The 72,089-nt window shown below is 40.2% G+C and overlaps 2 protein-coding genes across 3 annotated transcripts; one reads left to right on the top strand and one right to left on the bottom strand.

Moving 5' to 3' along the window:
* Window positions 1-38,263: 38,263 nt before the first annotated feature.
* SARAF (store-operated calcium entry associated regulatory factor) lies at window positions 38,264-51,812 on the bottom strand. Its single transcript, XM_054566081.1, has 6 exons — window positions 51,491-51,812; window positions 47,640-47,818; window positions 43,796-44,210; window positions 41,630-41,759; window positions 40,818-40,972; window positions 38,264-39,051 (listed from the first exon to the last, which is right to left on the bottom strand). The coding sequence occupies exons 1-6, from the start codon at window positions 51,588-51,590 to the stop codon at window positions 39,026-39,028; spliced, it is 1,005 nt and encodes a 334-aa protein (XP_054422056.1). The 5' UTR covers window positions 51,591-51,812; the 3' UTR covers window positions 38,264-39,025.
* A 4,520-nt stretch (window positions 51,813-56,332) lies between these two features.
* Window positions 56,333-69,267, top strand: LEPROTL1 (leptin receptor overlapping transcript like 1). 2 transcript variants are annotated; one of them, XR_008528521.1, is made up of 5 exons: window positions 56,333-56,563; window positions 61,861-61,936; window positions 63,899-64,085; window positions 64,993-65,247; window positions 68,552-69,267. XR_008528521.1 is itself a non-coding variant. In XM_054566080.1 (4 exons), the coding sequence occupies exons 1-4, from the start codon at window positions 56,548-56,550 to the stop codon at window positions 65,107-65,109; spliced, it is 396 nt and encodes a 131-aa protein (XP_054422055.1). In that variant the 5' UTR covers window positions 56,333-56,547; the 3' UTR covers window positions 65,110-68,538. The 2 variants fall into 2 exon arrangements, 1 of the variants encoding a protein (XP_054422055.1); XM_054566080.1 differs by lacking the exon at window positions 68,552-69,267 and having other exon boundaries at window positions 64,993-68,538.
* The last annotated feature ends 2,822 nt before the right edge of the window (window positions 69,268-72,089 follow it).

Raw genomic sequence — 72,089 nt, 5'->3', positions numbered from 1 at the left:
ATGCAGGGTCCGATCTCTGCCTTAAAAAGCCATACGCTTGTGGTAGTGGCAAATGTCAACAGGCTGCAGATGGCAAAAGCACAGTGTCAGGTTCTGACTCATTTAACATTTTTATTAGTGATCCAGGAGAGCGTAAATGGCATGTTAATAGTGTCTGCAAATGGCACCGTATGGGACAATGAGCACATAAGAAGGTAATGCGGCAGGCAGTCCCAGAAGCTCAAACAAAGGAAAACTGAGGTCGACTCGGCGAAGAGGGATGAGCTAATAGGAAGAATGAGACAAACCACAGATAATGGATGGGCTGACTGGCCAGAGCAGATGATGGAAACTCTTCGGGTGAGTCACGGTCCATCACGCTTCTCACCACTCAGAGGTGAGGCCATCACTGCCGGGCCACTGTGTCTGTGTAAAACGCAAACCACAGTCTGGGAGACGTGTGCTCTCAAAGTAAAAGCAACTAGAACGATGAGTCTGAGGGGAGCGGGCATAAAGTCAGGAAACTGGGGGATGAGAAGGAAAGTCAAGGCCTTCGGCAAAGGCCCCGGGAACATGGCATGCGTTCCATCCGCTGCCTTCTATTGTTTGGCCACTTTTACTCTGCCTCTTTCTCTGTTGCAAGGTGAATGGAATCTCAAACTCTCTTTCTCAAGTTGGTACAAGCAAAGCAAGGTTTGGGGTCCATGAGTATTAACCCAATAATAGCATTAGCCCAGGTTCTCCTCTACCTGGCTCTCAACTTCTCAATTATAGGCTCTAAATGTGAGGAAAGCCCCCTCTAGATGAAGACATACACCTCTGGGATTACCCTGAAGTCTCTTAGCCTTTTTTTTTTTTTAAGTCAACTAGAGAACACAGAGCTTCCTCTCTGGAGATCTGTAGGGAAAGCGCCAACAGCTCTTGCAAAAATTCTATAGAGAGAATGATGTGGGGAGGGTGGGGGGCTGGGGGGCTGAGGGGAGCCAGAGGCAAAGCAGCTGCATTCAGAATCTGTTTAATCTGAGGATCTACAGATTTCATTGACGAGTTGCTATTAACAATTTTTGAAACTCCCCGTTGTCATTGGTTTCCTGCCTTTATGCTTCCTTCCTTATCAGCAAGCCTTTCCTTAAAGAATTAACTGTTCATTAACACCACCACAGAAAATAAAAAGAATAAAATTGAAAAGGGGTGGGGGCAAAATGCTGTAAATTCCAACTTGACCTTGGATAAACAAGTGGTTTAGTTGGTGTCTTAGGCATCATTTAAAGTAAGTATCTTATAGTCTAGTCCTAGAATTCTCCTTCCTTAAAATCAAGGTAAGACATAATGTTCCCAACTCTTCGCTTTTATTTTTCTTTTTTCTTAAATGTCTGTGCTATTACATGACCTTTGATAACTTGGAATCTTAAGGTATTATTTATCTTCATAATAATCCATCCCCTAACTTATAGAAAGAAATATGAATGGAATGAATCTTCTCTTATGGAGTCTTTGTCTCTGTTGAGTTTTCCATTGGAAACCTGAAGTGCTCAAATTCTTGTGGGCAATGAAAGGGGACGGAGAAATGGGGGGACACTTTTCTGAGTCACCACAGGGAACCTGGGGAAGTGGTTACTTCTGAAAAGACACCCAGGCCCACAGCGTCTTAGTCCTCTCCCCTTTGCAAATGAGGCAACGACAACAGTAAGACAACAGTAACCCTCTAAGGAAAAAAAACTTAGCAGGCAGGCAAAGATGCCAGGTTTGAATTAGGAAAAAGCCCAGAAGCCTCCTCTCAGCTGTCATATCAGCCCAGTCTAAGCCCAGCACACTTGCGATAGAGACTAGTTCATGAAAATCACAGCTGAAGAAAGTCAGCCTTCTTCAAAGGGAAACCACCCTTAGCAAGTAACAAATAAGGATATTTATGCGGAATATGCAAAACGAGGACAGATTTCAGGACCTGGGGTTATGGAGACATGTAAGATTAGTTTTGAAATATGCCTTTTCAAGATAACGACCCTTCTTGACAGAGCCATGATGGTTTCTGGGTTTCAAACCAACCCCTGAATAATTCAGATGTTGAAAAGTCACTCAAACTTAACATGCCCAAAATCAAATTCATGTTCACCTGGGTCTCCCCATCTCAGCCAAGGACAATCAGTCATTCCAGCGACTTGGCTGAAAAATCATGGAGTTTCTCCTTTAACATCTGCCCTCCCTTACCTCTCTCTCTTTCTCTCTCTCTCTCTCTCTCTCTCTCTCTCACACACACACACACACACACCCCTACATCCACCCCCACTGACACATCCTTCTGGCTGATCTTCCAAGTTCCCTGACATTCCCAATCTGAAGGCTTTTACCACATCTCCACCCTGACCCTGATCCAAATGGTCCCTCTTCTTCCACCCTTGCCCCAACACAGTCTATTCACTGCACAGCAGCCAGAACCATCCTTTATAAGCTTAAGTCAGATCACGTTCTCTCTCTATTTAAAGACTCTCCAATGGCTTCTCATTTCCCTCAGAGTAAAATCCAAAGTCTATACCATGGACTAAAATCTGGCCCGTCTGCTGCTTGTTCCATCTCACCTCCCACCAAGGTAATCTTGCACTTCCCATGCCTTCTTGCTGTTCCCAGACCTCACAGGTATGTGTTCTGCTCAAGGCCTTGCTCTGCCCACCAGCACTCTGCCTCCTCCAGCTCTCTGCTTCCCTGCCAGCTTATTAGAGAGGCCTCCCTTTAACACCCTACAGGAAATAGCAACCACCCATCCACTCTCCCCATGCCGTTTACCAGACTTTATTTTTCTATGAAACATTTTCACCATCTAGTGTATCTGGTTATGTGTTTCTTATCTGTCTCTCCCAGGACAGAACATTAGCTTCATCAGGACAAGTACTTTGTTTCATTACTGTATCCCCAGGACCCAGAACAGTGATTGACGCAACATAGAAACCTTACAAATCCTTGATGAGTGAATAGTATCCCCCATTTCTCTGCCTACATAGTTTCCTTGGCATTTCCTTAAGATTATTTGTTTTATCCATTAGAAAAGTCCTTTTGAAAAATTTCTACCTTATCCAGGCTGGTGATAAGTGATCTGGGATAGGTGATCTGTCTACACTTGGCTTGAGAGCAGGGAAATAATGCTTGAGAGGCCAGGCATGGTGACAGCAGGGGCCACGCCAGGTGGAGGTTCAAATAGGAGAGGGTGGAACTGGGGCAGGGCCAGAGACGAAACAGAGAAGGAGAGACTTCAGCTCAGCTCCGAGCACTAATCTCTCCTCCCGGAGGTTGTCCTCATAAAGACAGGTAAACCCAGAAAGAGTAAGTGACTTGCCTGAGGTCACAGAGATATTTCTTGCAGAGCTGGCTGTGCAAATCAAATGTCCTCACTGTGTCCCCATGTTCTTTCCCTCTAAAGTGCAGTTATGAAGGGAAAAATAATGTTGTTTAAAAAAAATTTTTTCATCTTATTTTATTCTTGGGTGTTAATTGATAAATCCATTTCAACCCTTATGCTTTCATGATCATTTTTTTTCAATGACTCACATGAAGAGAAAGAAGTTGAGTTTATCTAATTTGCATGTGACCCACAAATATATAAACATATTTATATATTTATATATATAAATATATATATAGCTAATATAGTGAATGACAGAACCATGATCAAAAAGATGTTGATGAGCCAAAACCGAAAAGATAAACTGTATCAAGAGCCTAAAAATTCAACTACAAAAATAAAAGAAAGAAACATATGTAGCCACAATGTCTATGAAAATTATGTAGGCGCTTCAGGCCATAGCGGAGGTTTACCCAGAGACACCCAAAGGAATTGACAAGCCTATGCCCCACCCCCTGGCTCAGAAGATTTTGACTCAGTAGGCTTAGACATTTGTGTCCTTTTTAAATGTCACAAGTCATTCAGAAGTACACCCCAGATTGAGGGCCACCAGTCCACAGCAAGATCAGGGTCAGCCACAAGCGTAACATGGCTCCCACAAACATCAATGTGTTCTTGGGCTGCATTAATACAAATACAGACTCTAAAATGAAGATGATCATACTTCCTATTGTATATAGATCAAACTTCTTATGTATTCATTCACTCATTTATCCAATTTTGATCAAGTGCCTATTAAGAGTCAAACACTGGGTTTACTACAGTTAAAAGACAGTCACGGCCCTGAGGTCACAGAGCTTACAATCTAACAAGGGAAGGTCATTCTTGTGGAATTCGCTGCACCAGCCTGTGGGCACAGTGAAGACCTCTTTATAAATGTTACCCCAGATTTTGATGTTCCTCATCTCCATGTGTTTGCCTCACAACAAGTTCAACCTATTCCTAGGGTTCCTTTCCCTAGATATTACCAACAGTCTCCAGGAGGAATCATAATTGTCCACAATTCACTCCAGATTTCTTCTCACTTCTTGGCAGGAGAATGGAGACTATTCTTAGCCCAAGAAGCCAGGCTCTATAACTAATAGCTTCAGTACTAATTGCAAAGGAAATTTCCACCACAGCTCCCTCCACCTACCCACCCTAGCCTGGCTAGGTCAAAAGGGGCTTTCTACCCACCTATCCCTAATTCTAATCCCTCTACACCTCTAGACCTGATAGTGAGGGTTGCCTGCTGCTCATCTCTTCTTGTCTTGACAGTGAGTTCCTCTAAGGGTTCCCATTCTCCCCATCTGAGCCATCTCAGCCTATCACATGTTTTTATGTCCTTGGACCACAGTAGAAATCGGAGTCACATACCTTCTTCTAAGGGAACCTCTTCAGCACCATATGCAAAGAAGTGGCAGCAAATAGCCTCACTTTCCAGCATCAACTCCTCATCTCCAATCCCCTTTCTAGCCAAGGGCCTGTTCAACTCAGAACACTAAAATCAGAACTGGGTGCCAAATTTTAAAGAGTCATGAACAAGCAGGAGTTTTCTCCAAAAAAGACTAGACAAGAAAAGGATGGGGAGAAGGAGTTAAAGGTGTTAAGCCTGGTCCCTCCTGGATGTGTGATTCTCTGATTGGCATGAAAAAGCAAGTTTTGGTGAGGTGGGTTTAGGTAAAGGTATATAGTCTGGCTGACTGAAGCACAGGGTTGAGACTGGGAAAGTAGGAAACAAAAAGGAAAAGAATAGTTAGGCCTAAGACAATCTGTTTGTCCTTTGAAAGACCAAGAGGAGCTCATGGAGACTTCTGCTCAGAGTAGAGACCTGCTCAGAGCTGGGCTGTTGTCCTCTGTCAGAGGACTAATTGGCTGGTGGAAAGCAGAAACTAAAGGCAAAGCAAAATTTTTCCTCCATTTTGTGACCATACTCATCCAATTTAGTGAGCATCTAGATTACCAGTGTTTTGAACTGTGCATCTGATAGGTTGGCTATCTGTTCATTCTTTAGTTCTGTTCTTGGAGATGAGGAACATCAAAATCTGGGGTAACATTTATAAAGAGGTCTTCACTGTGACCCAGGAGTCAGACAGGGCGCACCTGAACTAGACAAGGCACAATGAGAACCAGAAAAAAAAAACCAGGGGGGGGGGGGTGGATTTGATGAAAGAAAGAGAGATTACAGCGTAGAACTTTGAGAACTCAACAGTTGAGAGGATGAGGGAAGAGAACCAGGAAGAGGATAGAGCCAGAATGACCTGCTATTTTGAGTCCGGGTCTATGGGAGCAAAGTAATATCATCAGCATCAGAAATTTTAAAACTTCCGGCCAAGATGGAGGTGTAGGTAAATACACTTTGCCTCCTCGCACAACCAAAAGAAGTACAACAACAAATTCAAAAACAAACAATAACCAGAACTACCAGAAAATCGAACTGTATGGAAGTCCGACAACCAAGGAGCTAAAGAAGAAACATCCATCCAGAATGGTAGGAGGGGCAAAGAGATGGGCAGCCAGGGCAGAGAGGACACTCGGCAAGGCAGCAGCTGGCAGACTGGTGGTCCCACATTTGCATGCAGATAAACCAGAGGAACAGCTGGGGAGCAAGACAGACCATGCAATCCAGGGTTCCAGTGTGGGTAAAGAAAGCCTCAAAACCTCTGGAGGTAAAAACCTGTGGGGGTTGCAGCAGCAGGAGAAAGTCCCAGCCTCATAGGAGAGTCCATTAGAAAAACCCACAGGGTCCTAGAATGTACACAGACCCACCCACCCGGGAATCAGCACCAGAAGGGCCCAACTTTCTTGTGGTAACAGGGGAAGTGACTAAAAGCTGCCAAAGAGCCAAACAAATGGTTTGGCAAACAAAATGCCAAACAAATGGCAAAAATGAGTAAGTTTCCAGAGGCTGAGAAAAAAACAGCAACAAAAACCTACTTTGGGGGGACTCCTCCCCCAAATACAGCATCACAACCCAGCGACCTGGGTTGCCCTACCCGGGCAAATACCTAAGGCTCCGCCCCTTCCAATGTAACAGGCATGCTGAGACAAAGAAATAAGGCCCAAATGAAAGAACAGATAAAAGCTCCAAGAACAGAACTAAAGAATGAACAGATAGCCAACCTATCAGATGCACAGTTCAAAACACTGGTTATCTAGATGCTCACTAAATTGGATGAGTATGGTCACAAAATGGAGGAAAAAGCGAAGGTTATGCAAAGTGAAGGAAAGAAAAATATACAGGGAACCAACAGTAAAGCGAAGGAAACCAGGACTCAAATCAACGATTGGGAGCAGAAGGAAGAGATAAACATTCAACCAGAACAGAATGAAGAAACAAGAATTCAAAAAAATGAGGAGAGGCTTCAAAACCTCTGGGACAACTTTAAACGATCCAACATGCGAATCATAGGGGTGCCAGAAGGAGAAGAGTAAGAACAAAAAATTGGAAACTTATTTGAAAAAATAATGAAGGAGAACTTCCCCAACCTGGCCAAGAAATAGACTTCCAAGAGATCAAGGAAGCTCAGACAGTACCAAAGAAGTTGGACACCAAGGCACGTCATAGTTAAATTACCCAAGATTAAAGATAAGGAGAAAATCTTAAAAGCAGCAAGAGAAAAGGAGACAGTTACCCACAAAGGAGTTACTATAAGACTATCAGCTGATTTTTCAAAAGAAACTTTGCAGGCAAGAAGGGGCTGGAAAGAAGTTTTCAAAGTCATTTAAAGCAGGGACCTACATCCAAGATTACTCTGTCCAGCAAAGCTATCATTTAGAATGGAAGGTCAGATAAAGTGCTTCCCCAATAAGGTAAGTTAAAGGAGTTCATCATCACCAAGCCCTTATTGTAGGAAATGTTAAAGGGACTAATCTAAGAAAAAGAAGAAGATCAAAAACTATGAACAGTAAAACAAGGGTGGGGGAGGGGGAAGAATGGGGGAAAAGGTACAGAGAATAAGCAACATAAATAGCAGGTACAAATGGAGAAGCCAAAGAACTTATATGTACCACCCAAGGACATGAACTAAGGGTGGGGGGCGGTAATACTGGGGGATGGGGAGGTGCAGGGTGGAGGGGAATAAAGGGGAGAAAAAAATGGGACAACTGTAATAGCATAATAAATTACATATATATGTGTATATATATATAAAGAAAGAAATTTTAAAATGAGACAGAGATTTAGGTTGGTGGAGGAGAATGGGGAGGGACTGAGACAAGTAAATAAAGAATATTCAGCCCATTTTGGATACTTTGAGATTGAGGCTCTGGTAGGTACCCCGCTGAAAATATCTAGAAAATGAAGGAAGTAGAAGTGATCTCCATGAGGCTGAAGTAAAAAAAGAAAAAAAACCAGCAACAACAACAAAAAACACTACATTAAATAAGCAGGTGACCTTTGTGACCCTGGAAAAAAACGACTTCAGGAGAGACTTGGGGATGGAAGGTGGAATGCAAGGGTTAAAGAGGTAGTCAGAGGAAGTGGAAAAGGCAAAAAACAATATACCCTTTTCTGGTTATAAAAACGAATACCAATGTATTGTTTTTTAAAAAAAAAAAAGTTTCTACAGACATACAAAGAAGGAAGTTTAAATTTCCACATTCCCACACCAGAGGTAAACACTATTAACATCTTGGGCTAGTTCCCTCTGGACATTTGTCTATGCATACATTAGGGAGATTTATATTCTTAAACTGGAACCATACATAGTTTATATGCAGGTTTACTCTTGATTGTTTTATTTAAATTACATCTGGAGAATTTTCCCTTGTAATGAGTTGTTGAATGCTGTTTTCAAGTTTTGAGTAATAGTCTAACTTTTGCCTAAACCAAAATGTATGTAAACAGGTAGTCAGGGTTATTTCAAACCTCTTGCTATTATAAATATCCACCTTTCTTGATGTCGGAAAGAAAGATAAAGAGAGGAAGTTTGCTCCAGCGTATGGCAGGTGGAGGGAAGAGTGATTCGAGAGGTTTTGTTTGTTTTTCATGTAAGAGAAACCTGAATTTGTTTGAAGACAAAACCCAAGAGAAACTGAGACAGAACACGGAAAGAGGAAGGCTCTGGAGAAGGGGTGAGTTCATGGGAAAGAGGTGGTACCGAGCCTCTCCCCAGCCCGCAGACAATAGCCCGCGGAAGACCCCACACACTCACGGTCAAGTACTCCGCAGGAGGGAAAGATGGCCCTGTTTCTGCCAGCCTCGCAGCCTGCACCTTTCTGGGGCTTGATTTCCTGCTCAGGGGACCAAGTGGTAATGAGGAGTTACCCTCGCAGAGCCACCCTCGGGGCTAATGACTTCCTGTCTTCGGAGCTCCTCGGAGAAAGAGGCTACCAAGATTCAGGACAAACTATTGTTCTAATTGTTTTTAAGAGAAGCAAAATAATGAAGGGCCTCAGCTTCATCTGTTCCCGGAGGATGAGCAACCTGGCTCCAGCGGCTCTAGGCTGTTTTCGTTTCCCTGGATTCCCACCCCTCCTGGGAGCCAGCCCGTGTGTCTATTCCTTCACTGCATTCCTGGCCTTCCTTTGGTCCCCTCCCGTCCAGTCCCCATCCCAATCCGCCATAACAATTTAAATCTCCCAAGGCAAGGTCTGCTCAGCTCCCGTGCACTTGAGCAATCCCTGCTGTTTGCTTTTGCAGCGCAGCTCCCTCCGCAGAGGTTTTGTGTGAACCCCGCCTGTGGATTTTGTCTGAGCATCAGGGTATAATATCCTCCACTGAGAACTCTTTAAGTCTTTGTTCTTGAAAACGTCCAAGTAGAGCTTCACCAGAAGAAAAGTAAAAGGCACACAAGGCTCCCAAGAGTAAACATCTCTTTGCATGTCGGATGTTTGAGACTCTCAGGCCACCAAACGAAGAAGCAATTATCAGGCCACGTGCATTGCTGCCTGGGCCAGTTTCCCGGAGACAATGCTAAGGAAATGCAAGGGAACAGAGGGCAGAACTATTCGGTAGCCACGAGCGCCCTCTAGTGTGCATTCGCAGGCCTTAACACCTCCACAACCCTGCGAGCTGGATAGGAAGATACTCAGTCCTAGGCGGTGGATCTTCATCTCATAGTATTTAATTTTTTATTGCATTACCGTTACCGATCTAGGTCTCACAAAGAAAAACTATCTGTTTTGACAAGTCATTCAGAGTGAATAAAAGGTTTTTTTAAGGGAAACTTGGGACATTTAATTCACTATCCAACAGCAGCAGTTTCCTTGTTTAAACACTGAGCGGTTATCATCTGCATCTACCTTCTAACCACAGTTTTGATAGCAACGTCCAGTACTGTCAAAATGTAGGGAAACTGACAAGTTCCTGCTTTGCCTGCATCACTGCATATTGGAAAGCAACAGGGCAATATGTGTACCATGGAATACATTATCTTTGGAGCTTGATGCCAGGAAGCAATGCAACTAAGATTTTAAAAATTACCTAGACAGGAACGTAGACCACAACTTTATTTGCAATAGCTTTTCACTATTATGTTACTCACCACTTAAAATAATGATTTTAAAACCTCTATATGTGGTTCAATATGAAATGAAAAGAGCAGATTATAAACTGCAGGTTGTAAAATGTGTATATTGTATGGATATTTACTAATACTTCGTTGAAATATAAAAAAATAGAAACAGTTATGTTAAAGTACAGAGTGATTGATAGTCTGCTTTTTGTTTTGTTGTTTTTAATTTTTCAACTACTGCTTATTAACAGCTTAATATAAAATTTTCAGGTCTGTAAGCTCCTTCTCCAAGCAAGACTAAGCTGTTAACTCTCAACTTGTAACTTGAGGCTTAATGATCATTTCAAGACTTTTGTTTTTAAAGCCCAAGAAACCTATTAGTTGGAATTGGAAATAAAAACAATAAGAAAGTAATTAATAAAAACATGACCTATCGATAAAATCAGGTCATATGAATTATATGACTGTCAAGGATAAGTGTAATGTTGATACAAATAAATTGGAATAGGAATCTTAAGAAACATATTAGAATGCAAAATTGTATATCACACTCTTTAACAACACTTTAATCCCTGGTATATGTATACAGATCGGAGGTGAATTTGAAGAGCTTCATGTTGATGAAATTGTAACTGTTTTTATTTTGCTATAAAGTTTCTGTGGCTGAGAATTTTTTATGACAACTAACCTTAAAGACTAAGGACACTAGGGTCAAGCAGACTTATGTTTAGCCCTGCTTCTCGCTCAGGAAAAGTTCCTGTGGTCTCTATTTTCAAAAGCAGGAAAGCAGCAGACAAAACAAGATGATTGTCTAAAAGGCAGCTTAACAGTGGCCTTTTAGAGAGCATTAGTAACATCAGTTCAAGATTTCTGAGAAAGATAATCAAAGTCCTAAAGATAAAAATATCCAAAGATAAAAAGGCAAGTTTTGGTCTGTCCCTACAGGTTTGGTTTAAGCCACTGGAATGGTCAAAAGACAGATTTGAAATCACAAGTCATGCTCATGCCCACACAACCTATAACCAATACCACAACCTTTCTGTTCCAACTATCTATGGATACACGATACAGAGATCAAGATCCAGCCCGGGGAAGGTTTCAGAACTGGCCGTACCATTCAAAGGCAGAACAAAGAAAGGTAAAGTTTGTCCTTGAAGCAAGCCAGGCTATGGTTCAGGACAAAGAAATCAATCTCGGCAATCATATTAACGTCCTCATAGATGTTTTTCTGGCTGAAATTTGTATGCAAATTAATTTAAGGGTAAGAAAGATAAGGGGAAAATGATTATTCACAATCAAAGTAAATGAAAAGCTTTCACAAAGATGAACATGTATATTTTAGTAAGAAATAAGCCCCTGGGGAAATTTGAATAGTGCAGCATGTAAGATGAGGCACTCCACCTGCCAACAAAAACATTACAGTCGTGACAAATGCAGTATGCAACTACCACTGCAGAGTGAGTTGAGCATCTGAGCTGGCGTTCCCTTTAACTTTATGGTGTAAAATTCCATGCGAGTCATACTTCAGGGGAAATAGAGCTCTCTTTTCTTTTGCTGGAATAAAATTTCACTGTCGTACTTCAGAACCAGTGTTCAGAGTCCTGCGTTGCTTCTCATACTTTCCAATCCCAGCCTCCTCTCCTTGACAAGTTTTTGCCTGTCATCCAAAACTTTAAAAGTAGGAAATCACAGACAGGACATGTTTCTAAGCATACTCTAGCCTTACACAAGGACCTGGATCTTTTCAAAGCTGTTTTCCTTGCCTTTAAATACACTGTGAGAGTTCACCAGGGTCTTAAAGCTTACTTTAAATGTCTTATCTGGAAATGGAGAGCAATGGGATAAGGGAGAAATGGGGGAGCAAGTGACCCCAACCTCTAATGTGAGTGTTAATCAGAGGGGGCTTTAGATGGAAATCTTTTTTGTCGGAGGAGAAAAAGGCAACAAGGTGGACGGTAGAAATAAGTTGGGTTAAATTAATAAATTTAAAAGAAACTGAACATAGCAGCCAGATAGAAGATGGGAAAAAGATAAAGGTCAGAACTGTGGACTGCTTTGTATCTGTGACTTTACAAATCAGAAGAATTCCAAGTAAGGCTGAGCTGCATATGCCCAGTGCTAACTGGCCTGGTGATACACCCCCTTTCTTGCGGCAGTGGCTTTATGGTAAGGAAAAAACATTCCAAAGAACAAAATAGTAATGTAAGCCTAGGCTACATGCAGACTAATTGGCTCCACCTTGGAGAGGGAACCAAAAAAGGAGTGTGAGGGAATTTGTGCTTTAGGCAAAGAACGGACATGCGGACTCCAATTTGTATATGCAAGGAAGAAGTTGGACTTCTGGGAGTTGTTGACTTGTTGCTCCTCCCACTGGCCAACCAGGGTATAAATCATGTAACTACATAACCACATCCTCTACAGTGTTCTACACATCAGCCTCAGCCTAGAAGGAATCACAGTGTGGGAAATGGTGAAGGATCATTCTCCAAGGGTCCTGGGTTAGAGCCATCTACACAGCTGCTGTTAGATTGCACACTCTTAATTAAAAGTTAGCATGGAGTGACCAACAAAGAAATAAACTTTTTTTTTTTTAAGTTAAGAGTGGCTTCAACAAATCCAGGCAAGCAACCAAAAGTCATAGGTGACCTGAAGCCAGGCTCTTTCTATCTTGTTGCTCCGCCAGGTGCAGCCTCAACCTCATCATCCAAGATGGCAGCGTCTTCCTTCCAGGCAGCAAGATGAAGAAAGGTTTTCAAAATCTGCTGCTCAGTATTTCCATTTACATCCCTTTGGCAAGAATTTAGTCACAGAACTATACCCAGGCGTGAATACTCTCAGCAGTTTTGTGCTGAGCTAAAAAATTTCGGGAATTCTATTACCACACAAAGGGGGAGAACAGATACTGGGAGAAAATTAGCAGTTAGCGCCTTCCTCTCCTTGACCCTACCATTTATCCAGATGAAATAGGGAAGGGAGAACAGGGAATACATGTAGAGCAGCACATGTATTGACTTTAGAAACATCAGTGCCCAGGTGGATAGTGAGAGGGTTGGTCCAACATATATTTTAAGTGTAATGGCTAAAGCAGACCAAGAACTAACCTGTTAGAAGAAATATATCCCTTCGATGACCACTGCCATAGCAGCAGGAGAGGGGGTGACAGACGGGATGAGTCAACAGCTAGAGGACAGCAGGAGGTGCTGGGAACCTGAGAAGACAGGCTTTAGGCTTCCTGGAGAGGACTGAACGAAGAAGATGCAGAAGGGAACGTAAGCAGGTGTAAGCAGGTGTCAAGAGTAAACGTCATTTCCTCATTTGTACCCGTAAAACCTGTCCAAGTGCCTGGGTTTGCTGATACTGCAGTTCATTTTAAGTTTTACATTAAGCATCCTGATGTCCCACAAGGTGCACCCAGTGGGCTCACGTGCCTGGCGTCCTCTCGGAGGCCCACCAACAAAGGATATCATCTGATAACTGACAAGCAAGCCCAGCTTGACGGAGGCTGCCACAGCAGGACATGAGGGAGTGGTCCTAGGGCTTCGGACAACTGTGGACCACACACGAGCTCTTGCTCTTGTTTGTACCATCGACCTGCTGTAATCTTCAAACAAGTCTTATTTCTCTAACCTACATTTACCTATTTATAGCAGTAAGAATAATATCTCTGCCCCCTGGCCCTGGTAGTAAAGGACTTAAAACACTTTGGAGCAAGAGGGAAAGAGATAGATCTATAAATAGATCTACCTATATAACATAGAGAGGTTATATAAGTATATATAATTATAATATTATTATATAATTAATAATTATATAATGATTAATATCATTAATGATTAATATAATTAACAATGATATAATATATTGTTAGTAATACAATTAATATTATATAGAGATAAAACATCTCTATATATTATATTATTGTTTCTACTTAAAATAAGAAAACATGCCCTGGCTGGTGTGGCTCAGTGGATTGAGTGCCAGCCTGAAAACCAAAGTGTCGCTGGTTCGATCCCCAGTCAGGGTTGCGGGACAGGTCCCCAGTTGGGGAGTGCACGAAAGGTAACTGCACATTGATGTTTCCCTCCTTCTCCTTCTCCTTGCCTTCCCCTCTGTCTAAAAATAAATAAATAAAATCTTAAAAAAAGAAAACATTGGGAATCTATATTATATATATAATATCTATTTATGTAAAACATAAAACAGTCTCATATAATGTTCATGATTTCAACAAATATCTAACAAGAACTAGAGATTTAAGGGAAAAATTGGAAGTGGAAGAGAAAATTTGAAAGAGCCCTGCACGCTCCTTCTCCTTGGACCTTCCCCACAGTGAAGCCCTTTTCACACAGCTTCATTAGCGGTTCCATCGAATGCTCTGGTTGCAATGGGGATTCTCCATAGCTTCTGCTGAGCCTCAAATGGATTCCCCTCCACACCCATTTTTTCTGAAAGAAGTCATAAGTCACTGAAATACGTGGTCCTGCAAAAGTGTACAGCTCCTACAACACCCATTGTAGATGATTTTGAGGCTAGGAGACCAAGGACATAGCACAGAGATATAGCACAATAGGTATCATAGGATACTTAGGTTTTCATCGCAACAACCAATTACAACTGAAACTAGATACAATTATGTGTTTTCTATACCTGGCCAATTCTATTACTATACCAGCCACCACTCTTAGCAAAACCAATTACTCTATTCAAACAGGACAATCAAACACTAAGGATGTGCTGCCCTGTCTAGAAAATCTCAAACACATTCTTTGACTTAAACAAATCAAAAGAAACAAACAAAAATTCACTGTGTAGTTTTGAGGACATTAGGCAAAAAAAAAAAAAAAAAAAAAAGTTACCTTTTCTCTTTGTTGCTGTTGGTTAAATTGGGTATTTGGGGCTGCTACTTAAGTTGGTACTATAAACACTTGAATATTCGGAACGTAGTGAGGCCTTAGATCCTGAAAGCCTCAGTACCACCCTACTCCCCACCTGCGACTTGCCTAAGACTTCACCCCTTCACCAGCAGGATCTAGCTCAGGATTACTTAGGGAAAAAACATTGAGTTAAAAAAAAAACAAAAACAAAAACCGTAATTTGTCTTCTGTCTGTATTTCCAACTCAAAACAGGTTCTCATTAAGTGTTTGCTATAATAATGAAAAAGTTACTCAAAGTTGTCCAAAGTATTCTTCTTCAAATGAAAGACATCTGAAAAGAGAATAAAATATGAGTTGCTTTGGGGAAATTAATATGAAATTTTTAGTTGGCACAAGAGGTAAAGGATACTTGTGGTTTCTTGTCTTTTTTTAATATTTTATTTATTTATTTTTAGAGAGAGGGGACATGAGGGAGAAAGAAAGGGAGGGAATCATGATGTGTGAGAGAAACAGTAGTCGGTTGCCCCTTTCATGCCCCCAGCTGGGAACCTGGCCCACAACCCAGGCCTGTGCCCTGCCTGGGAATCAAACCAGCGACCTTTCAGTCCACAGGCTAGCACTCAATCCACTCAGCCACACCAGCTGGGGCTGGTTTCTTGTCATCTTGATCAATCAACTCGGCCTCCAAGGCTACCAGCCCTGGAGTCAAATATACTTAGTCCCCAGGCTGAGCCTGCTGTCCCCACACTCACCACTGCAAACGTGTGCAAACTCGGGAACCTCTGCTCAATCACAGACAGTTACATGCACGCTCTAGCCAATCCTACCTCCCAGGGAAGAGCAGAGCAAATCAACGACAGAGACTGTGGACATCGTTTCACCTTTTATAAACCTCTTCATTTTACTTTTAAAGAAACAGAGGCCCGGGATGCAAAGTCACAGAGCTAATGCCACCTCTCCTGGAAGTCAGGTAGGAAGAGCCCTCAGGACCTCTACAGTCAAAACTTGGTCACTCCAATTGCCCTTCTTTTGGAAAGAGAGTTACAGATGTGAGAGTAGATTTTTCCTGTACCCTAGCCTATGTGCTGTGAAATCGTCCATGAACCCACTCCACAGCCTCGTGATGACAGTACTTTTAGCTTGCTGCGGGCCCAATAAAATGTGTTCACTAGCTGCAATGGGGCTAAATGACTTCCAGTGAGTAAGAATGACTTCTCGAGAAGACAGAGGACAGAGGTAGGAAACACGTGCTCATGGGGACACTGTCTCCCTACACAGAGCCCAGAGCTGAAGAACAAAGGGAAGGCAGCCACCGCAGCAGGAGAGCAGGTTAGGTTTGGTTTAAGGTTTCCTTCACACGGGCTGTAGGGAAGAAGTTTGCTCAAAAGAGGGGCCTTGGGAAACGCCCATCTACACCTACAAGGCCGGACAGAGCTCGCAGGAGATCTCAGGAGCCCGAAGAAACCCTGAGGAGGGCTGGGCCCTGGAGCGCTGGCAGGGGCAGGCCTGGGAGGCCGGGCTGGCCCCCGGGTTCCGGTGCCAGCGGTGTGGGCAGCGGGGAAGGGGGAGGTGCGCCTCTTTCCGGCTGACTCACCGCCTCCCCCTGCAGCTGCTCTCCAGCCCCCCTACACCCTGCCCTGCTGCACTCCCACCCTTTTCCTGGTTTGGGTTCAAACCTTAGCAACTAGCTCCAGCAGCTAACAACACCTGCCCACTCAAAAACCTGGCATGCCGTCAGGGGACCCGCACAAACTTGACTATTTTGATACCGTTCCTTAAAGCCAAGATGTTTGCGAGAAAGAGAGAGAACACAGCCCAGTAGACTGGCTCCTTGACGACATGGCCGCCTCGCAAGCTCATCCGCGTTTGCTTCCTAGGGCGCCCGCCCCCGCCCCAGTCGGTGGAGAAGGCAGAAGCAGGTGGCAAACACAGGCTCTGGCAGATGCACCGTGTGCTCACAGCAGATGCCACGTCACTTTCCTTGCAGGTTTCCTGGCATTTTGCGGCCTTTCCTGAGCCAGCGCCTCACAGGAGCTTGCTTCCTGGTGCGGGATCCAGCCCCTTAGGCATAATCATCCAGGATCTGTCATTCACCCCACAAGAACTAGGGGGTCTGCTTTTATTCGGCCACAAAAGCCTCTGCCCACACCTCACTGCCTGCGGCTCTGCCAGACCACAGAGGCACGGAGTGCAGGGAGAAGCCCAGATCACCGAGGCCTCGCGGAGGAAAACTGTCCTGAGCTATGACAATGGCCAAAAGGAAGACTCCAGGCCCTCCGAAGACCAGGTCTCCAGATCTAACCACATCTATGTTCTAGCCTGGAGGAGCCCAATGATGCCCTGTTTTCACAGTCTTCCCACATTCACATCTGTCTCTTTGGTTTAAAAAAAAATAGTTGTTGTTGAAATGGCTGCTGAAAGATATCGAATCATGAGTTTTCTGTGTATGAGGTCAAGTGTCTGACCTCAGGGCACTTACGCAGCTTCATGACAGTGTGGATAGAAGAAATGTCTTTTTTTTTTTTTAGTCAAATTAAATCTAGTAAGATCCAGCTTTCCAAAGATGATAAAAAGCTTAATGTCTGTTATCTCAGGGGATACTTTCCTCTTCACAAGAGCATAAGAACCCATGGAGCTTATATGATCAAAAAAAGAAGGATCCTGATTACTACCCCAAGATGCGTGTTATGCCTATTCTGTGACAGGCAGCTGGAGTCCCTCCTCCATGCCAAGCTCAACCACAAGGGAGAGTCCCTTAATGACCAATCTCCATGACACTTACAACCCTCTTTCTAGCCCTCAGTTCAAATAATACTGTCTGGCACTCTGTCTCACAGCCCTGTCATATCTTCTTCACAGCTCTGCTCACCATCCTAAACCAATGGAATCGTCGACTAGGTTGCTTTTCTCTATGTTCACAGAACATGAATCCCATGACAGCAGAGTTCTTTCCAATCTTATTTACTGATACACACCCAGTGCCTAGAAAAGTGCCTGGCACATGTCAGCGACAAATATCTGTTGAATTGAATAACTCAATTTGCCAGGTCTCCAACCTCCTTTTTTTTCATACACTATCCAGTGTTCTACCAACAAACCCCACTTCTAGATCTTCAAAAACAGCATAACTCAATCATGAAAAATAGGAAAGTGTCTTACGCTCTTTCAAGTTGCATCAACAGCAGGAGAAAACTCAAGTTAATTTTTTAATCACTTATTATACACATACAGATATGTCTGTAATGTCAGGATTATTTTAAGGAAATGGAGTTGATTAGGGACTGAGCTGAGCTGCATCACCAAACAGATCTGAACCCAGTGATTTTCAGAATGATGATTTGGACTTGGCCTAAGGTTGCTTTCACTCCTGTCTGCTACCCAAATAGCCAACAAGCAGTGAAGAATATACACACGACTAAAGATACGGATAACTTGAATACTCCTTGTTGCCTTCCTAATTCCTCACGGTAAATCCCCCAGAATAGGCTTGTTTCATCGGATCGGGTAAAATAATGAATCTACCAAGAAGGAAGAGCCCAGAAACTGAGTTCATGGACTTTCGTAGGAATTCCTAAACCATATAAGTAAACACCTGTTGCACAGGTATAAACATCTACAATCTGTTTGTAAACGGCACCAATAGGCCAGCTTCAAGTATGAGGAACTATGCCTTGCCACAGCCCACTATAGTGACTATGGTAGACAATAGCTTGGTATTATCAAAAAATAATAATAATAATAATTTGGGGGGGTTATTACTTCAGTCTTGGCCTATGTTCAAGCAAGGACAGAAAGAAGATGCTTTCAAACATATGAAGTGGTTTGTTTAAAGATTTGAAAACTTTGAGTGTGCAGAGTGGAATAACCCACAAAGGCAAGCCTGGCTCAAAAGGAGGCTGTGTTCAGGGGTTACATCAAGACACTAGAGCCATCTGGTGGGAAACATTGAAAGCAACCAAGAACGATAATAAGAATCAGTGAAAATCTGCTAGTGAAATCAAATCCTAAAAGTAGTGACTAGAAGAAAGTCTAAGCTGAAAGAATTAGATAATGGCATTATTAAATTAGTCAACCTTAGATATGATTTAAGTCCAATATGAACCAAAAAGTAGATAAATTGGTTTTGAAGAGCCTCAATTATTAGGGGATCTTAAAATTGTAATTCTCACCTCTCCCTTAACCCAGGGATCTATACAGGATCAGTCAGAGCTCGTAGTCAATCTTGATTCTCTACCTGGTTGATCGCCAAGGTCACACAGCCAGTTTCCTGGCTATTTGTCACAGCTTCACTGGCAGCCTGAAGGACTCACACAAGGGGGGAAGCAGAGGCAGCAGCACCCCTCCAAGAGTTAGGAGTGCATTCTTGACACAAATGACAATAAAGAGATTCCAAATAAACTTCTCTTCAGTCAAAGAGTGTATTAGATGAGTCAAAGATTAGACTGTCCTACCTCCACTGCATATAAATTATGAATATTTTCCTTGTTCTGATTTAGTTTAAGAAGAGGTGTCTTTGGGCTTGAAACTTGCAGAAGGGATGCTCTGTAGACATGCCTTTGTATACATGTGGAAATTTGGTTTGTTTTAACACCAGAAGGACAACAGAGAAGTGAACACCATGACTTGTTTCAGTAGAGACACTCTCTGAGGCCGTCACTAAGGTAAATACAAATGACCAAAAGAAACTAAAACACTCAGAATTCTTAGCTACAACCCATGAAATCCACTCAGGGTAGTCTACGCAGAAAAGGAAGTTGCTGTAGGATATTAAATAGCCAACTGAATTATAGGGAGGGGTAGAATGCCAGACACTGAAACCACATGGGCAGGAACAATATCCACCTACATTGTGGGTGTTTCCCATGAGCTACCTTCGCTGTACTACTTAGTCTTTATGCCTCTCCAGGCTGAACATTAGAAAGCTTGACCATCGCTTTCCCCAAAGAACCAGTCATGTTACCATGCTAGCCAAAAAATTAATGTAACAGAACTACCATGTAGCAGAACTACTATGCATTTATCGAATCTGTGACTAGATTATACTTCTGTTACTATTAAGTGTGTCATGTGCCTGAGTTCTGGCCAATAGAATGCAGACAGAAGTGTACTCTTCCAGGAAGAGCCTGTAGAAACCTACTTCCTATAAATGGTCCTTGCCTCTTCTACTTCCTAAGTCCCTGAGGGTCCACACTACTCCACCAAGAACTCCCACATCAGATTTAATATGAGTGAGAAGTGAATGTATATTGTGTTTCAGTGCTGAGAATGAGATTTATCTGATACAGCAGCTACTGTTACCCTAAGGATACCACTTATGTTGTTGACTTCTAATTTATGTCTTAGATGGGCCCATCTGATTGAAAGAATCTAGATTCTATGCTACACCCTAGCTGCAAAAGAGCCTGCAGGTGCAAGTTTTCTGACATCACTCTTGTGATTCTGAATGAGGACAGTTTCTAATATGTAAAGAGAATACTTCAAGCAGTGATAAATAAATCATGACCCCTACAGAAAGGAACAAACAATTCACAGAAAATGAACCCCACATGGCCAGTAGATCTAGGAAAGGATTGTCATTTCACTGGTAATCATGGGAATAAAAATTTATACCAAAAGACAAACCACTTTATAACCTCTAGATTGCAAAATTTTGTAAATTATTTATAAATTGGGTAATAATGTGGAAAAATGGGCCCTTTCTTATCATCTTGGTCAAAGTATAAATTATTGCAACCATTATGCAGTGCAAAACTGGATATTATAGAATAAAATTAAATATTTACGTGACATTACAACCCAGCTAGTCTAGACATATAATCTTAGCACTGGAGCATGTAGCACCAACAGATAAATGCTTCAGCTCAGAAGTGATACATACTGCTTTTATATCCCATTGGCCAGAACTAGTCACATGCAAGGAGCAAGGAAGAGTACACCTCCCAAGTGTCAAGAAGAGGAAAGAAAACTAGAGCTCACTTAGTACTAGATATTTGTACCACACTTTTTCAAAGAACATCAATATTGAAAACTGTCTTGCATGAATCACCAAAGAAAGCCTGACTATAAGACCTTCTCACAATGCAGAGACTTGATGTCATTGAAGGATTACAATAACTTTATTTTGAAACAGAATGCATAATTGATGAAAAGGAAATTTTGAAGCTAAATTTAAGTAGAAAGTAAATCCTAATGATGAAATCATTGTTATTCATCCCTTGCCCAACTTATACATTCTATGATGAAATCCTGCTATCTGTGGTATCTGAAAGTCCCAGTATCTACATGTAAAACCACTTCTCAAGAACTTTTGACAGTAATAGCATCTTGTTTATTTTCTATGGTCCCTCCCAGGGAGACATTTTGATATCCATATGTTGGAAAGCAGGCAACAGAAAGCAATAGTTAGGCCTATATGGGTAATGATACAATCATCCACATAGTTCAAGTTCAGACAAGCCTGACCTGTTGAATCCACATAATCTCCTAGACAATTTAGGCAAATGAAATAAAAATCTACTGCCATCCACTTCTATTACATTTCAAATTAAGGTGATGTTTTCATACCAGTTTAATACCTGGCACATAGACTTTTGATAAATGTTTGTTAATTGAATGGATCAATCCATCAATCAATTTGGATAATCATATGCATACTATTGGTATCTGGTTTGCAAACTAAATTTCAGGATAAATGTGCAGCCAACAAAATCCCTGCCAGAGCTAAATGGTTGTATACGTACATGGAATTTTTTCTACATGCCAAAAGGAGATGGAAGAGAAAGATGAGAACTATCCCAGCTGGCACAGCTCTATATATCCCACTGTCCAAGGAAAAAGAGGCAGAAACAGATCTTTGTACCAATTCAGTGAATCCAGAGACTGGCAGATTTCATTCCAACCACCCTCCTGAATGAGGAGAATCATTTATTCTACATTTCTGTTTTGCCATCTTTAACAAGCAGGGTGAGACAGAGGGGGACAGGAAATCTGATCAGCTGCTCATACAGAAAGGAAGAGTTTATCTTGCTGAATAACACTCGGATCCAAGCTCTAAAGGCCCAATTTTCCTGCTTGATTTGGAAATTGAGGTAAAGATCCATGTAGAAAAGTTACAAACTTACTCATGTAAAACATATACACACCCCAGGTCTAAGTGATTTAAGTCAAAATTCATCTTAATCTTTGGAGGAAGCAATCTCTGAAAATAATTTTCAAACAACCATGGAAGGATCACAGCCTACTGGAACTACCTATAATAGCTATTAATGGGTAACTGCCCTAGGAGGACACAAGCCAGAAGATAGGTGTGGTTACCATGATAAAACAGCAAAGACAGGATCCATGGAACATCCTCAGTCCACTCAGATGGCACCCACACAAAATTGGAAGTACTCCAAGTTTCTTCTAAGATGCCTTCTTCTCACCTTCTTCCTCTCTTAACCTAGTTGGCTACTTTGGGTTCCCCTTCTTCTCCTGACTTCTAGATTTATGTCTATTAGAGATTCCTTCACTGAAAGAAATGTCAGCTAAACAACAACGCACTGTTATTATAGTTACCACCCCCTAAGTACTTACCACGTGCCTACGTTTTGCTAGTGCTTTATGTACATCATCTCTTTCTTTACACCACCACCTCCCCCCCACGCCCTGGCTGTAAAAGAAGCACTGTTATTTCCTTTTAATAATGAGGGAACTGAAGCTCAGAGAGGTTAAATAAAGTCTTAGAGCTCACAAAGCTAAAAATGTGCAAAGCTGGACTTCAGTTGTTCTGTTTTTACTATGGTAGGCGCTCCGTTCATTCTTATTAATGAGTTGCGGGGACTGCGCTTTGAAAGACCACCATCCCATGTTGGGGGCGCTTTTTTCCTAAAATGAATCCCTGTATTTTAAGGACACCCACTGAAATATTTCCAGATGAAAAAAAATACGATGTCTAAATAATCTTGAGGATGGTAACAGAAAAAATGACATCGCCCGTAGTAGATAACTATTTAATATATATTTTTTAAATATCTTGTTTTCTAATACTTTAGAATGTTTTCAAAATGAAATGCTAAAAGAAAAGATGGAAAAAGAAACTGAGTTAAAACTGAAGGTCAGAAAGCAGGGCAACCTCTCTAAGGAAGACAGTGTTTCACCCAGAGGAATTCCACCAACTCTGACACCCTTCTGCCGAACTGCAAAGAACTGCAACTCCCTTTAAACACCCCTTTCACTTTCTACTCCATCTAAGTTTGGCCCCAATCTTAGTCATCACTACTATAAACTAGAATCTCTCTCCAGTGGCCATCCTAACTCTATCAGTCCCACTTGGCCAAGAGGAGATAGAAGTCTACCCATTTGGGTCTATTCATCTCAAAAATAACACTAGTACTGATATGTTCACTGAGATCTGGACTGGTTGAGCACTTACTGTATACAGTAGTCCTACATTCTTATGATAAAGTCCAATTTATAAATTAGAGACAGTAAGAGATTAACAATAATAACTAATAATAAAATAGAACAACTATAACAATATACTGTAATAAGCTCTGTGAATGTGGTCTCTCTCTCTCTCTCAACATCTTTCTGTACTGTACTCACCTTTTCACTTAAAGGAAGCACCTTACAGCTTCTTTGTGGCACATCTGAATTGCCAGCATCACGACTCTTGTGCTTTGGGGCCATTACTAAGTAAAACAAGACACTGTGATATAGCAACAGTCAATCTGATAACCAAGGCGGCTACTAAGTGACTAACAGGCAGGGAGTGTCTACAGTGCAGAGATGCTGAACAAAGGAATGACTCACATCCAGCGTGGAGAGAACAGGACCTTGGGAGATTCATCGTGGTACTCAGAATGGCACACAGTTTAAAACTTGTGAATTCTTTATTTCTCGTTCATGTTTCACTTAATAGTTTTAGGCTGCAGTTGATCTCAGGTAACTGAAACTCTGGAAAGGAAAACGATGGCTAAGGGGGTAATCCTATATATACAAAGGCTGACAAGTAATTAACAGGCGTGAAGAACGTTGTTCTTCAGCCTCTTTGAAAAGCTAAAATGCGTAAGTGACATCTGGAGTCTATATTTGACCTGAGGACCTCAGCAAGGAGCACAATTATTTAGTCAGTGTATCCCCTCTGCTAGTGACCCACAGTCCCAGGTAGTGACTTCTGTCCTCTGCCGCCAATCGCACGCCCTCTGGTCGACTGCTTTGTATGCAGTAGTGGTGGAATTTTGTATCAGGGTGCCCTGCCCTCTCTGGCTTGGGAATTGGCGTGTGATCAAATGAAAGGCAGTGAGACCTTTCATCTCCAGGATTATTTATCTAAAGTGGGGAGGCTTACAGGCGGAATAAACTTTTGGAGCTTATTTATGCACGCTAGATTTTGAGCTTCCCCTTGAGTTTAACCACATCCCCTGTAATAGTCTGCTCAGGCTGCCATAACAAAATACCACAGACTAGGTAGCTTGAAAGGCAGAAATTTATTTTCTCACACTTCAGGGAGCTGGAAGTCCAGGATCAAGGTGGCAGCAGGGTTGGAGTCTGATGGGAGCCCCCTTCCTGGCTTGAAGATCACGGCCGTCTCACTGTGTCCGCTCAAGGCCTTCCCTGGTGAGTGTGCGGAGAGGGCTATGTCTTCTTCTAAGGACATCAGTCCTATCAGATCCGTCCTTATGACCTCATTTAACCTCTCATGCCCTGTCTCCAAATACAGTCAGATTGGGATTTAGGGTTTCAACATATGAATTTGGGGAAATACAATGCAGCCTATCATACTCTGAATTCAAAAACCATTGTCCCTCCCACCTCAGCACACTTCACAATCTCACCCTTACCCACATGGTTCGCTCCTACGTACACTTCAGGATTCAGCTCAAGGGTTGCCTCCTCTATAAAACCTGCAGGCCCCTTCCTCTGTGCTTCCCTCGCTCACCCCACTCTCACTGTAAGAAGGCGGGAGTGGAACACACGGTCTGGGTGGCACAGACAGCAGGGCTCACCAGGCTTGCAGGTAGGGCAGGGGTACCTGGAAACGGCCATCCCTGCTCCGGGACACGCAGGCATAGAAAACGGTAGCCAGCAGCCATGGTAGGGCCAAAACCCTCCCGCATAACCGACCCTTCTGGGTTTATTTTTCTGGGTATTTGTTCTGTACTTCCCTTTTGTGGGGTAAAATGCTCCTTTTGATCAAGAACCTTATAAATAGCAATATAATCAACCTAGATACCAATGCTAGAGTCCTTCTCTGGCACACACCGATTTTTATTAAGTTAGCAAACATTTTCAACCTTCTTCTCCCTAACTACCTCTACTCCATAGACCGAAAAAACCAATTGTTTCCCTTCGCAGCCTCTCTTGCAGCCACAGGTGATCATGTGACAGGGTTTTAGCCAATGAAATGTGAATAGGTGGATGTTTAGGACTCTAAGAAGGTTGATGCCAACCTGTTATGGGTTGTTTGCATCAGCTTCACTGTGTACCTGCTTCTAAGGTTTTCTAGTATCACAAAGGAGAAACAAGGAACTACAGTTCCCAGAATCCCCACTCCCACATGGTTCTGAGTTCAAGTTTGCCATAAGAGACACTAGTCCGAAATGTAGAAGACAGACAGATGAGAGGCCAGCAGCTTTCAGAAACATTAGCCAGAAGTTAATGATAAATGTAGGTTTAAAGCAGCTTCCAGAGCCATTAGAAACAACTAACTTTGCTGTTTCAGCAAGATAGTTGGTGGGAGTTTTACAGAGTTTCCTGAGACTTGTAATAGCTTATATGAGCAGGGACCCAAACAAATTCCCAGGATTTATTTATAAAAAATTGTGTATTTATTCTTACATGTTTAAACTTCAGTCACCTTCAAAGTACTCTCCATTTGATGCAATACACCTATCGAGATTTTTTTCCACTGCTCAAAACAGTTTTTGAACTCATCAATTTTGATGCCTTTTAGTGCTTCTGCCATTTTTTGTTTCACCTCTTCCACATCAGAAACACATTTCCCTTTGAGGACTTTTTTCAAACGGGGGCGGGGGGGGGGGGAGAGTCGCTGGGGCAAGATTGGGTAAATAGGGAGGGTGGGGCACAGGGGTCATGCCATTTTTGGTCAAAAACTAATGAATAGTCAGTGCAGTGTGGGCAGGTGCGCTCATAAATCACCCATCGTGAAATGGGCAAAACATGTTGAAAAAGTCTTAAAAAAAAAAAGTCACTGAAGCTGAACGCAGCCTCTCACAACAATGCCAGCCGGCGCACTGATACAGACGGGTTCCTAGAACACGCACCTAGTGGGGAAGCCTGTATCACAAGGGGCCCTCCAGAAGATAATTCTGGGATTTTTTGTGTTCCCCTCCTAAGCTCTAAGCACCACCCACTTCGGGGCTGCATGCTCAGATCATCAACGGTGATGTCTCTCACCTTTGCTTCCCCAGAGCTTCCGGGGTTATATAAACATCTAATTTCATGTACGAAAATGTTTCTTGTTTGGAATATAGATAGTTCCTTTTGTTTTCCTTACTAAATCCTAAGTGATATTTGAATGCAGATCTGATGCCTGGACCTACAATAGCTCTCTTGTGACCATGAGGAAATAGCCAACAGAATCACCGAGCTGTCAAAAGCGAGGCTTTCGCTCACTGAGCTGCTAAACCAATGCAAGAAGCCACCTACCTTCAGGCTTCCCCTTACTGAGAAAAATAAAACCCTGTTTGTTTAAACCACTCTTGCTTGTGTATTCGGCTATTCAAAAATTGATTATGAGAGTCAGAGAAAAAAGAGGGGAAAGGTACAATGAAGAACATTCAATTACTTTCAAATCTAGATCTAGCAGATTAGCACTGTCTATCAAATCAACACAGTGATGATGGGTAAAAAAGAATAATTTATGTGAAGACCAACGTAAGAGGCATGATAACTACTATTCCTGCCTCTTGCTCCCACTGGAAAAGGTACCAATCCATCCAGCAAAGTGTGTGTGGAGAGTGAAGGAGCAGAGGGAAGAGGTATTCTCTGTCTGAAATTTAACAAAGAAAAAGAATAGAGGGGAGGATGTCCATGCATAATATTATAGAATCATAAAATGTTAGAGTTGGAAGGAATTATAATTTCATGCCTTCATTTTACACATGAGAAAAAGGAGGCCCAAGGTTGCTATTTACCTTGCCACGGCCACTGATGGAAATAACCACTCTTTTTGCTTGTTTTTTGTTTTCTGTTACAGCGCTCTCTCCCCAGAATTCAATCTTGAGTCTGGGGGTTGGGAGGGCAAGTCAGAAAAGAGAACTCAAATCTTATTCACAATCCCTTCTTCTCTTCCATTTGGTCCGCTGTCTTTGAAGAAAGCAGGTGCACATGACTTTTCATCCCTAAGAATGAGTTCTTTGCCAAAAAGTATGTCTGTCTTCACAAAATGAACTTACAATGGGCTCACTCGCTGTCCTCCAGCATGTCCACACCTGTTTAACGTTTAGGGTGGACAAAAGTTGGACTTTTGCACTTAGACCATCATGACATGAGAAAAATCCAGCTAGCCCTCACGGAGCCAACCATTCACCTCTACATGCACCCTCATAAAAGACAAGTCTTGCCTTTCAGCCAAAGGTGTGTGTTCCTTGGGTGAAATTCTCTGGGATGTACTGACTAGTGTAAAGCTTTCCCCAAGTCAAAGGAACTGACCACATAAAAAGAGAATATTCAACAGAAAGGAATCTTGCCTACTCACTTGTTTCCTATAACAATAGTAAACGGACTTTTATACATTCAGACCCTGGCTAGAAAGTTACCAGCACACAAATTTTTTTTTAAATCAGAAAACATCATATTCTAAGTATTAAGCTAACAAACATTAACATAAAATGGGTATATGGGTTATCAATTGAAATACCTTGATCTTAATAGATTTCAGATATATTACTTTCCTGGCCCACAGAAAGGGCATCATATAAAGATAACAAATATTCATCATATACTAATGATATGCATTATTATTGGTTGAACTGTAGTCTGTAAAACATCTAAAAAAGGGGTGAAATGTTAAGAATGTTTCCATCTAATTTTCAAGAAATAGAGTCTTCTTCTTGGCTGCAGATCTGTATAACAAAGGCATGACCAAGCTCTCACGATTCAGTGACAGAATCCCCCAAATCATCTAAACCTTTACACTGAGTTTGCAGATCAAGTGAACATCTGGTACTAATTTAGTGTCATGAAAGAGGTAATATACCATAGGATTCAATTACTGAGCGATATCAAGGAAAATGATAGAGTAGGGAAATCTAAAATCCCTCTCTCCATAAAAGCAATAAATAAGCTGGCAAAAATTGCCCAAATCAACTTTTTCAGAATGCTGAAATTTAATCAGCATATGGTAAATAAGGAATGCTTTATGAAGGGGGGCGGGGAACCAGAGAAGTCCTGGAAAGAGAGCTTTGTGAAATTTTTAATTTACTCTCCCCCACCCCATCCTCCACCCCAGGTTGGTAGTGGCCTGAAAAACAACAGCCCACCTTTCCAGTGTAAGTACCTAGTACTGGAAAGAGCAAGGGTGACCTTATTCTTAAAGAGTGTGGTTGTTTGTTTTGACCTGTCTGGTGGTGGAAGGACTAGCTAAAAGGGTTTGCCTTTATTTCGAGTAAGAAAGAACTTGCCCAGGGATAAGTCAAGTACTTGGAGGGAGGAGGGCCAAGGGATAAGGGGGGCATGCCTGTTTAAAGCAAAATATATTAGCTGATGTCACCTATGACAAAAGGTAAAAGTTGGAATAAACAATACATAAACTGAAAAACTTGAGAAAGACTGGAGTAGGAAACGCTTTGGAGAATAAGGGCTTTGAGAAGTTCCTTCCTATTCCTAGGAATCTAAAAGACCACACACATGCCCAGGGCTGGACACATGTTCAAAAAAGACCTAAAAAAAAAAAAAAAGCTCTAAGCTCTCACCTCTGGCTGAAGTTCAGGCTATGTACCGGCAGGAAGTGAACTACCTTGCTGGGTATTGAAGGCTTGCCCCAAAACACATAGCCCATCTCCAAAGAATGGGAAATTTTTGTTCATTTAAAGACATCTCTGTGGAATTACTGGTTGACCACTGAACAAACAGAGCAGAGATTTCAGTAACCATGCATGAAGAAGAATACAGGTTCTTCTTTATAAGGTTAGTTCACATAAGTCACTAAACAAAACTACAGCTACAAAATACCCTAGGTAATGGGAAAAACCCGAAGAGCAGAGCTGTAACATTCTAATATTCAAAATATTCTGTTTTCAATTAAAAAGTATAAGATGTAAAAAGAAATAAGAAAACCAATAAATAGGAAATTAAAAAAAAATAATAGGAACTATCCTTGAGGAAGCCAAGTATTGGACTTACTAGACAAATGCTTTAAATTAACTGTTTTAAAGAGCTTAAATAGGCAACGGAGACAACTAAAGAAAAGCATGAGCATTATATCATACCAGAGAGAGAATATCAAAGAACAGTTAGAAATTATAAAAAGGAACCAAATAGAAATTCTGGAGTTAAAAAATAAGATACAATAATGAAATAAAAATTTCAATATCATTATTTACTAGGGAAATGTAAATCAAAACCTCAGTGAGATATTACTTCACACCCACTGGAATGGCAGTAATGAAAAAGTAAACAGAAAGGAGAATGACAAGTTTTGGAAACAATGTGGAGAAATTGGAACCCTCATACTTTGCTGGTGGAAATGTCATATGCAACAGTCTCTGTGAGAAGTAGGTTGATTATTCTTCAAAAAGATAAACATATGTGTATAATTATCATACAACCCAGTAATTCCACTTATGGGTATATACCTAAGAGAATTGAAAATATATATTGAATTAAGAACTGTACACAGTGTTTATAGCAGCATTATTCATAATAACCAAAAGGAGGAAACAATTTAAAGATCATTAGCTAATGAGTGGATAAATGAAACGTGACATACAGTTCAGCCATAGAAAGGTATGCCATGCTACATGATAAACCTTGAAAACTAATGAAAGAAGCCAAACACAAACAGCCACACCCTGTATAAATTCCTTTTATATGAAATGTCCAAAATAGGGAAATCCACAGGCACGAAAGCCAGTTACTGATTGTTGGAAGCGAACGCCGCCAATTCCTTGACCCTCTTCTTTCAAAGCAAAACCCTAACTATGCACAAATCCACCATCACCGCCTCCACTGGGCCTCAACCTGAAACAGTAGCTATTACTGAAGAAAAGCTCCCAGTTAGGTAGAACAGTAACAGGTCAAATTCATAGTGCCCGGTCTCTCATTCGCATTCAACCAGGCCAGAAATCTGCCTAAGTTTCTCACCTAAACCCCTCTCCCATATGCCATTACTATTTCCTACCTCATCTCTCCACTAAAATTCTGAATTCCTCCTTCTCTTTTATCCCCAGCTGGTGATCATTCCTCATACTTCATGAAGAATACAGAGCCCACCACACCAAGCCCCTCATCTTTTAGCCATCGAGCCTCTATTTGCAACTTCTTTTCTTCTTTTTCCTCCTATTACACAGAGAAGTGCCTTTCCACTAATGAAAGTCATATTTCTACATCTCTGCCCTGGGCCGAATATCCCTTCTGCTCAGTTGCACTTCCTTACACCCAAGGTGTTAATGATGGCATTTTCTGCGTGATTGTGAGTGATCTAGCCTTGGTTTGTCTTTTATCTTTATTACAAAAGTTATCACAGATGACCTGTATAATTTTTTTCAAGAAGAATTGAAGAAAAAGGTACGACCCACTGTCGTCTAAAAGCGGTGATAAGTTTGGAGACGCAGGTCACACCCTGCTGTCATTTGAGTCAACATCCAGCCAAGGAGTGAGATGAGCCGAAGTCTTGAGGATTTCATATCGCTACAATATAACCATATACCTCAGGCTTCTCCCATAGCTGACTAATTGTCACTAATTTTCTAATTTACCTTAATCATAAAAACTGAGTTGGGAGAGGTTACCTAATGACTGATCTCTGAAAGAGGGCTGAATTCAAAAGGAGTCAGATGGCCTTTGAGAGGCTCAGGTGTGGGAGGGTTTTACGTCCACAGGGCCACTTGTCAGTGAGTCACAAGTCAAGTTACAGAAGAAAGTGACAGGAATTCGGCTAAATTCCAAGTCCCATTATCACAAGGTTATTCATCTACCCTGAAGCATCAGCTCTCAGTTTGGCAAGGGATGTTACTTCTAATTATGTATTGCTCCCTGTGGGCCACCAGCAGGACCTTTATTTTCTCCACAGTTATTAATTAGCTACCCAATGTTAACAGGAAGATCAGATCTGGAAGTAATGTAAATTCACTCTCACTTCTTTCTCCTAATCACTCAGCAGGCCACCTTAGGAGCTTGCTAACGAGGTGCCCCAGCCAACTAACAAGCCGGCTGGCTCCTATTCTTAATGATCACTTCCAAAATCGGATTTTTTATTTTAAATACATAGGCCAGTTCAATACACTAAAATATATAACTCTTCTGCAACTTACTGGCAAAACTATATCTAAATTAGGCAAAATTAAAGTTGAATAACCAAATTACAATGAAAGTTGAATGCCCAGCCAATGGACATGAAATCAACATCTGAGGCTTTTCGGTCTGTCCCCAGTGACTGAGTCCTCATCTGTGTTTCTATTATCAAAATTTCATCCTTCTGATGTTTCTTCCTCTAACAATTTCAAAAAAGGAGTCGTACTCTAAAGCAAGTATGAGATTTAACCTTATGAAATTGCCAATATTTGATGATTTTTGACCTATAGTCATGGCAGTTTCATACATTTCAACTTAATGCATAATAAGCCCTCAGAGATTTTTTAAAATGGTTTGAGTTTTTTCAAGCATAAAAATAATTATAATAATTGCAATTGTTAACATATTATTGAGATCATCCTATATGCCAAGCATTATTGATCATTGATCGATCAATCGATACATTTAACACTCTCATTTCACAAATGTGAAAACTGAAGCATAAAGAGGTCAAGTAAGTTGCTCAAGGTCACAGACTGGTAAAAGCTAGATTCTAACACAGGCTTGTCTGTGTCCACAGCTATTAACCACTACACTCTACTTCCTGCAAAGTTTCTATTGATAATAAATGGAAAGATAAAGTAAAATAAAAACAGCTCCCTCTGATTTTATATCCTTTTATAACCATTCAAACTTTTACTTTTTTACTCAGACCCTATGAAGGGTAAAGTTTCTCTCAGGTACTAATAGTGAGTCGACTGTATGCAATGGATTTAAGTGCAGGATTTACAGCTTTCGATAAGCTCAGTTACAATGTATTGCTTATAATTAAGAAATCTTCTACTAAGATTTCCATAGGGCAAGGGACTAGAAAATAAATGAGAGGAGACAAATACATACATGTATACCTGTGTGCTTATATATGATGCATCTGTGTAAGTGTGTGGTATGTATGTAAATTAGGCTGTGATGATGTGGTACAAAGACTCTTGTTAGATAAAATAGAACACTAAAGATATCTAATTTTATTAATAGAACTCAAGATTCTGAAAACACCTCCCACCATTAATACAGAGGAATGCCAGGAGAAAAAGAAAAACAAGCATCTTTTGTTGTTTTTTTCCTATTTATAAGACTTTTTATTAACCTTTTGTTTTAGGAACGAGAGAAATTATGAGAAAAAAAGTGAAAATATATGGAACACTTAAAACAGTGGAGTAAACCTAGAGAAGACATGGAATGTGATGATCTTAAAGTATAAGTTTATTATGTGATGTTTTCACATACCCATATTCTGTGTGCTTATGCAGCTTTGCTGATGAAATCTTTCGATAGTGGCCTCTTCATATTTAACCGAGAGGAAATAGCCAGTTAAGCAGATGCATATTTAGACTTTTAAGGTAGCCCTTCCTAACAAGCCTTGTGTGTGTGTGTGTGTGTGTGTGTGTGTGTGTGTGTATCTTTTGAATGTATAGCTAGATCCCAAGAAAGTAATAGAAATTCCCAAAGACCAGACACGAAGAGGTCACTGAAAACCAGGGCATTATTACATGAGCGTGCTAATGGGGCAGCCAACCTGTGTCAGTAGGTATATTTACACTTTGACCAATCTAGGGAATTGGGCTTCTTTTTCTTAAATTCGTGGGCATATAGTTAATCACAATATGCCCTTATTATTCTTTCCAATGTCCATAGGATCTCTAGTGACGTCTCCTCTATTCAACCATGTTAAGCATATTAAATAGAGACTGACCTAGAGAAATAGGTTTTAATGTGCACATGGTGATAAAGCAAAAAGCCTTGAGACTGTGCCAAGTAGGGAGCTAAAACTGGGCTCTACCCACCTTCCCTCCCTGCCCCTACACACAGCACAGCAAAAGAGTGACTTTGGGCATCTCACTTTCTGACCAGGCTAGACTGGGGAACCAGTCCCACATCTGGCCTGGACCATGGTTTGGACTGGTGATGCCTTCTGGTTAGCGCCTGCTGTTTCCTTACCATTTCCCCTCTCATTCCCTCCCACAACTATAGTTTTGAGAGCAAGTAATTTACCACAAAGAGCAGCAGGGGGAAAGGGCAAATTAGGGGCTCTGAGAGATGAGAGGAAAAGAGGACGCCATGCCCACTGCTGGAGCCAGCAGTTAACAGTGGTGGTTGGAAGTGGGGAAAGCAGAGGCGCAGCAAGAAGAGTTTACTATCGCACATTTCCTCCCCTCTCGCTGCCCCCTGTGCTATACTACCAACACCAGTCATCCCAACCCCCACCGGGCCTACCCTAAAATAGCCCGGAAGCAGAAGAAAGAGTGGCCCTGGCAGGAAAAAGAAAGAAGTGAGGGGTTCAAAAGATAAAAGGCAGGAACAAAAGATAACAGGGACAGGCGAGGAGGTCCCCTGACTGTGAACCATTCCCAAGAGGCTGTGCCCATGTAAGGAACGTAGAGCACTGGGTCAGTGCGGGTAGGGAATTATCAGACGGGCCCAAACGAGTATAGGACAGGTAATTTTTTCAAAATACTAATGAAAGCTCCTTCTACAAATGGAGATTGGAATTCATACTTTTCAATCCTCAGATACTTTTTCAGTGAAGGCAAAAGAGGTATCGTATTTTTAAATAACTTGGCCTATTGGAAGTCAAAATTTTAGCCAACAGGTGTTTTTCATGCTCTTGAAGATGTATACATTCATTTGAGGAAATCTGACCACTTAAGATATTAACACTTGTTTCAATGGACACTTAATTTGAACACACACACACACACACACACACACCCTGTATTCTGTCCCCCTAAGAAAAAAAAAATTTACATGAATTCTTTGAAATCAAAGTAATCCTCAAACCTCTCCATTACTTGACTACTCTTTCCTCCTGTGCCCAAGCTTACAGGGTGAAGCAGGAAAGCAAGGAGATAAAACAATTTCTTGCCCTGACTGGTATGTTCCAGTTGGTTGTGTCTCATCTCCCAAAGTGAAAGGTCACTGGTTCGATTGCCTAGGGCACATGCCTGGGTGCATGAGAGGCAACCAACCAACTGATGTTTCTCTACCTCTCTTTTTCCCTCTGTTCCCCTCTCTCTGAAAATAAATTAATTAAAAAGAAAAACAATTTCTTTTTCACGTTTCACACTATTTCTGGAAGATAGTGTTGGAATGGAGGCTGGCCAGCCCAAACATCTGCAGAGTGAACTAGCGAGCTGGAAACCCCAGTGCATATAGTTCCAGCCCCAAGGAAGAGCTCTTGTTTCTATTCAAAAGCCACCATGGAGGAGGAACAGCTTTTAAGCCTCACCCCTCCCTCTTCCCCTTATGCCCCACACCTGGACAAGCCGTGAGAGTCTGCGTGCTCCCTCCTCTGGCACTGGCAAGAGCTCCCACTCAGGCCCAGGCCCTAGTTGCAGTTACAACCCATTGCAAACCTGGTTGAGAGATCTTCCCTACTCTCCTGAGAGACCTCTCTTATGTAAGTAATAAGCCTTTTTATACCCTCTCGTGCATGTGAAACATCATCGGTCTTGACATCCAAGCCTAACTTTGGGTGGGGGTCCATCTGCCTCTGGAGGGACATATCAGCACATATTTAAAATGTGATTATTTGTTTACCACTGTATTTGTGAATATAACTGTATATAATACAGTAAACACTATTTTCAATGTTTATTGTTATAATGCTTTAGGAGTTCCCAGTTTCAAAAGAATTCATCTTTCCAGTAAGACATCCTACTTGCAAAGTCCACCTACTTGTTGGTGGACTATGGTATAAGAACAACAAAACTGGTTTGTGATTAATCGCTTATATATTCATTCAGTCTGTACTTATTGAATGCCTACTTTAAGATAGGCATTGCTCTGAGCAATGTGGATATAGTATAGAATATAGACAAAAATCCCTACCCTTTTGGGGTTTATATTCTAGTGAGAAGAGGTAGAAAAACAATATAAAGTAAATTATATAAATTAGAAGATAGTAAGTGCTATGGGGGGGAAATGCAACAGAGCAAAGCAGCAGCAAAGTCCTAAGGCAGAGATGGGGAGTTGGAAATTTTAAGTAGTTTGGTTTCTTTACTGTTGATCACCAAATATATTAGATTTCCATTTCTGGGCCCATGCTAGGATTGTACTTCCCTACTATATTAAAGTTAAGAATAGCCATCTGACTTGCTTTGGCCAATGAAGAGCAGAAGTGACATGTCCTTTCAGGACAGAAGTTGTAAGATTAATGCGTGATTCCTCACATGCCCCTCCTGCTGCAGCAACTGCAAACACACCAAAAGGAAGTTTCAATCAGCCAGAATCCCTGAACAACTGTAATGAACTAAAGTTCATGCTAACATGTGTAAGACCTTTGGTGTGAGCTCTGTGTCAGTTAAGCTAGTGAGATTTGGGGGACTGTTTGTTATGCAGAATAACCTAACCTATCCTAACTAAAGCAAGTAGTGTGGACCTCACTAAGGTAACAGATGATGGTATGGTGGCTGAATGACAATAGCAGAAAAGGTGAGGTGTCATCAGAATCTGGATATATCATTATGTACAGAAAAGAATTAAGTCCTACATAACTGAAAATGTTAGAAGAGTGACAGCAGACCCCATTGGTTCTAACAGTATATCAGAAACCTCTTGCGTGAATAACAACTCTAATATAAGCAAACCTTATATACTGGTAACAGTATGGAAGAAAATAATCTATCTAGTAGGTCTACAACAGCATAAACAACCCATTAAGTATTAAAAGTAAAGAGCTTTCATGGCCCACTAACTTTGACTACTGAAGCAGTATTGCCCTCTAGTGATGAAAGAGGAAATGAATCTAGAAAAAGCTAGAAAGAGGTAACCAATGTTGCAGACATGTGTTTTGAAATTTTGGGTTCTCTTTGTTCAGTGACAAGGTACTTTATAAAATATTTTATTAGAAGGTATCATGAGAAATTCTCTATCAGGGAAAATAAAATCTGTCATTGTTCTTCAAAGTTATCCATATTTTTCAAGAAAGCAAGAATCCTAAAACCCATTGGTTAATATACCATGACTGTTTTGGTTATGACTTAGTATTTGTAGTGATATCAACAACTCAAATCTTTTGTGGTCATCCCTAAAAGAAAAATGATGAATAACTGGGAATTCCTGAATTTAGAGTTTTGGGATTTTTGTTGTTTTAGTCCATTGTGCAAATGCAGGATAGTGATAGTGGCAAACTTCCTGGCTATAAGCAGAGTGGCTTTTTAAAAAAAATCATATTCTGAAGCTCAATATGAAGTAGTAGAGAGATGTAGCTACCAAAAAGATTGTCGTAATAAAAAGTTTACCTGCATCAAATAATATATCCACTGAACTTTGTATTGGGCACAATCAGTATATTTATTTCATCAGCTTGAGAAACAAATATGGTTGCATCCCTTATTTTTTCTAAGCTGGGCCAGAACCCTAGTACTTTGAATTAGCTGGAGGCATTCTACCTCTCAACGGACCTCTCTTCTTATCCCCACTTACTCAAGAACTCCAAGGATATTGTCCAGAATAGCTGAACATGTTCTTAAATGTCTACTGGACAGTAATTTGGAGATCTGATCCATCCACCTGCAGACCAAATGTTCAGCTTCCGTATTTGTTGCCATATTCTGAAAACTAGTCTTGATATATTCTTCTCACTGTTCCTTTCGATCACTATCCAGGTACAAGCCACAGTGGTGCTCTGCCAGGTTACAGCTCTCTGGTTTCAGACTTCAGTGTTCAGCGAGTCTTTCCAAAGCACACCCATTGTGTCCTGTTTTAAGATCTGGGGCAATTCCAGTTCCAGACACCCACAGAGTTAACTCAAAACCAGATTTCCCCTAAGACCATCTGGTAACAAGCCAGACTCCCCAGTCTAAACTCACACTGCCCTCCCTCAATAAAAGCTCTCTCTAACCATCCAAGAGGTATAATTCATGAGGTACTCGAGTGAAAAATATTTATACTTATCCTCCAATAGCCACCTTGGTCTCCAAGGACTGACTTTCTCTTAAGCAACATTTGATCTCTACATATTGAAAGGTATTAAAAAAATTGGCCTTCATCGAGCCATTTTTAAAAATCCTGTTATATGATTCCTCAAGGGCAGTGGATGGTTATCTACCCTGTATTTATTTACTTAGGAGCCACAAAGGGTCTTCCCAGTACAAAACTCTGCTCCAGAGCGACTTTGTCCACCAGAGCAGAAAGATGGGAGGCCACATGTTTAAATGGCAGCTCTTCTTACATCCACATCCAAATTTCAGGCAGAGTGCCACGTTTAAGCACAGATCTTCTCTCTCTAGAAATACAGCCTACAAATCTAAATACATATATGTTAAATCTCTCAGCTACAATAGTGACTCTGTTGTTTGGGTGGGGGTCCATCCTGACTCTTTGTAGAGTGACATAAACACATGTACTAAAGGTATCTTTGGATGTTCATTATTGCTTTGTTGAAAATAGGGCAATTTTTGAAAACATGGCATTTATCAATAAAGGAATGGGCAGCTTATATCATGCTATACCCATCTGGTGAATACTATGCAGCTGTTAAAAGAATAAAGGACATCTATTCTTTGTGGGAAAAAATCAGGATATGATGAATTATTTCTAGAACAATAACCAAAACAGTAGAGATTACTGCTAGGTAGAGAGCCCACATTCAAGGGGCAGAGGAACGGCCACAGGGAGCTGCTGGGGTTTAGACTTCAGTCACGCCCCCCTGCCGCCCCGCCCACAGCTGTCAGTCTGTTCCACGATGCCATGCCTCTGGTTCTATTCTGCTCTTTAGTTTATTTTGTTCATTAAATTCCTCTTGTAAGCGAGACCCCTTCTAAATGTTTCCTAAAAGGTAAAAATTAAGACTTCTAGGTTACACAGCTTAACTAAGATGGAGCAACTTTCGGAAGGCTGAAGACTTTCTTTTTAAAGTAATTTGTAACAGAGGCTTCCTTTCGCACCATTTCTAAATTAGTTTTTTGAAAACATTTACCAAATGGTCAATAACTCAGGCAATACTACCGTTGGGAAATTATTATTTAGGGAGAGAGAACTTCTGCATAAACACCTTTTCGTTTAGAAAAAATGGTTTGAAAAAGGTACATCAATTAATGTCCAAACCAGGTAAAAAGAGTAAGAGTAAAATCTCATTTTTATTTTTTCTGTCATTTTAATGTAATTCAGACAGACTGCTACAACAGTATTTTAAATTCCACAGAGAACTGCATGCTTTTGCTATTTAAAGACCATTGTTGGAGCATGTGAACTTTACCTCCTAAGAAATAAATAAAGAAGTTTTCAAGAATTTTTATAAGCACACAATCATTCACACCAACCTTCTAGATACTTTTCCCCTACCTTTTTCTAAAAGAGGTAATTCTCACCAGAACCCCACCACCACTGAAGGATTCAAAGCTCCTGAGCTCAAAAGCAATCAAAACCCACACGTCAGTATAATTAGTAGTCCAAAGCTTGGTTTAAATGTTTGAAGAACAGCAAACACCAAATATATTATTGTCTCCATTAGGTTATAACTCATGAATTAAAACCAGATTTAAATTTTCTTTACTCAGTGTCCATAAAGCCTTCATTCATGGCATCACGTCTTAGAAATTAAACAATACATTTTCAGCATTCTACAGTAATCATCACTTTCAAAAGTTGTAATAAACATCTGCATGTTACTCTAACACAATTTTCTACGAAGTATTTCGTCATATTATCAACTCTTAGTCTCATTAAATGATAAAACACAAAAGCTATACAAGACAAAACATCACAGAATTTTTTAATGTTCCCCTTCCCCAGTTGTTAGCTAGCAGCCCTTGTTTTTTTAGCGAAAGTGATGAAAATCAGAAATTCTGCATCCAACGTTTGACTTCGACTTTTTATTTTCTTATCGTCTTCTGGTACCACCATATCCTAAATGAGAAGAACAAAATTTGTATTAGTTTTTTTTAAATGCCCTAGAATTGCTTATAAAATTACAACAATAATACATACTATTGTTAACAAATACACGAGAGAGATAAGAGGGAAGGAGAGCGAGTGCGCTGGCCGAGCAGGGCTGTGCAGGGCCCAGTGCGGCGCCGCCCCAAACAGCCCTCCCCACCACCCCATCGTCATCACGCCTGCTAAGCCTGCCTGCAGAGAGTAACTTTCAGTCCTGCACACCAGAGAAGACGGGTTCTGTGGCAGCGCCAATGTGGTACTGGCAATACTCAAAGTCCAAGCCAAAAGCAGGGAGGCCAGCGGAGCCCGAGCCGTGTCCCCCTGCCCCTCACAGCTCCAGCAGTACACACGAACGACGGGGGGAGACTGTCCGACTGTCCGATGCACACACACGTGCACGAGCTAACAGGTTACAAAATGACAGTGTTCCCACCTGAAAAGTTTCTGAATTTTTTTCAATTTTCCTTTGGCTTATTTGGTAATGTTTTATGATTTTCTTCATATAAGTCCCATATATTTCTAGTTGATATTTACGGTTTTTTACAATTTTTGTTTCCAGTGAAAATGAGTTTTCTTTTGTCATGTCTTACAGAGTTATATTTTCATACTCGTATATCCTCCCAATTACTACTTCTCCTTTTCTCCCCAAACACTATCTTAGCATCAAACACCACAGGCTAGATCTGCTTGTTTTTAAAACATGAATGTGGTCATCATTATTGTATATATTCTTTTGTGTTGTTTTTTCTTTATATTTGGCAGATCTATCCATATCATTGGATACCACTGTTTATCTACTCTCACTTTTGCAAGAATGCATTTTAATCCATGTTATAAATATAACTCAATTTCTTCATCCCTTTTGCTGCTGATGGCGAGTCCGGGTGGAGACTGCGATCAACAGGGACGCTGTGAACACTCCCGTACGCACCTTTTGCTGCACAAGCACATGCATGTCTGTTGCTATGTATCTGAGAGTGAAACTGCTGACTCTTGGGTGTGCTTATGTTCAATGAAGTTATGCCAAACAGTTTTTCAAAATAATTATATTAGTCTGAATACACAGAAGCACTATAAGGACTTCACTCTTACATTTCAAAACATATTTAAATATATTCTACCAATTTCAAGACTTAATCACTGTTCTGTAACCCCCCCTGCTGCAGAAAACAGACTCAGCCCACAGCGCCCCGTTAGTGCCTCGTTACCCACCACCGCCCATTCTCCACTAATTAGTGGGATGTTTAACTCCAAATAGTTTTTGTTTTTTAGTATCTTTGCTTTTTGCAAAATGTCCTCTTAACAACTGCAATAACCATTAGAATCAAATTTTTGACAATTATTTACAGTATGGCTCAATACATTTTTATTGAGTTTTGCAGAAGTTAGAAAGTTCAAACTTCTACCTAGAAAATTCCATTTTAGAGCTTCAAGGACCCTAGATGTCAGAATTAAACAGATATGGAAACTAATATCCAGAAAGGTTTTAGTTAAAACTTTGGTTAGTGGTAGAAGTTTACACCAAATCCTTGTTTGATTTTCAAAGAATGTTCACAAGTGAGAGGAAAGAATGAATCTGAATATTTTAATCTCAGTTAATTGTGCTATTAATACTTCTGGTAGGTATACTAAATAAGACCACAATTGCTATATATAGTGAATCATCTTCTTACATTCCAAAGCTATTTCTATACTTTACTGCTATGTGATAGGAACCTCTATATTTTTGCTCTTACCTGATGCTGTTCTGGTTCTCGTCTCTGAACTTGAACACGCTGAAGAGCTACCTGAGCCGCCACTAAATGGTGAGTAAGCACGGCTATTCCACGGGCTGGAGTATGAGGGCTGGGAGGGTGGGTGGTACCATGAGTCCGAAAAGGGCGTTGCTGCTCTATAAAGACATAAAAGAGTGTCAAGTATTTTTCTTATATCTTTTAATTTTTAAATATCTTTCAATCCCTAAAACTATCAGAAAAGAATCTTCAAGTGTTTTTTCTTCAATGTTCTGGTGTATTAGGATTAACATGAAACAAATACTGTTTCATATTTCTGATATTGTTACAGTCATTGCCATGGGGGAAGAAAGTGAATCAGAGAAATGGTTCTTTCTGAATTTTCACTCAAGTAAAATCTAAACTTAAACTACCGATAATACTGAAGACATTCCAAAATCTAGCTCCAAGTTTTTTCCTGCCTTGCTTCTATCATTCTCCTACCAAACCAAACTGCTCATTGTTCCCCAAACATTGTGTTCTTTCTTGCCTAATAGTTTTCTCAAAAGTCAAATAAATAGTCTTTTTCCTATCTTATATTATCTGTAAAGGTGACATAGGGAAAAGGAACACAATGAAAGAAAATAACATATACCATATTGATAAAAGCACTATTGATATGTTTAGTATACCTTTCCCCAACCCCAAAGAATCTGATTTAAAAGAGTAATGTTGCCCTAACTTATTTTCCTTAACAGAACCAAATCTAGTCAAATTGTAAGCAAAACAAAGAACTCTCTAAAGAGAAGCTGAATTAAAGACCAAGTGAGACCCACCTGTTGCTGCCAAACAAATACCCTAATATTCCTCCAGTTCCCAAGCCGGTCCAGAAACCTGGTCCTGAATTTTCACATCCTTGTTGTCCTGTGAAAGCACTACCAAAACCAGAAGTTGCACCATATGGTCCTAGAAATAAAAATGATTTATTATGTACCCTCATTTAAACAAAATATACCCTACAGAACGAAAGCTAATAGGAAAATTTCAACTATTCCGTCTGTACTATTTTTTAATAGTACTCAGGCCTCAACTTATAATCAAGTTGTATTCAAACAGTATATTCATAAAATATGAGTTTATAACTAAGGATATATTTTAGGAAGGGAGCACTTCCTATAGGGTCACATTTGTCTGCTTAAGATGAATTACTAGAAGATGACTCCCACTTGTCAAATTACTTCCTTTCTGCATTGTGAACATCTTTAAAAACTCCAAGTGACAGCTATATAATGGAGGAAGCCAAGTGGAGACGGCCAGGTATTTGTATCAGGTGGGAATTCAGCTCTTAAAGGGACCAAAAAGTATCTTCTACTCAGAGGAAGTTTTTTTCTTTTTTTAATTGCTATATAATATACATAAAGGAAAGTGTGCTCATCAAACATGTAAAGCATAATAATTTGTACACATGTGCCCCCAGCTGGTGTAGCTCAGTGGACTGAGTGCTGGCCTGCAAACCAAAGGGTCACCAGTTCTATTCCTAGTCAGGGCACATGCCTGGGTTGCGGGCCAGGTTCCAAGTAGGAGGTGCATGAGAGGTAACCACACACTGAGGTTTCTCTCCCTGTCTTTCTCCCTCCCTTCCCCTCTCTCTAAAAATAAATAAATAAAATCTCCAAAATAAAAAATAATAATTTGTACATATGTACCCATGTAACTACCAGCCACATCAGTTAAACATTCCTAATACCCAGAAGGCTTCCTCCTCATAATGATCCCCACCCACATCAAAGATAAGTGTTTCTCTACCTTCTCTCGCCATATTTTAGTTTTATCCATACTTGAACTCTTCATAGTCATGTGGTAGGTATTCTTTTGTGCCTGATACATCTATGAGAGTCAATCCTACTATTGCATCTATCAGGTTTTGGGTTTTTAACACTGATGTGTGGTTTTCCATAGTGTTAAAAGAAAGCACAATCTGTCTCATTCTAATGTTAATAGGCATCCTATTTCCAGTTTTTGGCTACTGTGCATAAAATTGCTGTGAACATTCTTATGCAATATTTTTGTGTGGTTTTTTTTGTGTACATATGCATGAATTTCTCTTAAGTATATATCAAGGAATGGAATTGCTGGGTCATAGGGTAAGCATATGTTTAGGAGACAGTGACAGTTTTCCAAAGTGTTTACCATTCTAACTCCACCCATCAAGTTCCAGTTGACTACTCAGTACTCTGTCTTTGTAATGTTAACCATTATAGTGGTTAATAACGACTTCCCTATAGGTTTAATCTGCATTTTCCAGAAAACTAATAATGCTAAGCACCTTTTCATGTTTATTGGACATTTGGATATATTTTATTATTAAATGGCTGTTCAAGTCTTCTGTCCATTTTTAAAACTGGATTGTTTAAGTTTGTGAAAGTACTTTATATATTCTAGATACATGTCCTTTGTTGGATATGTGTCTTACATATATTTTCTCCAAGCATGTAGCTTGCCTTTTCACTCTCTTAATGTTTTCTTTTGATAACTAGACATTCTTAATTTAAATAAAGTCTAATTTACTCATCTTTTATTTCATGGCTGGTATTTTTTGTATTCTAAGAAATTTTTGCCTATCCCAAGGTCATGACAAATATTTTCCTACATTTTTATCTAGAAGCTTAATTTTTTATCTTTTATGTTGAGATCTTTAATACTTGAATAAATTTTTGTGCATGGTGTGAAGCAGAGTTTAAGGTAAATGCTTATTACCAAATCTGACCAAGTTGTTCTGATTAAGATAATTTACAATTTAATCCTGCATCCTTAAAATAGTAATCACAAATATCCTTATAGAGAAAAGACCAAAAGAGGCAGAAAAAGTTAAAAGTAAAAAATTAAATGAGAGGACAAATCTGCTCAGGTTTCCCCACGCAACCACTTTCTACTTCAGAAACAGCACAGGATTCACACCTCCCATCTACCCCACTTATTGCCATTGCCCAGGCAAAACATACCTGTGAACCCAGGCTTGAAGCCTGGAGGGGGAGGTCCTGTTGAGTTGGTGAATCCCTGGTAACGGTGCGAATTTGGAGGATACTCAGAACATGGTGGAGAATCTTGGCCATCACTAAGGAACAACTTATAAACTCCAAAGGCGATAGCAAGTAACACCGCGATCGTAATCAATCCACTGATGCCACTGGAATCTGGGGAGTACAGCTTTTTATAATAACCTGAGAAAGAGTTAAAGCCATAGTTTTTTCCAGATTCTCTCAATTTCTTCAGGCCGTGTTCTGTGTAATCTAAGTTATACTCCAAGCCACAGGAACCTCTTAGCACATACTGGTCTTCAGAGGATTCATAGCCTTCGCAGCTCACCACAGTTTTTCCAAATTTGTACGCAATATCTAAATCGGTCTTACATTCCCACTGTGGAGAAGAGTAGGAGTATGTTATTAGAACCAAAAGATTTTTTTTTCACTTACTATATATCATTTGGGCTATCTAGCTATCATAAAACTAGAAAATGAGACAAGGGGATGATAAACTAAATTCAGGACAATGGAGGAAGGCAAGCTAGGAGCCTTGAAGATATTGGTGATTGTTAATGTTCTACTTCTTAAGCTAGGTGTTGGATACATGAGTGCTCATTTTAGCACTATTCCTTATTCTTTACATATAGATGTAAGGAATTATTTTGTACATATTAATATTCTCTAATTTACAGGTTTTAGCAAACTTTCTAAATGTAGACCTTTTACCACTGTTGCTCAAAATGTTTCTTTTAAAACAGGGGTTTTTTAAATGTTAAGGCTCAAAAAACAGCATCATATATAAAGACCTGGTAGTTACATATAGTATCAGAGACAGTACATAACCTTCTGAGAAAAAAACTTTTCTACACAAATTTTTAAAAACCATGGACTAACTTCCCAGGGTCCAATAATATACATAATTCTCTTAAGGTTTTTTAAGATATTTCAAAAAAATGCAAAAGGAATCCACACTAACCTCTAAAGTTTCCACCTTAAAAAAAGAAGCCCAGGTTTCATTTAAATTCTATAACTACATTTTGAACTGAATAGGTAACATGCCTCTTTAATGACATTTAAAGAGACACAAGCTAAAATAGGCTTGATTGGTTCTTTTGCCTGTAAGTTTTTCTATAAGAGGAAAACAAATTATCTTCTCTCAAACTTCATATATACCATTTTCATTTTTATAACAGCTTTATTGAGATATAATTCACATAAAATGCATTTATCCATTTCAATGGTTTTTAATATGTTCACAGAGTTGAAAATACTACAACTATCACCACAATCTGAGAACGTTTTCACTGCCCCCAAAAGTAATCTCCTATCCATTAGCAGTAACTCCCTATTTCCCCCCAAATCTCGCAACCCTAAGCAACCACCAATCTGTCTGTATGGACTTCCCTATTCTGGACATTTCCTATGGTCCTAAATGACTGGCTTCTTTCACTTAACATGATGTGTTCAAGGTTAACAGTATGTGGCAGCATGTGTACTTCATTCCTTTCTATGGCTGAATAACATTCCTCTGTATGGATATGCCATATTGTTTATTCATTCATCATGATGACATTTGCATTGTTTCTATTTTTTGGCTATTATGAATGATGCTGTTACAAACATTTATGTACAAGCTTTTGTGTGGACGTTTTCAGTTCTCTTGGGTATATTCCTAGGAGTGTAATGGTTGGGGTATATGGTAACTCTACATTTAACCTTTTGAAGAACTGCCCGACAGTATCCAAATTGGCTGCACCATTTTACTTCCTAACAGCAATGTAAGGAGAGTTTCTCCACATCCTCACCAACATTTGTTATTATGTCTTTTAGATTATTGCTTTCTATTGGGTGTTAACCGGTATCTTCTTATTGTGGTTTTGACTTCTATTTCCCTGGTGGCTAACGATGCTGAACATTTTTTTCATGTGTTCATTGGTCATCTTGCCTACCTCCTTTGAAGAAATATCTAGTCAGATGTTTTGCCTACTTTCGAATTTGGCTGTCTTCTTACTGAGTTGTAATAACTCCTTCTATATTCTAGATACAAGTCTCCTATCAGGTTCATAATTGAAAAAGCTTTCACCCACTGTGTTGGTTGTCTTTTCACTTTCTTGATGGTGTCCTTTGAAGCCCAGAAGTGTTTCATTTGGGTAATATAAGTTTTCTATTTTGATATCCTTGTTGTTGTTGTTATATCATTTTATTTTTTAAATAATTTTATTTGGAGGAAGATTTATAAGCTTGCTGATTTAGGTAAATAAAAGAAGCTAAATCTCTATTGGTACTTCACGTTAATTTTCATTTCCTTAATAGTGTATACTAAAAGTGGCTCTAATTATCATATTTAAATTTGGGGAATCAGGAGAGGCTCTCTTCTACTAAACATAAATTAATGTATAATATCCCCTACACTGCTTTGCTCATGCTAGTGCCTTCTCTATTTCTTCAGCTCTAAAAATTTTACCCTTCCTTCTAACACAGCACATAACTTCTCTACATCTTCCCCAATCCCTCCAATGTTATACATGACATGGTTTTGCAACACTTTGTTGGTACCTACATGTAATTTGAGTACTTATCTTGGCTCTTCTACTAGGAAGAGAGTTTCTTGAGACTTAGGATTCCACCTAATTCATTTCTGTATACAATTTCATGTCTTTAATGAGTGACTTCACCATTAGTATCTTTTTTTATCCATCGAGACTGTAAAAAGTTGCCCTGGCTGGTGTGGCTCAGTAAATTGAGCATCGGCCTGCAAACCAAAAGGTTGCTAGGTCAATGCCTGGTTCAATGCCTGGTTCAATGCCTGGTCAGCACATGCCTGGGTTGCAGGCCAGGTCCCCAGCTGGGGGCGAGCTAGAAGCAACCAGCCGATGTTTCTCTCGCACATCAATGTTTCTCTCCTTCTCTTGCTCCCTCCCTCCCCCTCTCTAAAAATAATTAAATAAAATCTTTTTTAAAAAGCCTGTAAGAGTAAAATGAGAGTGGGATTCTGCTTTAACCTGAATATTCTGTTGATACCATTAGCAATACTAGGAAAACATGGAATGAAATAATTATCATGCAGTAAATAAGAACTTTCTCTCTGAACTGCACAGACTGTGCATACAGGTTACCATGCTGATAGAAGGAGAAATCGTCAACAGAAGATTCTTGTGAATGACGAGTTATCTTAAATCCTTTTTGAAAGCAGGCAGACACAAAGTAGATATATATTAGTATTCATTTTAAATGAATTAATTTAATAAAATCTATTCTGTTTCTAAATAATAAATTTTGGGACTTCAGGAAGATGGTCCACCCTAAGTACAAAATGCCAGAGTCCTAAAGACGAAATAAATAAATAAAGCCCATTGAAATTCTCCTGTTCAGAAGTAGACACCCCAGTTCTAAAACAATTTTAAAATCAAGTGTCTAAAGCACAAAAGGGACACTTGTACACCCACTATTTACAACTCCTTATCATCTTAACTTTATTTCTTAAGGGAACGTTGGTATTCTTTGAGGAAATGACCGAAAAATGACAACCAGAAGAAATCCTCTAACTCCCCTCAAGTATATGAAAAGTTTTGAAAATTTACTAATGTCTTCGAAAAAAGCTATGGAATAAAAATTACAATGAATAATTTTATGCTTTAAAATCAGTTCATTTTTCTTGTGGAGGATGTTTCTTCCAAAGAATAAATGACTGATTTATATTTATATAGCTTAGGTTAACCTGAGATTTTCTATATGTGCCTCCCCAAAATACTGAATAATGTCCCAATAAACACCGTACTGAATAAAATCCCATTCAGACTGCGAGCAATGTAATGAATATTACCTGTACATCATACCCATCCCAGCCTTTGTTCTGGCACTGAACCACTTTTGGGGTGTAAGAGTCACATCCAGCTGTGCCTCCAACACATTTCAGCTGTGGGACGGGATCCAGCCTACGGGAGGTGGTATAGCGGTCATGGTGGAGGGTAAGAGCTTTCACATCCCGCAACAATATTCTGTCTGAAATAGTAAGAAAACAGATAAACAGAGAGTAAATATCTTGTGAAACATCGAAAGTTACCCTATAAAGCTCTTATACCATATACTGTAAAAAGGGTCTTCCTTGCTTTTTGAGGGTGACTAAGAGAGGGAGAAGCAGTCCCCAAAAGCCACACCAACACCACTCGGGCCCCTTGCACAAACTTCAGTGGTCACACCTTGAAGGCCTCTCTTCATTTCAGGCTGGATGCCCCCCGCCCCAGACTGCTTTTATATCACAAGTTCTACATACCTTTTGCAAAATCAGACCATAAATTCATTAACCTGAAACGTACTGTTGTACAACAACTTTAATGGTTAATTAAAATGGCAAAGAATATACATCAATGTTCCTGAAGCACATTTAATGACTTAAATGTCTGTCAAGAGATGAATGGATTAATGAAAGTTTTCGCCCTGACTGTTGTGACTCAGTAGGCTGGGCGTCCTCCCACAAAGCAAAGGTCACTGGTCCGGGCACAAGCCTGGGTTGCAGCATCAGTCCCAGTCAGGGCACGGTCACAGCACACACGAGAGCAAACCGATCAATGTTTCTCTCTCACATCTGTGTTTCTCTCCCTCTCTTTGTCCCTCCCTCTCCCCATTTCTGAAAATAAATAAATAAAATCTTAAAAAAAAAAACCAACAAAGAAATACTTAAATATACCAACATCAGAATTTTCCCCAAAAAAGAACCACCCAAGTAACCCTAGAGTGACCAGATCATCCCACAGTAAAGTTCGAAGTCCAAAAGCACCAACCCTACCCTGATAGCTTCCAACCAGCTTTTGCGTTCCTACCCTTAATTTTGAGCAGGCAGCCAAGAATTACTAAAAATATGAAGAAAGCACCTAACATGGGATCCAACAACAGGCCAAAACAAATCACAATAGCAAGCTGGACAAAAAAGAGACTATACAAGGAGAAGAAAACTTTTTTTATATATTTTTATATCTATGATATCCTCAAAGATGTAAAAGAAAACAATGCATCCATAAAACAATTATTTTTAAAGGAACACCTAGAGAACAAAACAAGAGCTCTTGGAAATTATATCAGGGCAGCTTAAAACGAAAAACTTAGTAACTCTATCTGAAAGGTAAGAAAATCTCCTAGAAGGCAGAGCAAAAAAAAAGAGGGTGGGGACTCGGGGGTGGGAATACAGGGCCAGTTCAGGAACTCCAAACACCCAGCAGGGGCCCCAGAAAGAAAGGGTAGAGAAATTAGATGGAAGAAACCCAGTGACACACTTAAAGAAAAGTTCCAACAACTGAAGGATGAGAGCTGTCACAGTAAAAGAAAATAAATAGGCAGATCCATACAAAGGCACATCATTGCGAAATCTTAAAGAGCACTGTAGACAATAACTGCCAGGAAAAGAGGAAAAACAGGTCACATACAAAAGGTAAAGGAATTAGAAAAGCTTCCAATATCTTAACAGGCTAGAAAAGAAAATGAAGAAATGTCTTTAAAAACTCAAAAGCTCTGACAACTCAACACCAAGCAAACAATCCAATTTAAAAATGGGCAGAGGACCTGAACAAACACCTCTCCCAGGAAACCATACAAATGGCCATCATATCTATGAAAAGGTGCTCACCTTCACTAGCTTTTGGGGAAATGCAAATCAAAGCTAGGAGATACCACTTCACACCTGTTAGAATGGCTATTATGAACAAGACAGGTAATATAATGAGTGTTGCAGAGGTTGTGGGGAAAAAGGAACCTTCATTCACTGCTGGTGGGAATGTAAACTGGTATAGCCACTATGGAAAACATTATGGCAATTCCTAAAAAAACTAAAAATAGAGTTACTATGTGACCCAGCAATCCTTCTGTGTATCTACCCGAAAAACCCGGAAACATTTATTCACAAGATTTATGCACCCCTATGTACACTGCAGTATATTCACAGTAGCCAAGACATGGAGACAACCAAAGTGGATAAACAAGATACGGTACGTATGTACAGTACTTGGAATACTACTCAGCCATTAGAAAAGATGAAATACTGCCATTTGCCACAACACGGGTGGGCCTTGTGAATATTATGGTAAGTGAAATAAGTCAGTCAGGAAAAGCTAAGAACCATATAATTTCACTCACATGTAGAATATAAAACTGAAACTCATAGACACAGACAGGTCAGAGCATGGCGGATACCAGAGGGAAGAGGGCGGGAGGACAGAAAGCGTAAACGGTGCCAATTATATGGTGACAGAAGATGATTTGACTTTGGGTGGTGAGCACAGATGAAATATACAGATCATGTATCATAAAAATATACACTTGAATCTTATTTAAATAATAAATAAATGTGTTTGTTTTAATTCCCCTGACTCTCCGTCTGGAAACTTCCTTTTTTCATGTAAGAATTCCTTTAGGGTTCAACTAATTCATTTTTCACTCCAGTTTTTAAATTATAATTCGAATCAAAGTCTATTTATATATAACTTTCTAGGAATACATAAGGAACACATACATTTAAATCCAACTCGGCATTTAATATTTAATAATGATAAAACATCCACATTAAATGGGTTACTCAAAGTCAAGTACTTGCAAATAGTGCCTTGTCTCTCATTTCAGCATTTAAGAATAAAATGGGAAATTACAAAAATAAATCTGTTGTTAAAAACATAGGCATTTCCTATCACCAAATCATGTATACAATATTGGTACACCTTCCATCAGGCCTTAACATCTTTACTCCTCAGAACAAAACTAAAATTTTAAATGTTTAAAAATCATTTTTAATCCCAATTTAATAGCACACATCATTTATTAATTGGAAATCAGTATGAATGTGAAATATACATACATGTACATATGTATTAATTACAAGTAGTATTATTGATGCCATAAAAAGTTCTTTAGATAATCCTAATAAGAGTAATATAAAAGAACCTCTTCCCTAAAAAATCACTTATCACAAAAAAATAAGATAAAAATATTTCTAAAATTCTAGAGTATGGCTCGTGTATCTCTCCAGACCACCCCCCTCTCCTTTCTTGGAGAGTAAATAAAAACTGTATTCTCTATTTAAAAAAAAAAAAAAATCTAGAGTACGGTGAAAAACAGTAAGAAAAGCTGGCGTAACTCAGTGTACTTCACTGTAATGGTCAGAATAAGCAGCACGAATTCGGCTCACATAAACATATGACTCTGCTAACCTATCCGCAGGTTTGCGGCCCTGTCCAGTAAGTGTGACTCAGAAGCTCCTGATGTCAAGGCAACGGCCAGCCACAGCAACAGGCAGCCATGACAACAGCCAGAGTCGAAGACGTCAGACCGTCTTGACAGCAAAGCAACATGCGCAGGTGAGTGTCGAGCTTTCCAGCCAGACGATGGGATCAGGGCCGTAGCCCGAGAAGGGGGAAGGTGGGCAAATTTTGGGAGTCCAGGGAAGGAAGAAAGGGGACGTTAAGAATACTGAGCTGTCCCGCCCCGTCAACTCCCCAACAGTCCCCCCTCTCCCGTCTAGACGCCTGGGAAACGAAAAGGCTCCAGAAGGACACAGATGAATAGCGAAGGGAATGAAAATGAGGACTTAGGGCAGAAAAGCTCAACGGATGCCGAACAAAAGTCGTCGCCCGTGAGGCCTCTCAAAGCTGGCTAAAGGCAACAGGAAGGACAAGTGAAGACAACACTCACCACGGTCGTTCCAGCCCAGGGCAGGGCCCGCGATCAGAAGCAAAAGGAGACCAACGAAAGGGCAGCGTCTGTCCGCTCCGGGCCTACCGGCCGCGGCCATGGCGCTGGGCGAAGATGGCGCGCGGCTGCCAGGTACTCGCGGACCGGAACCGGGGCTGTGAAAATCCGCGCGCAGCTGCACAGGGACGGCAGGAATTCCGGTCTTGAAGCACAGACAGCCCGTTTGCAGAGCCGCAACAGCCACGGACGTCTGCGTTCCTATCTCACGTCACTGCCGCTGCGGCACGTTTGGGGGCGAGAGCGCACAACTCCTGGACCCGCCCCTGAGGCTCAGAGCTGCCAGGGACTGGGCGCGGCCGTTGAGGGCGGAGCGAAAGGAGTGACGCAATCTTTGGGCGGGGCAAAGGGCTGTAGTCCCGAAGATTCTTCGCGTAGGTGCTGTGGTTGGGGGACAGTAGAATTTTCGCAACGCAAAATCTAAGGTGTATGTAGTCAGTCAAGTTATGTATCTCTAAAACCTCAGTAACCTTCCCAGGGAGGTTTTTGTGCCTTGTTCAACTTTGTCTTCAGCACCTAGTTGGTTAACAGAGAACTGGAGCAAAAGGTTAACATGGAAATATATTGTCTGGTTTTAGAGGCTCAGAGCGTTCACATACTTCCTTGTGCGTGGTGGCAGTAAGAACTTACAAAATATCAGGGGGAGAAACTACTGTCTACTTAAAGAACTAGCCAGAGAAAATGGTTCTAGGGATGCAGAGGCATTACCTCTGAAGTGTGACAGGCCTAGGTTTCTCTCACTCATTCATTCAACATACATAGGCTGGATGCCTAATATGTGTCGGGTACTGTTGTAGGCGTGGAGGATACAGCCAAGATCTCTGTAGTCATGGATCTTACCTTGAAGTGGGATAGGACTCACAAAACTAATAAATTGATAAGATAATTGGTAGTTCTAAGTGCATTGGTTAAAATAGGGTGATACAGTAGAGACTGAGAGGCAACTTGTTCAAAGAGGGAGGACCTTTCTGAGCAAGTGATTTCCAAACTTTGAGACCTGAATGATGAGAAAGAATCAGCCATACAAATATCAAGGGAAGAGCGTTCTCGCCTGGTGAACAGTGAATGCAAGAGTCCGGCTTTGTGTTTTGAGGAACGTCATTCACTAACTTGACCAAACCTTTATATATTGAGCACCCACCGGTAAATGATAGTACCTGCCAGACACTGTGCCAGGTACTGGGGATCAGCAGTGAATAAAACAAAATTTTGGGGGGGTGGGAGAGGCAAACAAGACCAGTATAACTAGAGCAAAGTAAGACAGGGGAAGAGTAGAACAAGGGGAGGCAGAACAGTGGTGTCTCAGAGAGGGACCAAGCATGAATAGAATAAGGATAATAGAGAATTTTATTCTCCACATGTTAAGTTTCAGGTGGGCATCCAGGTAGACATGTCAAATAGACACTTGGATATACAAGTCTGAATTGCAAAGACAAGGTAAACTTGGTAGTTATCAAAATGAAGACACCATTTAATGCCACAGGAAGAACTACAATGTCTGAGGAGAGAATTTAGATATGGCAGTAGCAATGTGTGAACCTGATTCAGATCCTGATTAAAACAAACTATAAAATAAATGATATTTATAAGACACTTAGAAATTTGAACTCAATATACAATGATATTGCAGAATCATTTTCAAGTGTAATATATGTACTATGAGTGTTATTTTTAAGATCCTTTTAGAAACACTGAAATATTAAAGATGAAAAATTATACCCTTCAAAATAATATGGGCAAAATAATATGGGAGGTAGGAGGAAATTGACGAGGAGTATAGATAAAACACTGATCATGTGTTAACTGTTAAGGGTAGCTGATGGTTCATGGAAGTTCACTATACTATTTGGGATACTTTTTTATACATTTAAATTTTCCAAAATAGAGTGTTTTAAAAACTAAAACCAAAATCTTCTCTGACTTGATCTGTAAGAGTTAGTAATTCCATAGTAACAACATTGTAGGGAGGATTAAATCAGACAAACATTTAAAGCACTGGGCACATAGCAGCTCCTTGATAAATAACAGCTCTTTCACCCTCATCCCCATCACTGTGAATTAACTTTGGAGTAGAGCAAGCCATCTGAATGAAAAATTTTGAAACTATGAAAGATTAAACTATTATATAAGAATAGAGAACATTTAAAGGATATAACATTACTAATGTTTAGGATTCACTTGGCAAACTGATGAAGAAAACTGCCCTGGCTGGGTAGCTCAACTGGTTAGAGCAGCAGTCCCTAACTTCTGGGCAGCAGAGCAGATCAGTACCTGGCTGGGCCTGTTAGGAACCAAGCCACACAGCAGGAGGTGAGCTCGAATGTCATTCGCTTGAATCATCCCAAGACCATCCACATCCCCTCCCTCCCCACCACCCCCGCCTCACCAATGGAAAAACTGTCTTCCACAGAACTGGTCCCTGGTGCCAAAGGAGTTGGGAACCGCTGGGTGAGATCATCCTCCCAATACACTAAGATTGCAGTTTCCATCCCCACTGAGGGCACATACGAGTAGCAACCCATGAGTGCATCAATAAGTAAAACAACAAATAGATGTTTCTCTCTTTCTCTCCCCTTTCCTCTCTCTCTAAAATCAATAAATAAAAACTTTTTTTAAACTGCTGACATTCTGCCCCTTTAAGACAATTATTTTCAAGCTTTAGTTTGCATAGGAAATCTTTAGGTTTCTTGTTAAAATTTCAGATTCCTGGGCTGTGCCTACAAAAATTCTGGAATATCTGAAGTGGAACCCAGATGTTTGCATTTTTAGGAAGCATTCCAAAAAATCATTGAAATACAACATTTGGACATACTGTTTTTAAGGTCTCAAGTAACTCTAGATATCTGTAAACCAAAAATAGTCCTTAGTGTAGTGAACGGGCACAAACCCTTAGGAGTCAGCAGCCATAGGAGCAAAAGCTCCCTCTAAAGGACAATCCTAGTTGCCCATATATGTTATCAAGGATGAATGTCTGCGATGCCCAATCCATTATATTCACAGGAGGAAACTAAGGGACTAGCATTTAACTCCGCCGCTGGGGTTTCTGGAAGCTCCAAAAGGTTTACTAAAATGTGAACTTGCCCCAGGAGCCAAGCCATGAGCCTATGAGCTAAGAACCTATCACTTCCCCCATATACCACTACTCATCAGCTATCCCTCTGCTATGTTCCCTCAACCACCCCTGTTTTCAAGGATGCAATACTGTGAGACAAAACAGAAGGTGTTAGAGGTGACTATTTGGGATGGAATCATTCACTTCTCCTGGAATTCTATCTATCCCTTTCAAGATGGTTGGAGAATAGGATGCATATGTCTACTTCAGTTTAGAAGAGAGAGCTACTGATTCACAGACAGTCTAAATAGCAACATTTCCACAATGTATGTTCAAGTGTGCCTGTGGTTTTGCTACCACAGTCCTTAAAGGGAAACTCTTTCTTCCTGGTAGAAAAGATGGCAGAATTTTTTGCACTAGTCTGAACTGGAAAAAAATTCTCCTCCACAAGACACCTGTAGATTTATTTGGAGGCATTAAGCCTCAAGAAAAGACCTGTTTTAAAATTTATTTTTTTAACTCAATCCTGGAAGAGGTGGAAGGAAGGGTGGACAGTATCTTTAGCTCCCCAGTATCTCTCATTCTAAAGCATGCTGGAAACACGTCTTCTAACCATTCGCTCGACAAGGTATTACAAGCCATTTTATCTCCGTCCAATGACTGAAAAGATTTAAATTCAAATCTTACGACACCCACCTCCACTTGCATCTTTTTAAAAACCTTCAAAAGATTCTTACTGCTCAGAAGCTGGGGAACGGGGACGGTTGGGGGAGGCGGGGGGGGGGGGAGAAGACCTTCTATAGGACCCCGCTGTATAACCATACTGCCCACCCCAAACCCCAGTAATCCCACTGACCTTCTCTCCTCTCCAGCGGACCAAGCTCCCGACTCCCAGAGTCCGCCGCCCAAGTTCATCACACCCTCCCCTCCACAGACACACAGTCCCCTCCTGGGGATGGCTTTTCCCTCTTCTCTAGCTACACACCTGTTCATCCCTCCGTTGTTTCTCCCTCGGGGAACTCTTTCGACTGATCTACGTCGAAGGCTTTCATAGGATTATTTACCCATTTTCCTAGCGATTATCATTGTTGTATTTCATGCTTTTTTGCGTCCGTCTCACTGAACTAGAAGCTCCTGAAGAGCACAAACCGTACCCAATTTGGTGGCCTCAGTGACTAGCCCTGTTGCCAGCACATAGTAAATGTTCAGTAAGTTTCTACGATGAGTTAAAATGAATGTATTTGTAGCTCTGCTTTTTCCTATTTTTCTAGCCCTGTTACTACCTGAAAAACCCGGTGATTCTCCGACTCCCAAGAGATCGGGTTTGTCTTCAATCCACCCTTTACCAGGTCCTGCTGCTCTTTCTGGACGTGGTTCTCACCAGAACCCTAGTTTTGAGTCGGAAACCGAGTAGCCAACTGCAGACCAGCCAAGTGGTCTTACTTCGCCTTTATTACAAGGCTCAGAGGAGAGGAAAATGGACGCGCCTTGAAAATCGCAAAATTCGCCCCCCAAAGACATCACACCGTGCCTCCCGAAGGTCGGCGGCTACTGGCGCTCCCTGCTCCTCAAATAATATGCGACGTTGCGAGATACCGGAGAGGAGCTTCAGGAGGGAGCTTCCGCCAACCCTAAGAAGCATCTAGGGGATGGCGCCGGCACGCCCCGGAAGCGGGGCTGGGAAGGACAACCTCCGAGGGCGGCGATCTGCGGAGGAGCGGAGAGGAGAGGGAGGGGTTCGGCCTCGCAGTCCCAAGCCCGCGCGTCCCGCGCGTCCCCCGTGTCCCCCGCGCCCCCCGCACTCCTGCGCGAGTGCGAGCCGCCGGCGGAAGTGCTGCGTCGCGCACTTCCGGGTGTTGTCTGGTGGCTCCTACCGCCGCGCGTCTCTGGTCTCCCGGCCGCCGCCGAAGCCGCCGCGGGTCCTGGAGCCAGGAGCGACGTTACCGCCATGGCTGGCATCAAAGGTGGGACTGGGTGCAGGGCGCGGTAGGGCTGAATGGCCGCCTGGCGCGGGGGCGGGGGGGGTTCTACGCGGCCCCCGCAAGTCGCCGCCCCGGCCGGAGCGCGCGCCGCAGGGTCCTGCGCGGGAGGCCGACCCCTGACCCCCGCCTCCGCGCTCAGAGCCGAGGTGGGCGCGGCACCCTCTCTGAAGAGACCGTGGGGACCGCAGCTTTTGCGTCAGCCTCCACTTTCGTCTGATCTCGGCAGCCTCCCTCTCCCCACCCATCGCCCCCCGTGCAGAGAATGAAGTGCTCCTTAGTCTGTTAAAAGTCCCGCAGCAACTCGTTTTGCAGGAGTTTGCATCCGACATAGAGGGGGGCAGAGTGTGGGTTTGAGGGGGTTGAGACCACTAAAGATGCCGGTTACGGAAAATCAGTGTCATTTCCCACTTAAAAGCACAAGTGCGATCTTCGGGTGCTGAGCCGAACTGAGCTGCTCAAGAAGGATTAGCCCTGGAAGGGTTAAGGATGTTTCTTTCCGAAACCTTGGCCGTCACGTTCACTCTCAGGAGCCTTGCTCGAAGCTTTCCGCGCTCCTGAAACTGATGCATTTTGATTTGTGGTGTTTGTCCCGTGTAAGCGACTGTAGAGTTGTTTTCTGCCCTCTCCACCCTTTACGTTGAGGCTTTTTCACATTTCAAAGTTTTCATTTAGTTGAGTTTTTTAAAGAAAAAATAGTGTTAAAACCTAATGAACAGTTAGTCGTTTGAGCGTGTATTCTTTTTAGGAACAGGAATGTTGCATCCTTTTCAACGGGTAGTTCTGTTAGTGTGATTAGAAGCAGATACCATTGATAGCGTTTTCAATTTGACAACAAACTTCAGTGATTTCCTGACCTGCGGCTTTGCAAAAGGGGCAGCGACGCAGGAAGTGAAGAGCTCTGATAGCACTGTTTTTCCTGTGTATTTTATTGCCTCTATGGACAACTTTTGAGCTTCATTCCCACACTCACGTATTATTTTTTTTTTTTACTGTTTTGTGTTTATTTTTAATTTCTGAAAACATTTTGTTTCCCATGTAAAGCGTGGTCATCTGTGCGGCTGAAACACTTTATAACCTCCTTTTCAATCAGAATAGACCTTTTTTAAGTCCTTGTGTGAAAGGCAGTTATGGTAGAATGCGGTGGTTTTCAAGATGTTGCCAGCTTCCCGTTTTTCAGTGTCATTAAATGCAGGAGTCTCTTTCTTAAAATAACTGTAATTTCTTCCTGTAAACCTAGGTTAATATTTACTGGGTGAAAGTGTCCCAGATGGAATTATACTTAACGATTTCGGTTTCAGTAAAATTTTCTGATGTTATGATTATGATTGTTTACCAGGATATTTTCTTCCTGTTGGCCTATTTATATTAAGGAGTGTTACTATAATTGGAGTTCATTACTTATTTCTTGAGACACTTGCCTATTGCTTTGCTATATATTGGGTTTTTCTGGTAATGCCTAAGTTAGGGAACTGATCCCCTCTCCTACTGTAATTTCTTTGTAATCACAGAACCAGCTCCCTGTCTCTGGAGAGTTTAGATAATTGGGCTGCTCTGTCCCTAGGGTAGAGGCTTTGGGAAGAGAAACCGGACTCATCTAAGTTTCGTTTCCAAATGTTGCATCACTCAATTACAGTATAAATTCTCGTCTTGCTGATGTGTCATCTAGGACAGACATTTATACACAAATGATGAAATTTGTATATAAATCAACGTAGTTGCTGATTTCATAAGACTGGAGAAACTTTACAAGATTTGGGAAAGCACTTTTGAGCAATTTACTTAACCCCTTTGGCTTTGATGCCATATGACTGGCGAGTGAGATGTCACAAAATTATTTTTGATACCTCAATCTTATCTCATTTTAGTTCCTTATTTTTTTTAAGGAATTGTCTTTCTTTAACTTTTTAAGAGTATACTCAAAGAATGTAGACTTTTCTTTTTTGATGATAAGAACGTAACAATTGTTCTCTGTCACAGAACAGTGCTACTTGCCTCTTGCCCAAGATTACCAAGAACTGATAACACTTTTTGAGAAATTTTCTGCCTGATTTAAAATTATTTTCAGTCTCCACCCTTCCTCAGAGGGCATATCTTGGTTATATGCAATTCATCTCCTCTTTTTCATTTGTTTCAATGTGGGGAACAAGATCATCAAACTTAGAAAATTTTATGTCACAAGATACAAGTAACTGATCTTTTCTGGGAGGGAAAGTTGCTTTTTACTTAATTTTGTTTTGGGTACATGATTTTCTATTGAAAGCATTTATAAATGAGCATAGATGATTCTTTAAAATAAAAAAATTTGGTCATGCCAAAATTCACACAATAATTGTATTGGTCTGTGTATAAAGAATGTGAGCTTTAGTGTGTGAGCTTTGTGACATATACTTTGTTTCTTTAATGATCTTTGTTTCCTCGAGGATTCTAAGCTATATTCTGGAAAAAATGGCTTCTGAATAAATAAGATGTTACTGTGTAGTATCTATAGTGGTGAACTTAGCTGTTCGGCAACTACATTAAAAAAGTAGAGATGGTTTTTTTAGTTCTTTAGCACATCTTATAACAAGTATCTTTAGTGTTCAGAGAATTATTTGCACTTCAGTTCTAGTCCAACTCATAGAAGAAAGAACTGACACTCATAGTTATTTAGACAGCTAGTAGGAGGCTGGTAGGAGATAGGACCCAGCGGCTCCTGACTTTCAGTTAAGCGTTGTATCTTCTCTGCTACATCAGGCTCCCTCTCACCCCCTCTCCTTCCCCTCCTCTTCCCTTCTTCCCCTTCCCCTTTGGTTCCTTTCATTAATTCTACAGAGATTTAATATTGAGTGTTAAGAGGTGGGCATGCGCATCAACAACAGAAAAACTTCCCTTGTGGAATGAACAGTTTAAAAGGAAAGACAAATACGAATCAATGTAAATTACAGCTGTGGTAACTGAACAGAGGGGAGGTGAACCACGTAAGGAGAGCCGCTCTGCATATCCCTCTTCCTGGAATGCTCCCCAGGGTACCCACATGGTCCAGTTTCTCATTTCGTATAGATCTCTGCTCAGATGTCACCTCATCAGAGATGCCTTCCCAGGCTAATGTGTCTAGAATAGCACTCCCTCCCCCAACCCTGCCTGATTTTTTTTTTATAGCATTTGACATTTATTTGCTAACTCTTTAAAAAATCATTTTATTCTCCTACTAGAATATAAGCTTCCTGAGAGTAAGAGCTGTGATTTTTTTTTCATTGCTCTGTTTTCAGACTCAAGAACGGTGTGTGACCCACATTAGGTGCTCAGTAGATATTTGCTGAATGAATGAATGACTATAATAGGGACAGTTGGTTTTCTTAGGAGGTTTGCAAAAACATTACTGAGGAAGAAGTGACTGAGCTGAGACCTGAAGGAACAGGAGAAATTAACTTGGAGGAAAGAGGAAGGGAGTAGGACAAGGCAAGCTCCGCAAGTGTGAAAGGGCCTTACCTCGTTTGTTAGCATATCCCCAGCACCTGTTACATATTTGGTGCTCTGTAAATACTTTTTGAATGAAATGAATGAAGGAGTCTAAAGTAGGAGAGACGACCTGTGCAGCGACCACATGGGCGGGGGAACCTGCTGATGTCCAGAAAAGGAGAGAAGGCCAGTGTAACTGGAGTGCAGAGGACAAGAGTGAGTAGCCTGCTGTGATTGATAGGTGTCAGGGGAAGCAAACAGGGCAGAGTTTGAGGACCTCTTTTGAACTGACCAAAACACATGGTACACTCAGTATTTTCCTAAGCACTTGCATTGCATTCCCTTGTAAACTTCCTTAGTTGCTGTGAAATAAAAGTACGAATTTTTCTTTCTCTTTCATTTCTGTAACTGAAAATATTATGGCATTGACGACTAAGAGTTCAGGGTTGATATGACCTACATCAGTGATCTAACTGAAAACTAAATCTGCCAAGCTACCATGTCAGTGGGTTTCTTTGATTATGCCCAATTTAATTCAGAGAAGTATATCAGTAGTACTTGGCAGCATTTAACCCCTTTATGGTTAAATTTTGGCTTATATGTGTTATGTGTATGCATATGTCTTGGTAACTTTTAGACCTTCTACAAATCTTTGGAGTTTTAACTACATCAATTAAAAAAAAAAAAGACACGTTATTCTCTTAGGCACACAGTTGCAGAATTGTGGGTTATACAGAATTTGAAATAAATTGATCATTTTTTGTTGGTTGTTTTTTTTTTGTTTAATTCTAGGCCATGGATTAACTATGCCTATTCAAGAAAATTGTTTCTATTCACTGATACATGTAAAAATACTTTGTAAAATATAATGCTTTGTATTTGTGTAGATTGAGAAACTATATTTCACCTGTAGAACACATCTGTTGCCTGTGATAATGTCTTATAATAGTGATACCACAGAAGGATGTACCCATGTCCTGCACATTTTCTGATGTATGGAATATTAGGGGAGGAACCCAGCTAGCTTTCCCAACTATTTAAAGATCTGTGGCAAAATTAATTAATTAAAGTTATTAACAGATATCCTTGGACACTTTTCTCTTTATCAGTTTTGTGCATATTGCGGGTATACATATGTGCAAGAAGCAAAAGCTGCCCTGGCTGGTGTGGCTCAGTGGATTGGGTGCCCACCTATGAACCAAAAGGTTGGATTCCCAGTCAGGGCACATGCCTGAGTTGCAGGCCAGGTCCCCAGTAGGGGGCGTGTGAGAGGCAACTGATGGATATATCTCTTGCCCATAAAGGTTTCTCTCCCTCCCTCTCTCTCTCCCCCCACTCCCCTCTCTTTAAAAGTAAATAAATAAAATCTAAAAAAAGAAGCAGCAGCAGCAAACGCTGAGCCGAGAGATTTTTCCCAAAGGATGGGGCTTCTAAAGTCCAGTAAAGCTGACAGTGCAGAGTTTCTCCGTATACTGCTTTTCAGAACTGTAATGGTCTGTGGAGTAAATGCAATACTCAGTAAATGTCTGGAGGAGCATTGATCTTGCAGATTGAGACACTCATTAGATACGTAACCACGAATTAGGGAATTTGGTGGTATGTTTGTAATAGGTCAGGGCTTTGAAAATCAGTATTGCTTCCTTTTCCCTTGAAGATGCTACGGAAGACTTATTCTGAGACTAGGTAACTTAGACTTTGAAAGATAACTCACTTTTGATACATTTTTTTGGTGTGTGTATTGTTTTGCTTTTTGTTTCTGGGATTATAAGTAATGTTCAGACTGCTAATAATAATAATATTTTAGTTTCATATCTCTACTTGATTTTTTATTTACTTTGCAGCTTTGATTAGTTTGTCCTTTGGAGGAGCAATTGGGCTGATGTTTTTGATGCTTGGATGTGCCCTTCCAATATACAAGTATGTAAAATTTTTGTCTTTTTGAGTAAATAGGATAAAATTTTTCTACTTTCAAAGTTTAAAAAAAATTTTTTATGACTGTAAAAGCAATCCTGAGAAATGTTTATTTACCAAGGTCAACCCTTTTTGAAAAAGTCTTCACTTAAAATTTGTAAATATGTTGGGACACCAAGATGCAAAAAGGACTTTTGGTCATTGCTCCTAGACTAGTGCTTAACCTGTTACCGTGAGAGAGCCACACAGTAGCCCAGCCCTACTGCTCACTGTTGAGTACCTACTGATAAAATTAAATACAAGAAAATTAAAAATGTCTTTTCAGCAAAAAATACCATAAGCAGAGTCCAGAGAGGTTAACTAAGGAAAGAAATTATATAAGAAGTTGCTTTCCTTAGGGTAGCAAGAAATTTTAAAATTAATAGGGTGAATCAGGAAGGAAAATATAGACAACTCAACAGAAAAATGAATCAAGGAAGATGGAAGTATATTTTCAACAAATAGGTAAAGGAGCTGCAAATTGCTTATATGCCCATGAAAATATGCTCGGCCTCCCTGAAAATTAAATGAAATTCATTGGCAAAAATGAAAAAGATACAGGCAAACAGGCAGTGCCATGTACTAGGAGTGGAAGGATAAACACGTAAGAGTAGTCAATTCGGAGGCCAGTTTGCTTGCAGCTCTCAAAATGTATATTCTTTGAATTTACCCTTCCACTTAGAATTTCGCACACAAATCTACTTGCAGGTGTTTGCAGAGATGTGTAGTTGGGGGAGAGTATGGATGTTCATGGCAACCTTGTTTATAAGAACAGAAAAAGCAGGAAGCATCCTAAAGGTCTGTCAAAAGAAAAATGGTTAAAGTATGGCACATCCATCCATGGAAACATGAGGCAGTCTTAAAAAGAATGAGGAAGAGCTGTAATTGCTAATACGTAAAGTTCAAACTATACTGTTAAATGAAAAAGAGCAGTGATTCATTTATATCTTCAAAGTTTACCTGTATGGAAGGAGCTGCAAGAAGCTCAGTAGGAGAGTCAGAAAGAAAAAAAGGGGAGATGTGGGCAACTTTGAGTTTTTACTTTTTGTGCTTTTGTGTTGTTTGAATTTTTTTTCTTAAGCATATGTTCATTTGTAATTTTTTTTATTCTCAATATAGAAAGATTTTTAGTAAAAACATAGAGAAATCTTTGCTTGTTAAAAGCCTGTAAGTATAAGAAAGTCTCCACTCTGATGTATATTTTATTTATGACAATTTGAAAAGCGATCTATTTTTTATTATTATTTCGAAGTGATTATGAACTCTAAAGAATTTGCAGAAACAGTACAGAGCAGTCCCCTGTCCTCTCCCGTTTCCCTCAGTGGTACTGTCTTATATTAACTATAGTTACATTAGCATAACCAGGAAATGACATTACAATAGCTAGACTATAAACTAAAAGCCATCTGTTTTTATTGTAATAAATTCTATATTCTGGCTAAAACTTTTCAATATTCCTTTCAGTTCATTTTCCCTATTTTGATTTCAGTATTTTGGGAGTTCCTAGTGACCCAAGAAAAGCTTGGAGGTGTTCCAGCTTTATGCTAAGGCAAGATATCATCGAAGTTAAGGGCATGAATTTTGAATTTTAAAAACCACTGGGATAACATCTCCATTTTTTGTATGCCTCTTTATTTATAACCTAAAATGAAAAATATTTTAAGTTTAGGGCCTTGGTTCCAACTGTTATAATTTATAAAGCATTTTCTTTTAATATAAGAAATATTTTACTAATTGTGTCATAATTGACATTAGGAATACTGTGATTCTAAATGTTCCTCATGTTAGTGTTCAGGTTACAGCTCATTTTTAAGCTAGTCATTTTCAGTTCATTGCAATATTCCTGTGATCCTTACTGTTTAAAAGCCTATTTTATGTGTAGGGAAATGACACAACAAAAAATACATTAACTTATTTTTCTCTTTCTAGCCAATACTGGCCCCTGTTTGTTCTGTTTTTTTACGTCCTTTCACCTATTCCATACTGCATAGCAAGAAGATTAGTGGATGATACAGATGCTATGAGTAATGCTTGTAAGGAACTTGCCATATTTCTTACAACAGGCATTGTTGTCTCAGCTTTTGGACTCCCTATTGTATTTGCCAGAGCGCACCTGGTAAGTGAGTACATTCTTCACTAATGTAGTGTAAAGGTTTTCTCAGAAAAAAGTTTTTGTTAAAATGACATAAAAAAGACATAAGAGATATGGGAGCCTCGAGGATAGAGATACCAAAAAAACTTAACTTTCATTATTGTTAACTAGTGAAAACTGATATTGGAGAGCATGGCTCAGGTCTGCCGCACCGTTGACTCACCAATACTTTGCTCTTAGAATTGGTGAGGATGCAGGGAGCAAAAATTCTAATTTGCTGTTAGAATTGGGCGTGACATCTTATCAGCCCGGTGCTGGACAACCACGGGCCAGCCCTGTACAGCTCGAAACATGAAGGGCCAAGGAGGCCGTGTACTCTTTGCAGGAAGGAAAGTACAAAAGAGAAGGCTGGGTTGCATGTACTTGGTTCTTCCTCCCAAACGCCCCAGCCAGATTCCCTCTTCGTCTGTGGGGAGGTAGAGAAGGGACTGGCCTCCCTTCCCTGTGGAGAGGGTGCTCACTCCTCTTGCCCCTGTAAAAGAATGTACATCAGTGTGTTTTCACCTCTGATACTTTAAATTTAATTTGCTCTCTAGGTAAAATTTTAGATTCACTAAAGAAGAGTTGGAGCAAATTTCTTTATACACAGAAAATTGCAGAATTCTATGCTGCCTCCTCATAGCCCCGAAGTCAAACTTGCCTTTGAATAGTTAATCATCTTTCCATGACTTTGCCTTTTTAAAGGAGCCAGAGATAAATACAAACAGCAATGTAGAAGTACCATTAAGTGTTCAATAGTGTGAAAGTTACTATTACAGATCTTATTTCTTTTAGATTATGAGTGGCAAACAACTAGAGCCTTGATTTGCTGTTCATTTGCTCTCAGTTTTCCTAGGTCGATTAACTGAATATTTCTATCTTGTTTCCATAGATTGAGTGGGGAGCTTGTGCACTTGTTCTCACAGGAAACACAGTCATCTTTGCAACTATACTGGGCTTTTTCTTGGTCTTTGGAAGCAATGACGACTTCAGCTGGCAGCAGTGGTGAAAGAAATTACTGAACTATTGTCAGATGGACTTCTCGTCGTTTGTTGGCCATCCGTGCACACAGGAGATGGGGCGGCAGTGATGAGTGGCGTAGCAGGCCTCTTGGGGGTGTTCTAGGCGCTCCCGTCTCACTTTTATTGTAAGCATACTATTTTCACAGAGACTTGCTAAAGGATTAAAGGATTTTCTCTTTTGGAAAAGTTTGACTGATTTCACACTTACCTATAGTATGCTTTCTGTGGTGTCCTGCTGAATTTAAATATTTATGTGTTTTCCTTGTTCACTTTTTTTTTTTTAAATCAATATGCAATGTTAAACATTTTTTAAATGTAATAGCTGTTCACATTGGTTAGGAATTAGATTTCTTCTGGCTATTCCTGGGCTAAAGTATATCTTTTCTCTTAAAATTATTTAACCTTCATTATTACAAAAAGTTATAAAAGTAAGTTTTCAATTAGTCAGGATGACATCACTCCCAATTTTATGCAGACATAGCTTATAGACTATGTACTCAGTGCACATATAGCTGCATTCATACCTCAGAAGGGCCAAGTATTTATTAATGCGCAAACCCTCCTTAAGGGTTGCTGGCTTTGCCAGTAACCAGATGTTTTGTGAACTGAAAATTATTTTGTGGAATTGCTACAAAGGAGTGCTTTTCTTTTCAATTGTTCGAAGAATGTTTTGTTAAACTTTTAGGTAAGGGTGTAAAAACAGATTTTTGAAATATGGTTTTAATTTACATTTGTGATAAAGAGCTGCAGATGGTTAAAGAGTTGCATTGTGGGAGAAAATAATGTTGAAATTTCATTTTTTGAATCCTGTTTCTATTGATAAGGGAAATTGTTGCTCCTCTATCCGCCTTTCATGTTCTACCATGGGTAAAATGGTCATTCATGGAACTACTACTGATAAGGGAAAGTTGTATGTTTGCATCACATATACCAGAAACCCTTTCCTTGCTCCCTCCTTTTAACTTATTTTATACAGTGTCCATGTTAAGTAAAATAACTTTCCAGTATAGTTTACTAACACTTTAAATGAAAGGTGTTTAACTCGCCTGGAAAGAAATTGCTATGCCAGGCGTTGAGAGCGCCCCTGCCCCGCGAGGCCCTGACACGGTGAGCAGGTGACTTGTTACGTCTTGCAGGCGATTCATGCGTTGACAGTTTAAGACTTAGGCCGTGGTAGTTGCAGTTCTTATTCTCTAAGGTTGTATCATTTGTTATTTAAAACTATTTAAGATAAGTTTCCTGTATACCTCGCAGTTGTTTTCATTTATATTTCATCATGATAGAGCTGCTGTTTCCTTTTAAATGGCATTTACTGCGTGAATTAATGCAAAGTAGCCAAATCCAGCTGTACAGCAGCTTCAGGCACAAACCTGACCCCAAAATTCCCAACAGCCAGGCATGATCAAAATTGTAGGGGTTATTTGCAGTTCACAATTATCAGTACTTTTATCAGGAGCTAGTTATAAAAATGTTCAAATTGACCTGACAGTATTTTGTTGAGGACATATGTTTGTATGTTTATTCAGTATACTCACATAAAAAATTGTTTTGGGTCCAGGCGAAACTGAGGCGTCATGACAGCTATCTTTAGTTATTTTATAAAGTTTATTTCTCAAGAAAATGGGAAGAAATTTTGGGCTTGTTCATATTTTTACTGAAGATGCCTAAAGGCCACAGGTTTTATAGCGGAACCCAAGTTGTTACTTTTAGCTGCGGGATGGAAGGCAGAATGAAGTATCTGCATGTGATTGTCCCATTTACACATTAGACTGAAAATGGCTGCAGTGTTACGATGCTGTAGACTTGATGAGGAGGGTACAGGATCACACGAGTGAGCTGGTAAAAGTCGGGAGCTCAGTCAGTGCCCGTGATCAACCTGATTTTTTTTTGGCAGGAAGTATATTTTCTGGTCCTTCCTCATTTTCTTTTGTAGAATGTCAGTGCAGGGCACTGCAACTGTTTTAGTCACGTGGCCATAGACTCTTTTTCTAACAGCTGCATAGTCTTTCTGTATACTAATTGCATTGGCAGCATTGTGTTTTTGATCTTGCACACTGGCTTGACATAGTGCTGTCTTTAATTTCTAGGCTATTTACTTGAGGTATGAATTTTCCATAGACTATGCACTGATATTTCATTGCCATTCTTCTATGGAAACAGAACTTTTGGTGATGAAACAATAAAGATTTTAAATATCTATTTTTAGTTTGTGGGTGTTTCTGAAATGAAAATGTACTACACACTTCAGTTTCTGAAGTACATTATCCTTCATAGTCATGTGATATAAAACAAATATGACATTAGTTATAATGATAGACTTGCAGAAGTTTCACTTCCAAAATAAAAATAAAACCATAGTAATAAGTATTACAATGAAGGCCTGCGATTTTAAGCTATAATAAAAAGATTGGTAATCTGGGAAAGTAGAATCTTTACCCAGCCTTTTACAAAAATAGCTATAAAAGGTTTTGTTGACATAAAAAGATTACTGATCATCTAAAGTAAAGGTTGTACTTGTTCTTAAATTTTCAGAACTTTTTATGACTGCCATGTTTTAGTATCTTTATCACCATTTATTATTAGAGTATTTTGTTTTTTGCAAACATTTCAAACAGTTAAAAATAAAAAATTAACCTGTGTGATTCAGTGTGGACAGAGAAAAGTACTATTCTCTTTTATCAAACATAAATCTTGCCCCAAATTACCTGAATTACAGTCTCATTATGTACTTTATAAAGTTCAGATTATTGGTTCTTAGTGTCTAGTATGATTTTGGGGACATTGTCAGAATAATCCAGATTTCTAGTGTAACTCCAGAATATTTATATAAAATGTGACTAGATTTCATAAGTTTCAGATAACTTTCAACCAACACAACAAATATAAAAAGCAACCATGCAGCATTACTGTTAAGTAATATGTATGTTTTAAAATTGAGGATGTTTTATGATATGTAAAATTGGAGGGAAATGCAAATTCATACATCTTCCATATAAACCTGTATTGTCCTTTCTCCTGGGGAAGGTTAGGAAGCTCTTATTCTATTGCAAGCTTCCTAATTTTCTGTCATTCTGAGGGGACAGAACATATCCTGTAAAATAAATATTCCAGGTAACTGAAGCTGAACTCAAAAAGAACTAGCATTTGCTAGTTGGAAACCTGAATTAAAGCCAAAGATGTTCATCGTCTGCCAGCGGTAGCGCACAGGCTTTGGCAGATGTGAGGTTTTCCCGGGGCTGACAAGATTTGCATCCCACAGCTTTTAACCAGATGCAGGAGGTTTGTGACCTGGGCAGTAGTTCCCTGACCTCTGGGCTACAGGGATGCGGGCGCTCCTAGTGGAGATCCCCTTAACTTTTGCACCCCCCCCCCCCATGCATTCCAGTGATTTTGTTGTTGTTCTTACCTTTTTAAAATAATCAACTTTAGGTGCCAAGACAATTCAATGGGGAAAGAAGAGTTTTCAACAAATGTTGCCGAGACAACTGGATATCCACATGCGAGAGAATGAAATTGGACCCTTACCGCACATGATATTCAAAAATTAACTCAAAATGGATCATGGACCTACAATTGTAAGAGTTAAACTATGAAAATCTGAGATTTATCTAAGTGTAAATCTTCATGACCTTGGATCGGCAATGGTTTCCTATATTGTGCTTCATCAGACATGTAAACCTTTTTGCTTCAAACAACACTATCAAGAAAGTGAAAAGACAACCTACAGAATAGAAAATATTTGCAAGTTATATATCTGATAAGGATTAAGTATCCAAAATGTATAAATGACTCATAACAGTGGAAAAACAACCCAATTAAGAAATGGGCAAAGCATCCAAAGAGCCATTTCTCCAAAGCAGATACAAATGCCAGTAAGCCTGTGAAAAGATGATCAACATTATTAGTCATTAGGAAATCCAAATGCCAAGCATGATGACATACTACTTCACACCCCCTGCAATGCTTAGAATAAAAAAGACATAATTAGTTGGTGAGGATGCAGAAAAATTGGAACCTTCTTGCATTGCCAGTGGGGATTTAAAATGGTGCAGGTGTTGGGGAACACGTTTTGCCGTTCCTCAAAAGGTTAAACATAGTTACCATATGACCCAGCAATTCCAGTCCTAGATATATACCCAAGAGAATTGAAAATGCCTACACAAAAGCTTGTACGTGAATATTTATAATAGCTAAGTTCAATGTGTTCTTTTGTGAAGTACATGTTCAAATTTTTTGCACCTTTTTATTGTATGGGCTCTTACTACTGGGTTGTAAAGTCCTGTGTTGGATATGTGTATTAGTTTACCCCCATTCTGAGGTTTGTGTTTTGCTTTTGTAATGTCTTTCAAACAGCATTTTGTTTTTTTTTATTTTGATAAATCAGTTACCAGTTTTGTCTTTTAAAAATAGTTCCTGCTTTTTCTGAGTTTTAAGCACTTCTTGACTACATCTTAGGTCATGAAGACTTTTATTTCCTTCTACAAGTTTTATAGTCTTACCTCTTAATATATTAAGGCCTATGATTCACTTCAAGTTATGTTTGCAGGTGGTATGAAATAAGAGTTGAGGTTCATTTTTTTCTCCCTGTGTGAATATTCACTTTGTCACTGTTTATTGTGAAGACTGTCCTTTCCCCTTTCAAATACTTTGGCACTTTTATAGAATATTAATGGACCATATAAGTGTAAATCTACTGTAGCTTTATAGTAAACCTTCCTACTCTTTTTTTACTTTTATTTTTTGCAAGATTGTATATGCAAAGTTCTTGGTACATTTATATAAACTTTAGAATTAGCTTGTCACCTTCTATTTTTAAAAAGCCTATGGGATTTTGATTGGGACTGCATTGAATCTGTAGATCAATTTGGAAGAGAATTGAAATCTTAACCATTTGTCCATTGCTGCATGACAAAACACCCAAACCTATTGGCTTAAACCAATGATCATTTATTCAACTCACAAATCTCCAATTGGGGCAGGGCTTTACAGGGAAGGGTCATTTCTGCTCCACGTGGTATCTGCTGAGGTGGCGCCACTGGGGACCGAGGGGTCATCTCCCAAGATGGGTTACTTACATGGCTGACAGACCGGTATTGGCTGTGGACTGGGAGCCCGGCCAGGATGAGGGCAGGGGCCTCTGCTCCTCTTTCTCTGTGACCCTCTGACTGTCCGTGGAAATTTGGCTTCCTCACCACAGATGACTGGACTCTTAAGAGCAAATGTCCCAAGAAAACTAACCATAAGCATGTGGCAGTTTTGTAACATATGTACATTGGAAGTCACATAGTATCACTTCTGCCATAATCTATTGGTCAAGCTAGTCAAAAAGTTCACCCCGCACCCAGGTTAAAGGGAAACAGCCATAGATCACTCAATGTGTCGATATTATTTTGTTAAAAAGCATATGGAAAGGAATATATTGTGGTGTCCATCTTTAGTAAATAGAGTGTTTTAACTGAGTACATCTCAATTTTGATTTTTAATTTTTCTCAGCAAATGTCTTACAGTTTTTACTGTACAGGTCTTATACTCCTTTTACTATGTCCCTAAATATTTAGTGTTTTCTGATCTCTTACTAGCATATTGCCTCTCAGCACAAAGTATGTTTGCATGGTTTCCATGGCTTGTTCCTGTTTAGGAAACTCTGTCCAGACCTTTAATTGACTTAACTTCAAATAAACAATGTAATTTCAATTTGTAAAAAGTATTATGAAGCAAACAAAGCAGGGTGAGGAGAAGAGAACGATTAGGTGCAGAGGGTGTTTAATTTGGACGGAGTGGTTCTCCCTGGGAAGGTGTCATGTGAGCGGAGACAGGAGTGATGTGAAGGAGCAGCCATACGTAGATCTGAGCACAAACATTCTAGGTGAAGGAAATGGCAATTTCAGAAGCTCAGAAACTTAACTATCTTAGGGAGACAGAAACTAGGTCAGAGGTTTATAGCTGGACTGCAGTAAAGAAAATGCCAGAAGGTGAAGTTGCTGAGATTAGCCGGTAAAACTGTATTGTCTTCTGTAAACAAATCATAAAGGTGTTACACCATCACCTCTGCTGTGTAATTATTCATCATACAAACCCACCTTGCCTGAATGTGGGAGAATGTGAAAACCTGGAAAAGACGAGGGATCATTGGGGGTTATCTTAGGGATCGTTATCACAGTGATTTTTACAGTTTTTATTCTTTTCATAAGATACTGGGGAAGGGAAATTCCTTAATTTGGCTTCACCCTGCCAGATGTACCCAGTAGACTTTCGCACACTTGTTTTCGCATAAATTTTCAAAACCTCCACAAAAGCAGGATATATTGAACTCCCATATCCCATCGTTCAGCTTTAACAATTTTCATCGTGTGTCCTACCTGTGCATCCCCTACTTGCCATCCTCAGCCTGCTTCGGTGCAAATCGAAGACAGTTCATCTGCAGTATGTCTAAACTGACCCTTTTAACCAAATACAGTATTATTACACCTGGAAAAAATTTAAAATGTGCAATAATACCCTGTTAGTGTTCAAATTCCCCTATAAATGTCCTTTTATGGTTGGCTCATTTGACTCAAGATCTAAACAAAATCCACACGTTTACATAGCTATATAAATGGGGAAAATTACAAAAACAAAATGTGTTTAGGTTCAGGTATAATTTAAGAAATGAGGAGGGAATTATCTTTGCTCTTTCTTCCGACCCTAAACATGACCTCAAATTCAGATCATTACAGTGAGTGTCACCCAGTAGGAATCAGCATAATGTTCTTTTTCTAGGAAAACACAGTTTAAGTTCCAAACAATTTAAAAGCAAAGTTGAAGAAAATACCCCATTAGTAAGTTGAGGGTGCCAGAAAACACCACCCATATGTCCACACTAGTGGATTCATCTAAGTCACTTGATTCATTTAAGTCACTAAGTCACCTTGAATACTCAGGGTGGCCGTCCAACTAAACCAAGATGACACTTGTGTTCTACGAAGTG

Source organism: Pteronotus mesoamericanus, unplaced genomic scaffold (assembly GCF_021234165.1).
Source record: "Pteronotus mesoamericanus isolate MK-2021 breed Mesoamerican mustached bat unplaced genomic scaffold, CSHL_Meso_final contig_169, whole genome shotgun sequence".
In the NCBI taxonomy this organism is placed as follows: Eukaryota; Metazoa; Chordata; class Mammalia; order Chiroptera; family Mormoopidae; genus Pteronotus; species Pteronotus mesoamericanus.
This window is presented reverse-complemented; position numbering and strand designations above follow the sequence as displayed.

What these genes read in the sequence shown, in the direction of transcription:
- SARAF (XM_054566081.1), bottom strand. Translation starts at nt 51,590, where the DNA reads ATGGCCGCGGCCGGTAGGCCCGGAGCGGACAGACGCTGCCCTTTCGTT. An exon ending in CCTGGGCTGGAACGACCGTG is followed by an intron (nt 47,819 to 51,490) that starts GTGAGTGTTGTC and finishes TTACTATTTCAG; the next exon opens with ACAGAATATTGTTGCGGGAT. An exon ending in TATTTGTTTGGCAGCAACAG is followed by an intron (nt 40,973 to 41,629) that starts GTGGGTCTCACT and finishes ATGTCTTTATAG; the next exon opens with AGCAGCAACGCCCTTTTCGG.
- LEPROTL1 (XM_054566080.1), top strand. An exon ending in TGTGCCCTTCCAATATACAA is followed by an intron (nt 61,937 to 63,898) that starts GTATGTAAAATT and finishes TTCTCTTTCTAG; the next exon opens with CCAATACTGGCCCCTGTTTG. An exon ending in TATTTGCCAGAGCGCACCTG is followed by an intron (nt 64,086 to 64,992) that starts GTAAGTGAGTAC and finishes TTGTTTCCATAG; the next exon opens with ATTGAGTGGGGAGCTTGTGC.